General features: G+C 30.8%; 2 protein-coding genes across 2 annotated transcripts; both read right to left on the reverse strand.

Annotated features, from left to right (window-relative positions):
* Positions 1 to 1,454: 1,454 nt before the first annotated feature.
* LOC142325750 (cytoplasmic dynein 2 intermediate chain 1-like) lies at positions 1,455 to 19,128 on the reverse strand. Its single transcript, XM_075367780.1, has 5 exons — positions 19,011 to 19,128; positions 15,373 to 15,404; positions 10,923 to 11,083; positions 9,395 to 9,509; positions 1,455 to 1,547 (listed from the first exon to the last, which is right to left on the reverse strand). The coding sequence occupies exons 1-5, from the start codon at positions 19,126 to 19,128 to the stop codon at positions 1,455 to 1,457; spliced, it is 519 nt and encodes a 172-aa protein (XP_075223895.1).
* Positions 19,129 to 22,789: 3,661 nt separating this feature from the next.
* On the reverse strand, positions 22,790 to 60,541 carry LOC142324539 (nose resistant to fluoxetine protein 6-like). The gene is made up of 14 exons (XM_075365377.1): positions 60,452 to 60,541; positions 59,509 to 59,658; positions 56,404 to 56,627; positions 55,209 to 55,426; positions 50,153 to 50,250; positions 45,832 to 46,028; positions 45,062 to 45,222; positions 43,771 to 43,936; positions 38,967 to 39,160; positions 38,039 to 38,171; positions 33,843 to 34,032; positions 29,619 to 29,761; positions 24,354 to 24,459; positions 22,790 to 23,039 (listed from the first exon to the last, which is right to left on the reverse strand). Exons 1-14 carry the CDS (start codon positions 60,513 to 60,515, stop codon positions 22,957 to 22,959), a joined length of 2,127 nt encoding a protein of 708 aa, XP_075221492.1. The 5' UTR covers positions 60,516 to 60,541; the 3' UTR covers positions 22,790 to 22,956.
* Between the last annotated feature and the right edge of the window lie 407 nt (positions 60,542 to 60,948).

Below are 60,948 nucleotides of genomic sequence, written 5' to 3' on the forward strand. Positions count from 1 at the left end.
AGACAATGGATGAGATGCTCAAATCTTTTAGAGGTCAATGTGCTTTTTGTCAATACATCAAGAACAGCTAAATACAGTATTAAAATTTTCATCCTCTCCTGTTCAAAAACATTTTATACCATGAATATCATAGTTTATGTGGGGCCCAAACTGATGGCCCACACAAAATAGACAATTCAGGACTGGCATTATGTCTAGACTTGTACCATAAGTGATACTAGAAGAAATGACAATTGGTACATGACAATTCCTTTGGCTGAACCAAGCTCCACCCTGTCAACTCAAGTTTATTTGTTTTAGGCGTATGAATTTAGTGTCTTACAGTCTAGTAAAAACAATGCATCATTCAGATGATATCGACCCAGAATCAAGTGATGCTCAAAAGCAACTTTTACAACTCTACTAAATGAGGAGTCAATTATGAGTTCAAATCATCATACACTGTATCAAGAACTAGTTCTTTGTCAGAACTATTTAGTTCAGCGTACTGTCCTGGCACCTAGAGTACAGAAACAAAATATCACACAAATACTAAGAATGGAAAAAGAAAGACCAGTTCCAAAGAAAGATGATGAAGGACCATGTTGCTGCATTCACAAGACTCCAAGAGAAACAGAAAATCAAAAATATTGTGTTCGGTTTGCCACTATAACACAACACCATTCTTATGTGTGCCGGGTGCCACTAATCCAGCTGAACCTGACAACAGCTCTTCAGATACAGATTAGAGATATCTCTACTCTATGGGCGTTTTATGCATATCTTGTTATGATGCGAGTTTCTATCATGAGTTTCCATTATTTATATTCATTTTATTCTTAGTAAGTTTACTTTTATCATAATTTGGTAACAATAAAAAGCATTACACCTGGCACGCAAAGTTAGTGATATCAAATTTTGTTGCTTTTTTCAACTTTTTTTTGCTTCATTTTATTTAGGTACATACAACTCAAAAGAACAATTGAACTGAACAATTATTAACATACAGTATCTGTCTTATGAACATAAATTAATAAACATGAATTTTGATTTTTATAACAATACAAAATCTACAGTGTTGAACAGTAAAATATACAAGTTACATAATAATACTATTTATTACATTCATTAAAAATATATTCACATTTTATACATAAACCTTCAATATAAATTATGCTGAAATACTTTTATTACAAAATCATGGATTTTTTTTAAATTTTATTGACAGGTACTTTATGTAATAACTTTTTTATAAATCTACAACCATCATCTATAGATTTAAATATACATATACATATATAATTAATATTGCTTATGATATGTCTTGAATTGTTTCAACTACATACAAGGTTACAGATATTTGAATCCATAGATATATTAGTGTAGTACAATTATTTAAATACCTATATTCATAAAAAATTATATAAATTTATATTTAAAAAGTATTAAAGAATACTAATATAATGAGAAAATATTTATTTTTCTTTCTTTTGTATTTCAATAGATTGTTGTCCTAATTCTGAAGTTAATTTGTGAATTTCAACAGCTCCTTTATCAGTACCTATTGCCTGAAATAAAATAATAAACATATTAATTAATTTTACTATAAATTCAATAAGAAAATTAATAGAGAAAATATACTATTCTCCCTGGTGCAAGTGTTTGTAAGGTGTCTGTCTCAGAATCCTACCCTGTAGATTCTCACAGTTAACTGAATACCAGTTTCAAGACCACTTTATATAAGTATATCAGTTGACATTTTATTGTACTTTACATCTTTAAATTTAGGAAATATTTTTTCCTGAAATGAAGCTGCAGAATCATCAGTTTATAATAAGGAGTGGGATTTAGAATCTATTTTGTGTTTTAATGAAATCAAAAAAAATTATTTAAATTAATTTTAAAGCATCTTTGCACCAAATAAATAACATATTAGCAATAGGTACAATTAAAAATAGACTCTAGAATGTATTTAAAGTACGTCTTTTTTGAATAAAATTGTCATAAAAGTTGATAAAATATTTCTGGTTAAGATTACTCATGAAAAGTTCAAAAGTTTAATCCACCAAGATAAATAATAAATATTTTATTATCACTATATAATTATATATCACAAATCACATCAAAAATGCTTAGGCGAATTACCGATTGAAATTTTTTTTTCCATACAACTTGAAAATTATTGTAAAATTCTTTTTTATAAATTAAGTTATAAAAATTGATCCAAATGAAGTATGTATACCCACAATTCAGTGATTTCCCTTCACAAAAAATTAATAAATAAAAAATAAAATTGGTTATTATTAGAAGTATACTTAAACATAATAATTGTAAGAAATAAAGTAATGATGCAAATATATTAAAGATATTAAATTGGATAAAGTAATTATTTTGGACATGTCATTTAATGAAGCATGCAAAATGACAAAATACGGTACAAATAAAAAAAAAAAAACAAAAAGAAAAATAATATAATTTATGGAGTTAAGTGTTTCTAAGATGTCTGTATCAGAATCCTATCCCGTAGTAAAAAATTAAAGGCTCCATTAAGATTCCTTTAAGTGGGGCAAATTCCTTTTTTATCTTTCCTTCTTTTTTTTCTTATTATTATCTTTTAAATAATAATATTTTGAAGTATAAAGTAGATATGGACTGTTCAGTGACAACTGAAATGCCACTATTAATACAATTTCCATTCAATTTGAAAATGGGTTATTAAATTTTTTATTTTATTTACATAAACTTGACACAAAATTGATGAAGTATTAACTATCTACACATAAGTTGGCACAAAAAACTACTAGCATTAAGTAAACATTTAGCAGGGTACTAGGTCGATTGAAAACATTGTCAGTTTAATGTAGATAATATTAATAACCAAACATAAATACGATGCTATTTAATTAATACTAGATTAGTATCCCAATTAGTATAATTATTTTAAAATAATTTAAATAATTTTTTCTACTCTATCTAGTACAATGATCAACCGAGATGGCAAGTTGGGAATACACTTGTCCTGTATCCTTTCCAGAATCCATCGATTTGTGATAATCTCTTTCTTTTTTTTTTCTCCCAGTAACAATTATATTTACAATTGGCTCTCCTGCGGAGCCATAAGTAAGTTTTCTGACAAAATCATGTGATAAGGGAGTGTTTGACTAAATATGGATGTTTCACAATTCGAATAGGGTGAAATAAACAAAGAAACAAAGCTCATAATTCAGTCAAGAATGATATTTAATAAAACAATGAGTGGACTGTAAATAGAATAGAATACGAATTTATACATGTCATAAAAAGACTTAAATAAATGAAATAAGTTACATAAAATAAAACAAATAAGATATAAGATTGTTAATGATGCCGCTAAACGGGCGAGTTGCATACACCGCTGATATTGGGCGAGAACTGACACGATCCGGCAGTCTGCGTGTATACCCCCACTACTTGCGTGACGTATATGCGCAAACATACCGGCCACCAAAATATATATTTTTGTATATATTTTTAAATAAAACATAGTATTTATCCAAAATGTTCAATGATAAACAATAAAATCATTGGTCAGATAATAAAATAAAATAATCACTAAAGATACAGGGACAAAAAAATAACACAACTGATAACCTTTAAATAGTTAAACAGAGTAAAATAAAATACACAAAGTTATTCAGGATTATCTGACACTGGTAATTTGCAAAGCTTATTGATCGATCTCTTAAAGACACCTTGATTATTATGTAATGTCACAACACGAACAAATTTGTCAGAACCAGGATGAGTCTCTTTGACTACAGCTAACTTCCATCGCAAAGGTGGTAAATTATCTACTTTGACGACTACGACGTCACCGACTTTGAGGTTGGATTGTTCAGTTGCCCACTTCTGGCGTTGTTGAAGGGAGTTCAGGTAATCAGCTGACCATTTCTGCCATATTTGTTGAGTCATTTGCTGGTCTCGTTGCCATCGGTTCAACCTGTTAACAGCTAAGTCAGGATCAGAAATTGCTGTTAAGGGTTCTCCTATAAGGAAATGTCCTGGAGTTAGATAGAATATTTCTAGAGGATTGTCTGATAATTTGGTTAAAGGTCTTGAATTGAGACAGGCTTCAATCTGTGCTAATAAGGTAGTAATTTCTTCAAAGGTTAAGGAATTATTTCCAGCTACTCGGCGTAAATGATATTTCAACGATTTAACGATAGCTTCCCACAGCCCGCCAAAATGTGGTGAGTGGGGAGGTATGAAATGCCATTGACAAGATTCAATCGTTGACCAAGTTGATGAACATTTTTTGATCCAGAAAAAACTACACTAGAATCTGTCCATAGATAAATTTTGTTAAATTCAATGAAAATTGTTTCCATAATTTGTTTTATCAAACGAGAAAGTAGAAGAGCTACACAGAGCTCTAAACGCGGCAGTGATATTTGCTTTAAAGGTGCCACCTTAGATTTTGCAGTTAACAATTTAACAGTAACCTTTCTTGATTCGTCAATACACCGAATGTAAACGCATTCACCATAGGCTCTTTCGGAGGCATCTGAAAAGCCATGAAGTTGGATATTGATATATTTTTCATGTGATAAAACCAATCTATCGATCTTTATTTTATTTACTAAAGGAAGCTGACAGTTAATATTCTTCCACGATTCTTCCAATTGTTCTGGTAGTAGATCATCCCAGCCAAGGTTTGCTTGCCAAATGCGTTGCATAAATATTTTACAAACTATAATGGTGGGTGCTAACAATCCTAAAGTATTACATTTGATGAAATGATTACTATAACGTTTCTTTTAGTAAATTTCTTGTTGTTGAATAAATTTTCTATTCTGAATTTACTATCTATTTGAAATTGCTCGTTAGACGGTTGCCAAAATAAACCTAAACTCTTTACGGTGTCGCTACAATCAAAATTTAAAGAATGAGGCGTCTCCCGAAATTCTGGTGGAATAGTTTCTAAAAGTTTACTTGAGTTAGTTGACAATTTTCTTAACGGAAAACCTCCCGACTCCAATAGTGCTTCAAGGTCTCTTTGAAGAGAAATGGCTTGATGTAAGTCTTCTGCTCCAGATATACAATCATCAATGTAAAAATCACGCTGAAGAATCTTTGCGGCTTGAGAATAATTGTCGGCGTCTTCAAAGGCAAGTTGCCTTAAACATCTGGTCGCTAAAAACGGCGCTGATGCAGTCCCATACGAGACAGTAGTTAATTTATACTCACGCACAGGTTCATTGCTAGATTTTTTCCACAGTATACGCTGAAGGTTGTAGTCACCAGGGTCTATCCTTATTTGGCGATACATTTTGCTAATATCGGCTATAAATGCGATTTTGTGTGTACGAAACCGTAACAAGATAGCGCATAAATCTTGTTGAATCGTAAGACCTACTCTCTGTAGATCATTTGATGAAATACTGTTGCCAGTTTTCGAAGATGCGTCAAAAACCACCCGAGTTATGGTTGAGGTTCTTAAGGTTTTAAAAACGGCTTGATGCAGCAAATAGTAACATGATTAATTATTGTTAGGTGGTTCGGCTAATTTCATATGACCTAAGGATTCATATTCATTAAGAGACTTATGATAATCTTTCTTTAAGTGATTATCACGGTTCAGTTTTTTCTCTAAGAAATTTAGTCTTGATTGAGCTGTAGTTTTTGACTCACCGAGAGCCGAATGTTCTTTAATTAACGGTAACTTTAGAATAAAGCGGCCAGTTTCATCTGGTAAGGTATTTTCAACAAAATGTTTTTCACAGAGTTTCTCATCTTCTGACCATCTGCTGACTTCCTCTATTTGGCAAAATCTCTGCATTTGTTGATCTGGTGATTCTCTTTGTAATGCAAAAAAAATTGTAATTAGTTGAACTGGACTTATTTGAACTGGGTGAATATTCACCGCTAACGATCCATCCTAATTCGGTATTTTGAAGTCCAATATGAAATTTCAAGCTGTCATAAATCACAAAATATTAATTTCAGCATCAAATAGTCCACAAAAACAAATATTAATAACAAAGAATAAAAAGAAAAAGAAAAAAAGAATTGGAGGTAACAAAGAAATTAGATACGACACCACTAAACTTGACAGTATTAGATTCCAAACTGTTACGCAGACCATAGGTCGAGTAAATGGGCACATCTCAACCGTCGGACGTCCCTGCTGTTATAGAGTAGTTTAATTGCAAAGTGGTTTACATGATTTTCAAGCCTCTGCAGGTATTTGACACTGCGCTGCTGTGCAGTCTCATGAACCGACAGGAGCTCCTGATAATTGTAAATCTCATCATTCCGCGTGAACCATGGCCTTCGGCAATTCCTCGCTATTTTTTCTGGAATCGTTGTATAATTTCCACATTACTAGTACTAGCCGTTCCCCATAATTCTACACCGTACGTCCAGATTGGACGCAGGATAGCCTTATAAATTAAGATTTTCTTGGATAATGTGATGCCTGAATTCCTCCGTAGCAGCCAGTGAAGTTTCTTGTACCCTGTGTTCAGCTGTTTCCTCTTCATCCTCATGTGACACTTCCAGGTCAAACACCGATCCAGGTGAAGTCCCAGGTACCGCACAGTCTCCGTTTGCGGGATCAAGACACCATCGAAGTACACACCGGGACATTCACCCATCCGCATGACAAATGTGACGTGCCTCGACTTACCTTGTTTAACCTTAATCCTCCACTTTTTCTCCCATGTGCAGACACGGTCTAGCGCCATTAGTAAGTCCTGCGATGCTAGGCCAGTGTCTTTGTTAACGGCTAGGATACCAGTGTCATCGGCGAACGTGGCGACGATGCAATCATCCAGGGCAGGGATGACCGCAGTGAATATGGAATACAACACAGGGCCCAGCACAGAGCCCTGAGGGACACCCGACCCAATCTCAAAGAATCTTGAAAACTCATCATTACATTTCATCTGAGCAAAACCCCCCCTCAACGCCCTGTTGAATGTCTAAAAACGCTGCAGAGCAGAATTTCCTCTCCTCTAGTCACCTCCTTTCTTATTTGACTCACACATAAGTAAAGCATTGTTAATGAATCCTTTATTACAGCCAGCATGAACAATTATTAATAGTGAGCCCTTGAAAACTGGTGTTTTCAGTCCCTCATGAAGGTTTCTTGTGTCTACCCACAATTTTGGTGTTCCATAACTACTGTGATTGGATATATGTGTATACAATCGGTCTTACTTCTCTGCGAAACAGGTAAATTTGTCAAAGAAATTTCATTCTTTGCATTTTAATGTCGTGCAGTTCTATCAGTATTTTCCAGTTTAATTCTGTTATTTTTTTCTTCTAAATCCCACTTTACATAATATTTTTCTTAAAGAGTTCACTTCCTTTAAAATTAATTTCACTTTCGCGAGCTTTTTGAATAATTCTCTTCACAGTAGGAACGCATTTTTCTGTTACATACATAAAATTTATTTATTAAATGCCTCAAAGAACCCATGTCAAATGAATCTAAATTTCCCACATGGCTGGGGGGAGGCGATTTACACGTTTTCTCGGCAAAACGAACACGGATGGCTTCTCAGTTTCATTTGATTTCCCATCTCCTATAATTCTTTGGACTGCTCATTTTGATAATTTTGTACCTTGAACAACCGTATTCAGCACTTCAGTTTTTCTTACTACTCAGGTTCTGGCATTGTTTTGCAAAAAGAAATTGTAAACATTGAATACAATTTCCCTCCCCTGACTATGAACTACTGTACTTTTTCCTCCTAACTTTGGAATTTTAAAAGAAAATAACTGTATTAAAATATTAAAAATTAACATGACTGAATTTATGACAAAGCCTTAAACAAAAACACCCACAATAAATAGTAAAAATAAATCATTAACAGCTGAGTAAAATATATACCGCAATATATGTTTAACAACTTCCGGAACATAATTACAAGCAATGTGTAACATATGATTCTTCACAGGATAATGAGTAGAGTAGATCAAAAATAAGAAAATGAAATTCTTAGAATTGCTTGTTGTGTTTACAACAATTCTTATGTAGCACTTTAGTCATGTATGATTTTATCATTATTAGTTGCTATACAACAGGAAGTAGGCCTAGATCAAAACATCAATATATAATTTAGAATAAAACTGAACATAAGCTACATCAAGTTTAAGAAACCTGTTTTTTATACATTATCATACTACAAAAGACATTTTGAAATTGACAGTTGGGCAGATGGAAGCATGGCAGATGGAATGGGACACCACAACTAAGGGAAGATGCCTGTACAAGTTCATATGGGATCTGAGGGGATGGTATGCCTCGAGTTCGTTTTTAAGTGTAATAGGTGCTCACCAACCATGTTAATTTGAACCAATATCTGTTTAGGTTCCGCTGGCAGCTGGTAGCTGTGCGTCTCCAGGGAGGTCCAGTCAAATGAACATCTGATTATTGACTGCCCTGATCTTGGGCAAGGGGCGCCAGAGACCGGGCACACTGGAACTTAGAGGTCAAGGGGAAAACTGGCCACTCACAAGCGGCGAGTCAATGTGGCGAGAGCCGCATTGTCAGACCGTGTAAGAGTTCCTTGATGCGGTTCTTATGTTCAACTGACATCAGTAGTTTACTTAAGAGAAATACTCCTAACATACTGCTGTGGGAAGCTAATCTTGAGATATATGGCTGACCACCAGTCAATTAGGGCTCCAAGCAGAAATATGATGGACAGGTACTTGCGGGCATTCAGCGACCTAGGAGTGGCAGCAAATTTCTGTCTTGACAAAGCAAATTTTAATTTATGGTTGTCATATATATTTTTAGTAATTGACAGTGTGCGCCTACCCATTTTAGTAAATATATGACAAGTGAGCGGTTGCGACAGGTAAGTTGGAGGTGTATGACACCACGCTTAGTCCACTCATGTTGTTAGGTAAGCTCTTGGAGCTATTTAGGGCACTGATCACTAAATTGTTTCGAGGCTCAGTAGCCGTTTGTTGCACAGACATTTGGTTTTATGCTTTAGGGTGACCGAATGGGGTGGTGGCAGGAGAAATGCCAGGCAAACCATATACATATACATTCACAAAATATGGAAGCCTTTGTTTGTTCATATGGACATAATACTCTTATATTACTAAATTCAGTTCAAGCACAGATTTATTTACTTATCAAAATAAGGTGAAAATACTAAGTAAAAATTAAGTAGTTTAATTACTTTCTTCCAGTAAAATTATTATGTGATGTAGGAGAAGTAAATTTAATAGAAAATTCTGTACATCGTAATACAGGCATCTATAACAATCTACTTTCTATCCTCTTTTCTCAAAAGTAAGATCTCAAACTTCCATCATTTATGTAAGCATATTTAGAATAAATTGGTTGAAACATTGTAAAATAAAGTAAGGGACAATGAATAAAGTAAGGAACTGTAGAATTAAAATGTATTACCAAAAATTGCGTCTCTTTATGAGGAGAAATTTGTATTGTAGAGACCAAAGCATTATTCATTGGTACAGAAAATAATGGAAATATATCACTTTTACATAAATCCCAGATATGGAGGCTGAAACAGAAAATATAATATCTCAGGAAGATTATAACAAATTATATCACCAAAGTTGAAGTTAATATTTGTGAAACAACTGTGCTGAACATCAGCTCAGCTATTTATATGATCTCTTTTACTGGATTATTTTAACAACAGAAAACAAACTAAGAAATACTTCATAGACAACTGTAAATTGTCCTGTGACATTTCCTATGATATTTCTGCTTACCTCTTAAGTATTCAGGAATTCAGGACTTATTAAAAGCAATGATTTTTTTTGTCTTTGATATTATTTATCCATTTCCTACATAAACTGGTTATTTTCATTTGATTTTTAACTTTTCATCTTTATAGATTAAAGAAATTTATAGGTTACCGCCAGTATAGGTTTTATAGATGAATGATTTTCATCAATAAGGAAGTTAAAAATTCAGTTTAGCAACTTTAAATGCATACCTACAAATAATATAACTTAAAAGCAAGTTGTCTCGAATTATATTTGTTTATTTTTGCAGTTTTCAGACTAGAATTATTACTTTTCCTAAATATCTCATATTTTCAGGATTTCTTAATGCATTCAATCTACCCTGATCTTTTTTCATATATTTATTTGATAAATCAATAAATCAAATTTTAGCTTAATGTAACTTCAGCTAAATTAGCTAAAGTTTTTTTTTTTAAATATCCTTATCTGTTAATATTAGCTTTGACAATATATTTTCTATTACTCTATAAATAGGATAACTTCTTACAACGCAGCTAAATTCCAAACAGCATTGATGCTAACATTTTTTTTCTAAGAATAAAACTTGACAATAGATTTTAATATGAAACTCAAAATGAAAATAACTGCAACACAATTTTTGCTGAAAATTAACATGACCATAATGTATGGTTAATGTAACTAGTGATTTTTTACATTTAAAACAGTGAAACTAATTATTTAATGACCAACACTAAATACTTTAGACAAAGTTTATTTGATAATTCAATTTTATTTTGTTATATTTCAGTTTTCATTAACATTGTAGAATATTCCATTTTTACCTTGTTAAAATGTAAATGCTTGCAGAAACAATTTATTTAATAAAAGCTTATATTCACACTCAAGTTAATTATTCTTTTTTCCATTGATAATAACTTCAGATTCAGATTTTTATTGTTTGGTTGATGTAGAAGTTTTAATTAATTCTGCTAGGTAGTAAAATATACTCCAACACTGAGAATTCTTTATAAGGTTACCAATAAATATGGAATATAGTATATTTTATTATATTATATATTATATTATATTATTTTTTATCATTAATTTTAGTTATATTTAATTATTAAAATTTTATATAACTTTTTTTTTCTTAAATCATGAAAGTTGCTGATTACTTTAGGATATTCTAATTTATTTGGGTAAGCTTTAATAAAAGATTATACCATGAATTTTCATCCAATATAAAAAAAACTCCAGCCCTGTGAAGAGACCACTGCAAACTGATGATCGCTGGACCAGGATTAGCAACTGTTCCAGCTACATCAACTAATGGGAATTCAAATCTGTTTAGATAAAGTCGCACACGTCCTCCATTAGTTCCAACCTAAGTTTGAAAGAAATGAACTGAATATAGTATACACTTAACTATTATTACATAACTTGAAAAAGGATATATTTACATATCAGTACCTCAGAGAGAAAGGATAAAAAGTCTCAAAAAGTGAATTTCATAGGAGAGCCAAATAAAGATTTTTCCCCATTCATTTTTATCTGATTTTTCTTTTATACTATTGTCTTTAATTTTGTATCATAATTTTTTTATATAATTTAATTTTTTTTCCTTTTTGAAAATATTGAACACTGTGTCTTTTTCCAGATTACAACTCGGTTTGGTTATGAAATGTAAATAAAGCACTATGTTCCTTCATCTTCATAATCACTGTTACAAAATGAGAATTTGCAAATTTATTTAATGCTAAAGGAGTTTCATTTTCTTCTCTAAAAGTAATAAAAATATATTATTAAAAATACAATAATGGAAAATATTTTTAAAAAAGGAATTATATATTATAGTCATAAAAAAATGTTATTAATGACAAAAAAGAATAGCATTAAGTACAATAAATATTTTAATAATCATAAAGAATCATAGAAAGATAAAATTTGATAAATTACAAGTATTGTTGAAAATACCTTCAAGATAACAAAAAATACTGATTTCATAATAATCGCAAAAAAATTTATATAATAATATGTTAAAAAAAAAAATTGTTCTATACAACCATAGAAATATGAAATTCACAGAAATATTACACAATGAAACATTCAACACTTGTGTAATGAAAAACCAATTTCATAAATACTTTTAGATTATTCAAAATCATCATCTGCAGGAAATTGTCATGCATTATGTTTATGTTACAGACTCCTATACTAACGTATGACATTCACTTGGCAGGAATTGTAACAGTGACATAAAATATCATTGTATGTTTTAAAAGAAATTATTTGGATTGTTCTATGTCAAAGGAGTGAGAAAGTATTGTCTAACAAAAAACATACCAAAAGGTTCTTTTTTTTTATTTGCAACCGGCAGGCATTAAAATAACTATAGAAGTTTCTTATCAGTATATAATTTTCTGTAAATAAAAAATTTTAGTTTGTTACACAAGAAATTTAAATCTAATTCTGTATTATACACTTTATATTTACTGAACTTTTTAGAAATAACTGTTGCCAATCCAATGAATTAAAGTAATTAATTCCTGAGCCTTTCTTCTTTTCAATAACTTGTACTTAATCGCTACGATAAATATCTTAATTCATGTGGCGATTATATAGAGAAGTAGTATAAGGAATGTAGTTTAAAATACAAAATATTTATAAAGTTTTCAGAATAAATTTTTTTTACAATGAAACATTATTTACTTTAAATAGATGATTATTCAACAAATGCATTTTTATTTACCCATTTAAAATAAGATATGTAACTCTACTTAATACTGTAATTTATTTTTATTACATTTCTTTCTCGCATAATATTCTTTGTTAATTACTTTTTTAATGCAAGTGCTAATTAATTGTTTGCAGGTTTCAGACAGTGACAGAGTGTTTTCAGACAGACTGAAAGTGTTAATGACATTTTACTTTCAAGTTTAACATTTATCCTACCGTATAAGAAAGATTGATTGTAATGTGTGATCAAAACAAGATGTAAGCATGTGTGTCTTATTCTCAAAAATAATGATTATAAGTTAAATACCATATAAACTGAAATAGAATATTGTAGAATTAATTATTGCATGTTGAGACAAGTTTTAAATATCTAAAAGCAAAACCTATTCATAATATAATAAAATTAAAAACTAAATATAATTTTGAATGATAACAACACTACATTATAGTCTCCAACTAATAGTCATGGTAATAATTATTAGTTGGTGTTATTATGGACAGAGAGTTACTCATAGATAATTTTAACATTTCAAAACCATACTGTCACATTGAAGACTGTAATCTTGCCCTAAAGATGTCGTCAACCTCTCTTGTCACAAGAGAATTAGTCCTGAGTTAATGCTGTTGTAGACCCAAATTACTAAAGCACACCTATGATGCACAATAAAATTCCATTGATGCATATCAGTCACTCATCCTATTAATACACTGGATCTTAAGTTTGGGTAATTACTACTTAATGAAAACCAAATAATCATCCCTTTCTGTATCTAAACAAATAAATAATTATCTAATTTAATTATAAAATCATAGAGTCTAAATGTACCTTAAGATATTTTTACAGAAGGCACACAAGCATAATTTTTTTAACATGGCAATTCAAAAAAATATTGAATAAAACCTTTCCTTACAAAGTATCATTTTCAAAGTCAGACACAATCTGTTTAGTCCGGTGTTTGATGGTAAAAATAAACTGCAATTTAAGAAGCACCTTCCATATGTCGCGAAGAGGGCCTGTAATGTCTTCTTCGGTATTCGACATGTGGTCGGTCAATCCTGATGTTTTGTTTTATAAATGATGTTTTTGTTGTTCTTCTTCTTTGTTTTGTTTTGTTTCAATGTATTGTTATTGTACCGTGTAATATTTTTATGTTTCGTGTTGTGTGTTGAACTCACTTTTACGTAATTTCAATCCTTAGAAACCACCCCTTATGATGAAATTTTAAAAAAAATCAAGTTTTCAACAGTTTGAAATGTTTTAATGGTGCATTTATAATGAATTCAAATCCCTTTACTGTTTATAATATAATTTATGATTTATTACAACATTTCAAACCTTAATAACCACCCCTTATGAAAAAAATTGTTAAAATTATGGATGTAAGCGTTTTGTAGCTTATAATCAATTAAATGTGTAGAATAAACATTGTTCCATATTCTGAAACATAATTTATGATTTGTTACAACGTATGGAACCCTTAGAATGACAAAAAAATTCTTAGTTTTCAACAGGTTAAAATGTTTTAATGGTTTATTTATAATTAATTATAAACTTTTAAAGTTTTTAATATAATTTATAATCTACTGCAACGCTCCAAACCTTACAAACCGGCTTCCTAATTAAAATTTACATGCTTCGAAAATTTCACCCAAAAATTTCAATTGGATTTTCAACGATAACTTCCTTAATTTTTAAGCTATCCAATCTATCAAAAAAACATTTTGCATGGAATTTTAATGGTTATTAGGCATGTAAAATTCAAATTCCTTGGGCCCTTCGTTTTTGGAATTTATGGTTTAAAGGGCTTAGGCGTGGTCTTCGCACTCAAATGCAAATTTCTAACGGTGATATCTCAATCAATTTTTATTCTATAGAAATAAAAAAACACAGTTTTCATTAAAAAAAAGAAAACAGAAAATTTGTACTTAGTATTTTTTTACGTATTTTAGTTTTTTAATTATGAAAAAATGAAGTTTATTAAGAAATTAAAAATTTTTTTAAAATTTGAATCGACCTTTTCTTTCAAATCTAGTTATGTCAAACCCCTCAAACTTCTAGAACATATTGTTTGTACTTAAATAAAGTAAATTGTAAAAGGATTACGTCCAATTTCAATTCTTGCGGAAAAGTCATTTCTTTCATTGCTGAATTTTTCTCCGAAAAAGGAAGACAACCCCCTTTTATTTTCATCATAACTACGTTAGTTTTCATGCTATTGACTTTTACCAAAGCTAATTTTAAAGGTCTTTTTAAGTACTTTGAAAATTACAGTATAAAAGTTTCCGTTTTTCCGTTATTTAATGTTGAAGGGTTCGAATTCAGTTTTCGTTGAACAAAAAGTTACCTTCAACGAGGCATAATTCGGTTCGTGTTGCATCTACAGAAATAAATAAAAAATTTAGTATCTTCGTTACTCCAAAAGTTTCATTTTTGCCAATATTTTTTTCGATAAAACGTAAGGTTTTTGAGTTATTCGTGAAAAATCAACATTTTCATTCAACCACGAATAATTCAAAAAGTATTGACTACAAAAAATTTTTATAAAACTTTTTTGCTCAGAATTTATTCCTAAATCGATTTCTGTGGTTATTTTGAATGTAATAATTTCTACTCATGAGAAGGGGTGGCTTCCACTCCCAGGGTAAAAGCACACATCAGCACTATATAACTTTTGTTCTTTGAGCTAATTACTGTCTAAATTTCATGCAAATCGGTTTTGTCCAAAAGAACTCTGAGCGAAAAACCGTCAAACACTAGACTAGATTCTGATTAATGAAGCAATTCTGTTAATTTTTCTACATTCTGTCTTATCCATCAGTATTTTCTTATTAAAATCTTAATTTAGTTATTTTCCAACTGGAAATTTCATTGATGTCATATATTTCTCAAAGATTGGATAAAAACGATAAAAATGTAATTCTTCCTTACTTACTTACCAGAAACATAGGATTCCCATCTGGTGATGGTTCTACACAGAAGATGTATCTTCTGTAATTAAAATAAATACACTTGTACAGCAAATTATCTTAGGCTAGTTTTATTATTATATCTCGTATAAAAAGCAAGTGTAGGAAATGTCTCAAACTTGGTTCTTACTCTTCTTCAAAACAGTAGAAGATATTACTTCTCAAATTTGATTCACCATAAACTACTCCAAAATATTGTATTAATTATTAGAATATTCAGTGAGAAACTGCTGTTATGTTATAGTAAATTCTCAGACATTCAGAGATTGTCCTGTTAACTGAAATTTATGCATTTTTAATCAATGATCCATGATGACTTTTAAATCACTTTTAATAATAATCATTCCATCAAAGACTAAATGTATACAGATTTACTAGATGCCGTTCGGCATCTAGTTGATGTTGTCCCTCCAACATCTTTCAGCAGCCAAAAAAGAAACATTTTATTTTTTTGGTCTGTCCTTTTTCTGACATGTCCAACTACCAAGAAATGTAAATGTTGAAAGTTTTATCACCTTCAAGTGTGAGAAAAATAAACTACCGTTTGTTCAGAGCATATATGTACTGAAGGTATAATAAATTACAATCATTACAGTCAAAGATTCACTATTACAGTCATCTACCCATTAGCATAATAATTCACACCTTTGGTTACAGTTACATGTTGAAATGCAACATATGACTATGATATAAATAAAGAAGAAATTGTTATTTGTTTTATACATTGTATTGAGTGTAATATTGTTTGTAGAGTAAATATTTATTGTCAGTGTAACTGCAGTCTGAAGGATAGTAACTGTATATTATGTTTCAACAGTTATGTTTTTAATTTTAATTGTTATCAACTTCTTTTACTGGTTTACTATGATTATAATCAATAATATTAAATTGAAAATGACTTGATAGCATTTATGAAATAGAGTATTTACTCTTAAAGTTATGTATGAGTAAAATAAAATACATTTAACTACCTAATTTAGTTCTATATATCAGAGGCTAACCTAATTTAGTTTTTCCACTAGGCTGAATGCAGTGAGCTACTAAATCAACATTTGTTCCAATGTAATTATCCTAAATTGAAGCTTTGTGTCAAATGACCTGTAATATAGATAAAAACAAAAAATACTTTTTTTAAGATTATTTTTAATATATCAATTATATTATACACCTATTCTTTTGCTTATATATTCTTGTTGATATAGATATTATTTAAAGTAAAGGAATCATGCAATCTTTTTCATTACTTTAAATTACATAAATGTTGTCGCTTGTTTTTTTGTTGTTATTTACTGTAGTCACTTCCTTCAATAATAAATTTGACATTTTTTTTGTATTTGTTTCTTAATCTCTTTCGGAATATCACTGAATGACCAGCCACACTTTCCTTACTCTTTTTGCTCAAAAGATTTACTGAAACTGAGGTTTTTTTTTGTGAAAACACTTAAAAAGCTATTTTTATATTAATAAGTCAAATTGTAGCACATCAAATTTAAAAGCCTGTCCTAAATATGTTTTACTGGTTTTTTAAATGGTTATTACTATTGCAGACTGTCCAGTCTAGAGTTTAAGATATTTCCAATTATACAAAGTACAAGGTATTCAAATTAAAAGAGGCCCCATAATTAATTTAGTCTCTAAATAATAATTTATTGGCAACACATACACAATAATTTACAGAAGGTGTTGAAAATTATGTACATCTACTTCTATACACTTATCAACACATTTGACCATATTACTCCTTGATAGCTGCACCCTGTTCATTTCCTAGATAACATTGGTAATGTTTCCTAAATTCATGCAGGGTGCATGGATTGTTCCTATAGACAATTTCTTTTAAGTAACCCCTACAGAAAAAAGTCTGAACTAGTCAGATCAGGGGGTCTTGGTGGCCACAATCCTTTAGAAATGATTCTTCCATTGAAAAAATCCTGTAGCATAGTAGAGCAAGCTGTTGTTGATGTTCTCTTGTTGCAACCAGCAGTCATACTCATCCTCTTGCACCAAGACTATGAAATGTTGGACAATTTCTTGGTGGACTCCATTAACCACAGTTTTTTTTTCTTCAAAAACTACAGTCCTATTATTCATCATCTTGAAACTGTACACCATACACCTACTTTTTGGAGATAGGAGAGATTAAAAAAAAATGTACAGGTTTTCAGTTCCCCAGGTTTGGTAGTTTTGACTATTCACTCACCCACCAAGCTGAAATCATGCTATATCTCTGATAACAATTTTTCTGAAATTCCAATGTTGCCTCTAATGAAGTTCGTGATCCATGACACTAGTGAACCCTTTTAGTATAATATCAATTATTATCGATATGGATAACATTTCAGCACCCATTCCTTCCATAAACAAAAAAATAAAAATAAATATAACTGCCATTAAACAATTACCTACCCCATAAGAGAGACTCAGCAGCAAAGAAATTTTTCTATGTTCTGCAGTTAGTAGGGAGATAAATAAATCACCTGCTATCTTTGCGTTCCAGCAATCTCCAGACTGCAGTGTGGGCTGAACCTAGTGAAGAAATGTTCTTTTCTGGCTTAGTCTCCGCAAAAATTTATAGAGAGATCTTCTGAATTTCACTTTAATGTCCTATACAGTCTTTGCCATTAAAACTGACCTGTATCAACATGTTTCTGGTCCAACCTTGAACTTGTTTCACCAATTTTTTTAACAAACGAAATAACACTTTATATTGGTGATTCCTTTTCAAATCTCTCCCTGTACATTCACAGACAAATAACATGAGATTTCGTCTGTAAATAAGTTTTCATCACAAATACATGTTCTTCAACAGTTAACCACATTTTAATAAACAACACACAATTAATTAACAATACCAACACAACGACCCACAAACACACAATAATAACACACGACGTTGTTCAATGTTCAATGCAGAGTGACAATACTCAAATGTGTAAGTAATAAACAGTCCTCACTATTCCAGTTCCAGTTTTACCAACATCCTCCACATTATATTATCCTTCTAACATCAATATATGAATTTTAACAAAAATATGCATTTAGTGAAAACCACTGAGTGATGGGGCTTCTTTTAAGTTGAACATTCTGTATATTCCCATTTATTTCTTGGAAAACCCATATGTCACAAACTGTTTTATAATTCATTAAGACCTTTAGAATTTTTTTCTTTCCATATTTTAATCATACAATTTTTCAAAACTCTGCAATAAATTTGTATTGGTTTATTAATGAATTTTAGTTATACATATTCTACAAAACTTGAAGATGTTACCTTCCCAATTACAGCCCTTAAACTCTTTAAATAACTTACAATAATTTACTCTTTCTCCAGATACTTACAAGTTTCTCCATAAATTAGAAATCCACAAAATCAAATTGTTTTCAAGTGATAAAAGACTATTCCTATATTACTTTTAGTGCAACCATAGACAAAAAACACTTTTCACAGAGTTAAGAAAGGGATTAATATTTTCAATGCTTCTGTGACTAAATTTCCATATTCATTTCAACGAGCAAGCCGAAACGTATCTAAATCTTCAGATGTGATTTGTAGATGTAACGTTTTATCATTTATATCAGCTGATCGTGAATATCAACTGGTAACTTACCAGCTGTAACAACATTTTCACTAAATGGTTTCAGTACACATTTGTTCAAGAAATTATTTTTTTCTTCCAGGAAATACTCTGCAGATTGAATTTTTAGCATACATAAATGAATCTTCATGCTATCCAAACTGTGGCGAATTAATAGTGTCTTCTTCATCCAAATTTTTCTCAGTATAATCGGAAGTAAGTGGGAACATATCAAACTTTTTGCTTTGAAGGTGAATATTCCAGATATTAAACTTCTTAATAAAGCATGAAATTTGTCATTAATAAAATGTTTTTGTACGTCCTTATAAATTCACATTCAAATCATTAAATGACAAAATATATCAGCTAAGTAAGCCAATAGAAACATATACTAGAATGGACTTTTTTTATACTGGAAAAATATTATTAATTCATCTCCAATAACACTTTTCCCTGTGATAATTGATAACCATCTGACTTCTGTATGGAAAAGAAGAGATTTTTTTGGCCATTTTATCACATAGCTTACAAACAGCCTATTCTGTAATGGTCGACTTTTAATAAAATTGATCATTTTTACAGCTTTACAAAGAATTTTTTTGAGATTTTCCAGCATATTTTTATGGCGAGAACATGTCTGTGAAGGAAGGCGTGCTTCCATTTCGCTCTTGTTATAAGACAATCTTTTAATTTTTTCAGATATCCATTGTTCTTTCCTGTTATCACATTTGTACTATCACTACGTACTGCAATACATTTTGTCCAATTTGTAATGTAGTTTTTTGTAGCTTCATTTAAAAAAAACATCAAAAAGGCATTATCCTGTTACATGACCAGGTATTGATTTGCAAAACAACATATTTTCTTTCATTGATCTGTTCCTATCCTAATAAAACAAACTACCTTTATTAGGATTTGAACATTACAACTCACAACTTTGATATCGGCTGATTTAAGATGACGACTTTTACCACTAGACCAACCCGATGGATTAAGTATATTTTATTAAACACTAAATTTGAAGTAAATAAGTTTTTTAATAGTTGAGTAATTTTTTCATAATTCTCATCATCAGTGTAGTCATGGTACACAATTTATTTACTTATTTTTTTTAATATAAACGAATGCATTAATTCATTTATATCCGTCTAACTGCTTTATTATGGCTGTAATACATAAAGATCATAGAGGTACTTTCTAAATCATAATTTTTGAAAACTCGTAAGTTTCGCGACAATTTTTACTTCCTTGTACGAAGAAAGGAAGTATCGTGATCGCGAAAAATTTTGGTTTTCAGATTTCAACGGAAATATCCATTTTCGTACTGATTTCAACGGGATTGTCCATTTTCGTAATGAATTCAGGGATAGACCATCCCTGAATTCATTTTGACTATTTTCGGTGTGACGTCTGTACAAACGTACGTACGTATGTATCTAGCATAACTCAAAAACGATTAGCCGTAGGAGGTTAAAATTTTGGATTTGAACTGTTGTAACCTAGTTGTGCACCTCCCCTTTTCATTGCAATCGACTGGACCAAAAGTGTCCAAAAAAGCTCAAGTCTAAAAAATTTGGATTTTGGACTTTTTCTTAAGTGCAATATTAAACCCTCATTGAGAGCTTTTCAACGATATATCATAAGTGGTACTTATTTTCAATGGTTCCAGAGTTATAGCCAAATAAAATTTTAATTAATGAAATATTTGCATCTTACAAGGGGAAGGCACATCGGTTCATTGCCTACTTCATCTTCTTTTTTTTAACTTTTTTCTTTTATTTAAATATATTTATTTATTAATAATTATTAACCTCTAATTAAAAAAAAAACAAATCCAATAAATAATAGTTCAATAATAACAATAAAAAAAACATATCAAAAGTTATTAACGAAATAAAATTTTATGTACTTTTCATTTTACAAAAAAAAGTGTATTTTAGATTTAATAGGCGTACAAGGAAGTCATGTGGTATCCACATCAGATATTTATTTAATGTAAATAGTATTATTACTCTTAGATGTCAATATCGTTGTTACTATTAAGGTAAACACGGATCCTATCAGAAAAACCCGTCCAAAAAATAGATATAGCTAAACGTGTTTGAGATGAGTTTTAATGCCTTTAAAAGCTTTTAATATTTATTAGTGTTTAATTTTTCTTATTTTGGGTGGGCGGTCGAACTTCGTATCAGAGTGTTTCGGCGGAGGTCCCGGTTTCGAGTTCCAGTCAGGCATGGCATCTTTCATATACTACCAATTTCCATCGATGACCATAGCTATTGATGCCCGCTCTTTCATAACAAAAAAAAATTTACATACGAGTAGTATTAAGCTCGTATTTAACTTGTACTCGTATTTACATACGAGTATGTCTTTAGGTGAGCAGTATAGTTGTAATATGCTAGCTTAGCTTGGAATGGAGGTGAATCCAAATCGAACTTCAGAATGATTTGTCAATGAATTTACTATCAAGATAATTGCTCCTAAGAGCAAATATTTGTGAGTTCATTGATCTATATTATTTGTCAATACTTTTATTAATATGTAATGTGTTAAATTAGATTAATTTTTCCAAAACATTTTGTTGGTTTCTTAATTTTCCGGTTCCTCAAAATCCTTCTCTCTTTACTTCCGCCAATATCAACCATAGGATTGGATTATATTGCGTTATAAGAGAAGAGAAATATTCCTTTTATAATTTCAACAAAATCTCCCTCAGACACTTGACTTTTCTGCAACTTTCCGCTAGGAAAATCTCCTGATAACTCCTAGTCTGAAAATTCGTTTCAACAAACTTGCAAACGGGAACAGTTCTATTAGTATGACTAATAGTATAAAAAATATATACAAAAAATTAATCGTGGATACAGAAAGAGAATAAATTAAAAGAAAGATCAATCAACACAAGGAATGTGATAATTTCGGAAAAAGTTACAAAGGTACCTTCTTTTTATTTCCAGACCTCACTATTACTTGAAATAACTAAAATACTTGAAATCTAAAAAACAGATCTTTAGTAGAAAGTTAGATTTTAGTACAATCTTTAGTAGATTTAAAAATTAAAATTAGAATCATTTTTTTAAAGTTAGCAGGAAAATAATAAATACTACCACAGTTAGTTATAGTTATATAGTTATACAGAGTAATTCACAACGAACGTAACAAATTTTAGAAGGGTTTCACTGGTGAAAATAAATAAAAAGATTCAAATAAATATAGGTTTGGAAACACCTCATTAGAGATTAGTGCCTGGAAAAATTTCGCCCTGATTTTTGCGTCTTCAATAAAATTAAGCCAGACTGTAATTCTTGGGACTTAAATAAACGGGTAAATTTTGTGATTTTATATGAAATCAGACCTGATAAATTGAAAATAAAAAGTAAATACCAAAACTGTATTTTTAGTAGTTCTTGAGAAATCTGGGGTAAAAGACAAAATATAGAGGTCGAAAAACATACTTTTAAGTGTTGTATAACTCCCAGAGAAAAGTTGGGAGTTGCCTCATCTTGCTGGAAAATCATCTGCCATTTTGTTATATCTTTAAAAAGATCAGGCAGTTTATTCTGCAAAAGGTTAAAAGTTACTCGAGAATATATATATATATATTCTCAAATTGAGGGCTTGTCAGATAAATCTGACTGTACAACACTACAGTGTTGTACATATAATATAACCCAACAATTAAAACAATGAAAAATTATTTCTTTAAATAGTTAAACCTTAATTACAATACAAAACAACTGCTTAAAAATTTGTTTACTTAAAGTTTAATTACACGTGTTATTTCATCAATTTAAATAAACAAATTATGGAAGGAGTTTGAAATTAATTAATTTATTTGATTTTTGATAAAATTACACTTTTTCACATTTTTAATAAAAATAAATAATATTATAATTCACTTAATTTTATAAACATTGTCTGGTGCCAGAGGTTCAAGTGGTGTTAAAGAATAACTAGACTTTTGCCTCTTAATTCTTTAGTTGGTGGTATTTTGTTTTTCTGTTTCCTCCAATTCAATGTTTTCTGTGATTTTAATTTTCTCTTCACAACTCTTAATAGCTGAAAAGAAATGCAAATAACACTGTTCTATAAAAAAAAAATATTTTTTAACATCAATGAAATTCTATTTCAAATTGATTTTGTATTAGAGAATTAAAAAAAAAATTATTATAAAAAGCTGTAACACTTGCCATTTTTGTTATTATAATTATGTCTAATATTATGCAAGGAATAAAAAAAAAGTAAGTAAATTACTTATTTTGTTTCAACTTGTTCAATACAGCTTAACTATTTTAAAAATAATCCTTGGCTGAATTATTCTTTGAATCCTGAATTATTTCTTGATTGGACTGAAGTATCTCCATTCCATATTTTGCAACCTTAAGTTCCTCCCAACGCATAATGATGGACCCAAGTACCATCAGAAGTTACTATTCTTTCCCAAAATTCATCCCTTCAGTCAAATAACATTTTTGAGTTTCCTACACTTTCAAAGTTTGGTTTTTTATGTTTATCATTAAGCAAACTTGGATAATTTCTTTCACATGTTTAACAGTAGATCAGTTAGCAGTCAATAATTCAGTAAATTAATAAAACAATAGTTCATTAATAAACAAATAAAAATTTTCAGCAATTCTTTCAATTGTAACTTGCCTCTCTCCTTGAATAAATTCATCAGTGAAAGATTTCAAAATTTGTAATGATAATCTCATTTGGTCATCTGACACATTGGTTGGGTAACACTAATTGGGCACTTTTGAACCATTTAATCACCCATAAAAATTTGGAGTGTTCATAAACTTACACATTGCTCACTTAATTTTGTTCTTCAAAAGTGTCCTTTTTAAAAGTACTTCCCTCTGTTTCAAATATTAATTTTTGATATTTGTTACATATATAAAAATGATTTTCAATTAGCTGTTCTGATTATTAGTAAAACATGTAAACTTGTAATTAAGAAGTATCATACTTTTTATTCAGATGTTTAACATATCTTTATTCACATAAATGTCTTGATTTTAAATCAATCTCAAATTTGTGTTTGGAACAAAAAAAAATAAAAACCGATGCTCCAAGATTACTTTTATTTTGATACTTACTATTAGTTGTAATGGAATGAGTTATATTAAAACTCTTTCCACTTTATAGTTTCATTAAAATTTTTTATTGACTTTCTTCACCAACAGTTACTTAAAATTTAATTTTCCAGTGAAAAAATCAAAATGAGCTAAGGAAGTCTCAGGAGGGCAAAGCCCTGAGAAGGATTTATCAAAGTAACATGAAACAGAGTCTCATATAGAATAAGATATATAACAGTAATTTCCAAATTATTGCTTACTCTTACATTCCCATATAATAAATAAATGTACTTACATTTTTTGCCTTCCATAGCTAATATGATTCCTTTCAACGGTAAAATAAACATTAAAGAAAAAATAACTGATGCACCCAAACACAGCATAATCTCATTTAAATCAAACTGAAAAATGAGATTTATTATTAACAGTTTTTCATTATATTAAATTTGTAACTAGAATATTAAGCACATATATGATATTGAGTATGCGTCTAATTATTGATAAAAATATTGATAATCAAAAAATAATTACTACTGTAGATATATATAGAGAAAAGTTAATTAAAAAAGTTGATTATGATAATTAAGTTTTAAAAATTGAAATTAACAGAAGATTTTACTGAACGCACATTAAAACATTTTCATCAACATTAAATCTTCTTTGCTTCTGTTTTTCATTGTGGTCCTAGCAGAAGTTACTATTGAAGGAACTCTTGATTTAATACAGTTTTTTTTGGTGAATACATTTCAGTGTAAGAGTATTCGTGTACATTTTACAATGTTCAAGAATGATTAGATATATACATTTACCAAAGCACCAGCTGCTTTGATCATTAGCTACTGGAAATTGCAAACAGCATCTAGTGAACTACATCCAGAGTTCATTAATGTAGTGATGTTAACTGGTTTGTTGAACATGACTGGCTGTTTGTATTAACATACTTTATGACTTTTGATTTCCACGATGCAACTCCTTGAAACATTGTAGTTGTTATGAAACAGTCAGGAGTCTTTTATCAATTATTCTCATACTAAAAACAGAATAACGCCAAATCAAATTATCTTAATGGTAGATGAATTAAGGGGATGTAATCTCCTTACATTTCCCATTCTGCCTATGATCCAATGGTGTGTTCTTATTGGTTAAAGTTGATTTATGATTTGTTTCAATGAAATGGTTGATAGATGTTTATTCTGTTTATCTATATTTTCTATGGAGTACTTAATGATTTATGATAATTTTTTGCACCCTACTTCCAAAGAAATCAAAAACAGAACTTCTTTTTGGATTACATTTAGAGCAATTTAATTTATATATTCCTGTACATTTCATATTTTACAAGGTTGTTTTTTGTGTAATAGTTAATTTTTTGTGCTAAAAATTGCACTGTATTGTTTAATTTTATAATAAATTTTTTTTTAAACATATAACACCAGATTGTACAAAAGAATAAAAATCAGTGCTTTTATAACTATAGATCAAAATTTTGCTTCAGTTTGCCAATAAATACAATACGTAGATTTGAATATTCTTCAACATCCTTAAAGTATCATAGGATATTTTAAAATGTAATAAAACACATTTATTTAAAATGTAATAAAATTTTACAAATACGATGATACAATCCTACGAAAAAAATTAAGTAATATTTAAAAAAAATTCTAATTGCAATTATACTATTTCGTTTTTTGTAAATTTGACACAATTTAAAAAAAATCAAAGTACAAGTTATAAATCATATATAATTTCATATAATTATAATTTCATATATAATTGAAATTATTTACGTTACATATTGTAAGGTTAGATTATACTCTGTAACCCACCGGGTTGGTCTAGTAGTGAACGCGTATTCCCAAGTCAGCTGATTTGGAAGTCGAGAGTTCCAGCGTTCAAGTCCTAGTAAAGCCAGCTATTTTTACACGGACTTGAATACTAGATCGTGGATACTGGTGTTCTTTGGTGGTTGGGTTTCAATTAACCACACATCTCAGGAATGGTCGAACTGAGAATGTACAAGACTACACTTCATTCACACTCATACATTTCATCCTCCGAATTATTATCTAAACGGTAGTTACCGGAGGCTAAACAAGAAAAAGAAAGATTATACTCTGTAACGCATTGGGTTGGTCTAGTGGTGAATGCGTCTTCGTAAAACAGCTGATTTCGAAGTCAAGCGTTCTAACGTTCAAATCCTAGTAAAGGCAGTTACTTTTATACAGGTTTAAATACTCGACCATGGATACAGCGTTCTTTGATGGTTGGATTTCAATTAACCACACATATCAGGAATGGTCGAACTGAGACTGTACAAGACTACACTTCATTTACACTCATACATATCATCCTCATTCATCCTCTGAAGTAATACCTGAGCGGTAATTCCCGGAGACTAAACAGGAACAAAAAGAAAAGATTACACTCTGTATATAAGGGGATAAGACATTCGGATGCATATATATTTTTTTTAAAGTTGTAAGTGATAATAGTGATTTAAACATTTTTTTGGTAAATCATTTCAATTGTCAGATACTACTCTCCATTCTCTTCTGTTCTGTGCTAATCTTTTTCATAAATTTCCTATATTCTAAGTACCTGTTTTATGTACTCCAATCATTCTCTTCCTTTATACACTTTATTTTCTGCACATCTGTCTGTTACCAAATTAAGCCTAGATTTAACAGTTATCCCTCTTCAACATTCTAACATGTATTTTTTTCTCTCACAATCTTAAGGCCTCTTTGTTTCTCCCTTTATCAACATCCTCCCACAATCACATCAACTCCATCAATCACATCACTCCCACAATCAGCCTAATTTTCAACATCCTCCCACAATATCACATACTAAACGCCTGTATTCTTTCCCTTTCTATTCTTACTATTCTCTATGTTTCATGACCAAAAGGTATTAAACTTCAAACAAATATTTTAAATAGTTTTTTCATAATTCTTAGTTGTGTATTTGATACTAACAGACTTTCCTCTTTGTAAGAAAGTTCTCTCTGCTTGTATCAGTTTGTTTTTTATATAAGCATTATACCATTAAATTTAACAAATTTTTCTCCTATGGAGAAATTACCCTTTGCCAAGAGGTGAATAAAATTATGTCAGAAAAAATGTCACCCCAATTTCTTGTCAAATACATGCTAAGAATGCCAGGTATCAAATAAGTGCGCAGCGGAGTCAGGAATAAACATTCATAACTTTTTTAATTTTTAAGATAATTTTATGAAAAAGGTATCAAAATGTTTACAATTGAACAACTAGGGGATATCATTTACAATTCTTGATACAAACATTTTTATTTACTTAACCTACTGAAAAACTTTTAACCTTCTAAAAAAACAAATTTTAGTTTTAGTTTATGATTTTTTACAAGTAGGAACAATTTATCTGTGGGAAATAAGATGATTTTTTTTCATTGAAATGTTTATTAGAATTAGATGAAAAATTAAATCATATTATAGTCACATATTATTACATCATATCTAATACTGAAAGTGAAGGCTGACTTTCATGAACAATATTAATAATATATGTGCAGCTAGCTGAAAACACACCTTTTTGTTTGGATTTAGGAATGTATTAATTTTGTTCTGTCTTATTGCTGTCTTAAGTTTGTTAACAGTGCAATATCATAATGCCTCTTGTATAAATGATGTGGATCCCTTTTGTTATGAATGTGATGAGTTTACCGTAAAATCAAACAGAAAAAACATTACAACTTTAATTAAAAAAGCATATCATTTGTACTTTCAGTGTAAAATTGGTGATCAGGCTTAGACATGGACTCCTCTTATAGTAAGCACTAATTGTTTTGTATATTTAAGAGGATGGCTGAAAGGTACACAGAAGACTTTGCCATTTGGTGTACCTATGGCTTGGCATGAACCATAAGATCATGTAATTGATTGTTTCAAGATTTGTGATTTTTCAAGACATTCTTGAAAAAATAAATTATAAAAAACATAGCTGGAACACATGTGGTGATTTGAAAGTTATAGCTACTTTGTTAGGCATGTACTTAGTGCATGTGTTTTCTTTGCAAATGGGAGAGCTGAGTTAGTGATAAAACATTATGTTATCAAAGAGTGAAAGAAACAAGACAATTTAACTCCAAATGGGAAAAATATTATTCATCAACACTTAGTTGAATCCAAAAAAAATATTTTTATCCCCTCTCCATATCAAGCTAGGACTAATGAAAAATTTTGTAAAAGCAATGAAGAAGGATAGTCCTAGATTTTTGTGCATCAGGCAGAATTTCCAAATGTAAGTGAAGGAAAAATTAAAGAAGGAATATTTGTTGGTCCTCAAATAAGAGAGTTGATCAAAAATGAAGCCTTTAACTCAATGTTAAATAATGTAGAAAGTGCATTTTGGACTTCATTTAAAGATGTTTGCAAAAAATTTCTCAGAAAACAAATATCTGACAATTATCATGATATTGTTAATCAAATTCTTACTTGATACAGAGCTATGGGATATAATATGTCTCTGAAAATACATTTCCTGCACTCACATCTGGATTTTTTCCTGGACAACCTCAGAGACGTAAGTGATGAACATGGTCAATGTTTCCATCAAGATATTTTAGTGATGGAAAGCTGCTATAAAAGGAAATGGAATACTAATATTCTGGCCAAACATTAATGTCCAACAGTAATCACTGTTGGACATTAATTCGGGATGTGCCAGAGGCTATTTATAAAAGAAAAGCATCAATGAAATCATTCTAACTCTGGTATTTTCCCTTAATTTTTTTTTAAGCATAATTTATTTAAAACTAAGGGAAATATAAAAATTGTATTTACAGATCGGTAATGTACACAAAAAATTAATTCAAGTAATAGTAGCAAACTTAGAGAAACATTAAAAAAGTTTTTTTTTGTCTATCAGTGCTAGTGGAGAGTTCTTCAAAAACACTCTGCAAAAGCAGACTGTTTTCTCTTTTTTTATTGCTACCAATTAGAAGTCAATTTTAGAATAATCCTTGTTGTTCAGTTAGATATTTCCAAATATTAATAATTCTGGGATTGGGGAAGGACTTTAAACTGTACAACATAAGCTTGTTTTTGCATGGCTGAATAAATCTAGAGAAAAAACAGTTTATATAAATATATATTTGAGCCACTCAACATAAAATCATTAATTAGTGATATGTTACCTCTGCTTCTGTACAGACATCCAGATCTATTAAATATTGTGAACAGGATGGGCATCCATTAATAGAAGTATTTTTGAAGCATTATTTTTTTTGAATTTTTTTATTTCATTTCACATTGTCTTCAGTAGATCATTTAATATCCTTATCCATTGCAACAAAATCAGGTAGATATCGTGGCTACAATATTTTTTATAGTTTTGTGAAGGAGCTGTTCTTAAGCATTGTTTTTACTAATTGTAGTAGTAAGTGTGCTTACTATCTCATGATTACACAAAACCCAACTTATAATGTGGAGCTTATAATGTAGTCAGGTTATCTATATATTATTCCTTATAATATACACATATATATTTTATGAGGGTAATTTTAATTAAATTTGTTCACTTACAGTTGAAAATAGTGTCCCATAGACAGGAACTTTAGATGACATTATCAGTACCAACATAATGAAAATTTGTAGCATATAAAAAGGGTATGCTATTCTAGAAAACACTGTGAACCATTTCCAGCTTAATAAATTATTAAGAAATTCTGAAAATAAAAACAAATTATTTATTTCAACATCAAAAAGAAAAAATGCATTATAAAATAAAATATTTTACTTCTCCTTTTAATTTAAGAATTTTCTTAATCCCTTTTCTCCAAGAAGGAAGATTTAAAATAAACAAAAATATAAATCTTCTGCTTTTTAAATCAAAATTTTAATTAATTTATCATTGATTTATTCATGTGAGGAGATAGTGTGGTACTGCAAAAGTGCTTGTGACAAATTGAAAGGACTAAATTAAATTAGTTATTATGACGTATCAATATTTCTGTGCTATGGTATATTTCAGTAAAGTATTTACTAACTTCAATAAATCTTGTTTAAAGTAGCTGTCTGTTTCTTCATAGCCATGTTTCTTCATGTAGCCATTCAGAAAGAGTAACATATAAAATGGACAGAATATAGTAAACAGTTACAGAGGTTAACAATAATTATGAACTAAAGGAACATTTGTACTACTTGAAGGCAGGATATGGAATACTCAAAAAATTAAAGATTGTTATAGCTCAATACCAGGCACTAACCATGTATGGTGAATAGATAACCACCTGGTTATAAAAGTGAATACTTACTCACTTAAAATGATCTGAATGAATATTCAAGATACAAAAATGGGTTGTCGGACCCTTTGTTTGATACTTACATATATAATCCAAAAAGACTAATATTTAGTAAGTTAATTAACCCATATGTTATGGATGTAAAACTTTGCATAAAAAAATAGTCACTTATTTTTTAACTTAACGCAGTACTTCATTTTATTAGAAAGAGACTTATTATGGCTGCTGCCATTTTTAAAAAATTAATGAACCATTCAAAGTACATTAAAAGATTTTCTTTGTATAAACAATATATAAACTCTATTGTTGTTGATAATAATAGAATTGCTTTTATTCAATACAAATTCTATTTTAACCGCATGCAATTTATACAATTTACGCTGTTGATGAATTTTTAAATAACACAATTTAAAAAATTTTAAAGACCCTTGATTGTTGTAATTCAATGCGTACCTAAATGAGTGTCAAATAAAAATAATTTTGAATAATGCCTTCTGAATTGTGATTTATTTTATTGGTTTTTATATTTAGTATCTTTACATATGTCCTTTAATATTATTGTGTATGCTTATATAGATGGCGCAAAAGTCACTTGACACTTGTTTATAAAAGTACTGAATTTATTTTATTTTATTTATTACAGACAATTCTTAACAATTATATTTTAGTTCAAAATGTTTTCCATCTTCAGTAATACATTTTTGCAGTCTATTAACACTATTGCACACTCTATGGCAAAGTTCTCTATCACTGTCCAGATCACTGAATGCGTCGCAAATGTAATCTTTCAGTTCGTCAATAGTTGAGGCTTTCTAGAATAAACGGACTCCTTGATGCCCCATTCGCAAAAATCTGGCAGAATATCTGGTGAATGTGGAGGCATGTATTGACATGCCTTCACATTGATAGACATCTGCCCATCAACTAATCACTCTTCTACCAAATCTTTCATTTAAATAATTGCAGCTTGCAATGATGTAATGTGGTGGAGTGCCATCATGTTGGAAGTAAATTTCTTGAATGTTTTCAGCATACTATGAGTCCTGATACCATGTAATTTTTAAGAGTATTGAAATATTTATCTCCTATCACTGTTCCTCCAAAAAAGTTTGGTCTGAGTTGCCAAAAGAAGATATTGCCCCCAAACACAAACATCTGGTAAATTGAGTTGTTCCTCTAACAAAAGATGTTGGTTTTCAGTGTACCAGTAAGTGCAGTTATGTCTATTAACTTGTACAATTAACTTAAAATTGACCTCATCAGACCACACAATTTTAATAAATAACTCCGGATCTTGTTTCTGTTCATTAAGCATCAATTCGTAAAACTGAAGATGATGACCTGCATCATCTTCAAGTAGCCCATGAAGTAAACGTGGAATCTAAACTTTAAATTTACATTTGTGTAACATTCTTTGTACAAAACTTTGTGATAAATCCAGCTCAGAAGCTAATCATCTTGCTAATTTTTGTGGACTTTGCATTACTGCTAAACATACACGCAATTCATTTTCCTCTGTTGTGACTGTTATTGGGTGGCCAGATCTTGGTGCATCCATAACAGATTCATGTTGTTCAAATTTATCTCATACGTCATACATTGTATGTCTAGAGGGAAGGTTTGATGTAAAATGTCTACCCCACACATTAATAACTGCAGTAGCACCACTTTTATAAAAAGGTTTTAAAGCAAAAATGCTTTCTTCTTGCACCCCTTTAAACTCTAAAACTTTAACCTCTGAAACAGCAACACTCTGTTGGGGAGGGAGAAGAACGCTGACTGGGTCCCCTGCTCCCCCGAAGACGTACAAGAGCAACCGTTCAATGCAGCATCCAACTGTACCTCCCGGCAGTAAAAATACGGGAGCCGACACAATTCTTTCTGAATATTCCGTAAGGACCATGCGTTATCCTTAGCGAGTCCTGCTCCTCAGCAGCCGAATCGAAGTATATGCAAACTGCTCACCTCGCTGGTGACTCATCCTCTCGCCATTGAATCTTTGAGGTATCTTCGTTAACATACCGGGCTGCATCCCTGTCTGTAACAGCGACAGATCCTTGGAGGACCGTATATCCCGACAAGTCAGTAAAAGGGCATACGTCAGCCGAAACAGTTGACAGCTCCGTTATGCGGCGTACTTTGTTCATAAAATCGTTCGGCCAGTTCATTGTCACCGTCACAACCAGTTCATCCTCTGTAAAGGTCTGCATCTCCATAGCTTTTAAGTTGCGACCTCTTTTCAAAGTCTACGTGAACACCTATGCCTGCTTCGACGACTTGGTTGTACAAGTAGTACATGGCAGCACGACTCCCTCCATCCGTCTTGCTAACTTAGCCAAGACATCAGTACTCTGCTTAATTTCTCGTTTGATTTTTCGATTACTCGCCACCAGCGATTGTAGCGTCGAAATCTGAGAAACCATAAACTGGACATTCGATCCAAAGTCCAAATCAGTCGCTCGTCCGGTTCAGTCCTGGATCTGGTGAGTTCCCGATCAAACTCTTAATTTGGGGTCTAGGTGTCGAAACGGTACCGCCCTCCAACATATCATCTTCGCAGCCCAAATGCTCTTATCCTCGGAAGAACTGCATGACCTCGTGGAAGCAACTGCAGACGGCACCTGCCGGTTACTTTCAAATATCTTGCTCCTCGCAGACTTGCATCCACTTACTAGCGGCGACGGATCAACGACTTGACCGGATTCCACTTCAAAGTGCGCATCGAGATACTAATTACAGATCTTCGACTTGGGTAAACCAATGTCTCGCACCGGCTGTTCAGATTCATCGGCGCTGAGTGAAAATCATTGGATGATTCACCTCCCACCAACCCCTTCCACTCACAAGAGCCAAAATACAACCCCTAAAGATTCAGAGTCCTCGAGATCGGAAATCATAACAGTCCATGTACAAAAATTTCAAAGTTGAAAAGTAAACAAAAAAATATTTTCAGCCCCGAAAATGTCAAAAGTTCCACTATATAATGCTATATAACGAAAAACTGTCCACGAGCCCATCGTTGTTATGGTCAATAGGCCCTAACAACGGAGAACTCAGATAAAAATGTAATTTAAACTAGAAAACTTAATGAAACGAGAACACCACAAAACTGTAAACAAAATAGCACAAGAACAAACCAAATAAATAAACAGTAAAACTGATAAAAGTTGCGTGAAGAGAATAAGTACGTCCGTACGCGTCAGACGTACAACTCTAACTTCTTGGCTGTTGTACTTGCCACATTGTATATGCACCTTTTGATATAAAATAGATTTAGAGACAAAATATTATATTAAAACTCGCAACTTTTGTTTGCTGGGTAATAGTTAGTGAATACATAAATTTCTCCCTGATTGTATACACATCAGATTTGGTTGATACAATAGCATGAGAAAAGTGGATAAACATTCAGCATATTAATTATATTTCAGTGCACAGTCAAACAATTTTCTTAACTTGATTTGTAAAATAAATAAAAATATAGGCTATAAATAATTAAAAATACCTGCTTGTCTAGTATGGCAAGTAAAAATAACCCAGCACATAGCAAAACTCCATAATAAAGGTTGCGACATTCCATAAATAGCCGAATGGATCGCACTATATTGAAAACTTTTTTTAGATGCTTCAGCTAATCCAAAATATGCATAATATATGCAAATAACTGCTACACCCCATCCTATGTTCAATTTTTCCTAATAAAAGAAGAAGAAATATCATAAAATAGATAAATTAGTTAATAAATAATACATTTAAAACATAATTTCAAAAGGTATATCTTATCTACTGCCTAAACTACGTAATTCTTAATTATAAATTAAATATCCACCAAGACAAATAAGCATTAAAAACATATTTAAAAAACTGTAAACATACATCAAATAAAATCTATAATTTTATTATAGTACTTTACCGTATAAAACTGGATAATTTACTTTAAAGTTCTTCTATCCTAACTAAGTGTAAAGGCGTTACCTTTAATAATATAGTAAAATCTTCTTATTCGCGGTAGTTAGAGACCGTAAAATGTCGTGAATACAAAAATCCGCGAATATAGAATGGAACTAATCTCATTTAAGGAAGAAAAAAAAATCATGCGTACTTACTTAGAGCGATGTTATTGATGAAATACAGAAGGCAACATTAATTATAAGCATTTATTTAGTGCAGTTCGTAGGTACACTGCACAATAAATATTTAAAAAAATACAGTACATTTTCTAATTTACACGTAAGCACTTACCGAATTGTTTGATTTAAAAACTCACTACGGTTAATATTAATTTAAATTTTACCAGTACTCGTCGGACGATTCTTTCTTAATGGAAAACTATCTAATCCAAACCCGTCCTCCTCCTCCTCGTACACCCTCCCCGGAGTTTTCTGATGGAGAAGAGGATAACTGTGTGGGAGCAAGAAAACGTCTAAAACGTAGGTCGGTAACCATGGGTGATCAATCCTCCGAGGAGCCGAACACTACGAGGGGCAGCTCTGAAACGGCAGGTGGCACCATGGAGGTTAGCAATGGAAATTCCTCGCAACCTCCGGTCACTAGGCGGGAGAAATCCCACCTATCATGTTGGACTGCCCCAAGGAGTGGCCAACGCTGGCGAGAGCAATCTCCGCCATTATAAGAGGGCGCCTGGTAGCCAAAAGTACCGGGCTTTCTGTAAGGCTGCAGATAAGCAGCGAAGACGACTTCAGGGAAGTACAGAGTTTTCTGCATTCCAAGGGTGTCGCCTTTCACTACTTTCAGCTCCCAAAAGATAGGAAGCTCAAAGTGGTTATCCGGACGTAGCTGGGCACGAGTTGCCGGAGGGGGAAAACCGGGCCACCAGCCTCAGGTAGGTTTACCGGCGGCAACGGTGACGGTGGAAAAAGGGGAATCACCTACTCCACACCAAGAAAGCCTAAACCGGCAATAGTTACAAGAAAGGTGAAGGCAAAAAAGCCGTACAAGACTGCGACGAAGCCTGATCCGCAGGAATAAAAGGCAGCCGAACAATCGGCAAAATCAAAGAGTGCGGGTGTCAAACCCACGACGTCTGGCAAACACACCAAGGTCCCAGAAACCCCATCAAAAAACGTTAACGACTCCCGGCCCCTCCAGCGGCAAAATAAATATAACCGCACTCCAGAAGGAGAGTTCCGGCAAGAATTTCTTGTCACAAGTGATAATTAACGATGTCCTACCGAAAATTCTAGCAATATTGCCCCGCCTGCTCTAAGCAAAATCTCTGAAGGACTGTATTCAGTCCATCATAGAGTGCCTCATGAACTTGCTATCTAGGTATGTTAGGCAAACTCTCAGATTGCTACAGTGGAACGCCAATTCAGTAGTAGGCAAGACGGGCAGAACTATGCCATCTGGCCGAGGATCTACTAATAGACGTGATACTGTTATCTGAGACGTGTCTGAACGTGAAAAAACAACTGACCATTCGGAATTACTTTACGTATAGGACGGATAGACCAGTACAATCCGGACGCCCTGCCAGCGGCGGAACCGCAATTTTAGTCCACAGACGCCATATACACACGCGCGTCGACCTCCACACTAACATAATGGAGCAGACTTGTGTACATGTGGAGTATCTAGGCACGGTGTATCGGCTGATTTCGGCTTATAATAAACCAAACTCAGCAGTACCCGGCGCAGATCTAGATACCGTGCTAAAAAATTGGGGATAGGCCCATGATACTCATAGGCAACCTCAACGCTAAGCACGAGTCTTGGCAATACCAATCTGAAAGTGCAAATGGCAGGTTTCTATACGAAAGGGCACGAACACGCCGGTTAGTCGTCATAGGCCCCGAGGTGCCCACTTTCGTTCATCGACCGGGAAGATCGAGACCTGATGTACTCGACATCGCAATCATGAAGGCGGTAACAACTCCGGTGATGATTGGAACGATAGGAGACCTCAGCTCGGACCACTCTCCTGTCTTATTGGAATTGGGCCAGGCAGTGGGCGGACGAGACCCCCGACTATACCCCGAAGGTCAGTGAATTGGAAAAGGTTCTATGAAACTCTCCAACGAGATTACAGATCAGCGCATCCTGAACTCCTGACCACACCGGAGGAAATCGACGACACGGTCGAATGCGTCACATCGTCAATGACCGATGTTCTGTCAAACAACTCTACAGAAAAGACTACGAGGCCTATCCGTAATAATCTCCCACCTCACTTTTCTGATGCTATAGCAGAAAAGCGCCGACTCAGGAGGAGATACCGAATCACCCTGTCCCCCGATGATATATATTCAAACGAACTTTTATATTCAAACGAACAGAGTGAAACAGCTGCTGGCACAACATCGTGAGGATTTGTGGAATGAATACCTCGCCTCGGTCTCAGACGACCACTCCTTGGTGTTCAGGCTTAACAAAAAAACTACGAGAAGGAAAGAAGCCCCGTTATCCGGTTATGGGGCAACGAGGCCTTCTGGCATATTCGGAGTCGGACAGGGCAGAGGTTTCCGCTGCAATCAAAGCCACACGCCCCGACGATGGCTCCGGGTGTTGACGGGATCGGTGCCCGCGCATTCCGCAACGTTCCATTCACTCTTATAGCGACCATAACCACAATATTCACGTCAATTTTGTATGTTGGATATTTTCCGAATTGCTGGAAAACTGCAAAGGTGGTATGCCTACCCAAACCTGGGAAAAGTCTGCTCTTTCCCCAGAATTACAGGCCGATTTCCTTATTACCAGTGTTGTCAAAGCTATTCGAAAGGATTTTCCTAGAGAGACTTGGGCGACATTTGGAAAGAGGAGTACGGCCTGAGCAATTTGGGTTCAGGGAGGGCCATTCGACGACCCTCCAACTGTTTAAAATAATCGACAATTTTGTCGGAGGCCTAAATAGAAAAGCGGTAACCGCAACCGTTTTTCTAGATGTAGCTAAAGCCTTTGACAAAGTTTGGCATAGTGGCATGCTGTATAAGCTCACACATACGACGATTCCCTGTCGCTATGTCAGATTGATACGGTCTTATTTACTAGACCGACAATTTGTTGTACGCGTAGGGGAAACAATCTCCTCCACCACAGACGTAGCCGCTGGAGTTCCCCTAGGAGCAGTGCTTTCGCCGTTCTTGTACACGACCTACGTCAAAGATATGCCGCTGTCGGAATGTGTCAAAACAGCTCTATACGCTGACGACACGGCATTCTATTATGAATCCGGAAGTGTAGATTACGCGATCGAGAGACTCCGACGGCAATTGGATCTAGTAGAGCCGCGGCTCGTTATGAGGAGAATCAAGGTCAGTAGTACGGGAATAGGGATACGTCGTCAAACTTCAAGATGGCGAACAGTCCGCATTCAATCCAAAATGGCCGCCCTCTTGGATTGTGACGTCATTGGCGCTAGTAGCCTGTCAGTGCCATATTGGAATTTCCCTTTTCCCTTAGCGGGATATTTGAAATTCCGCAGGGATACCAACTGAGTAATATAATCGCTTTGAATATTATTTATAATAATTAATTCAAAGGTTAGTACCGCTGGTGAACAACTGTGGTGTAGCGGTCGGTTTGAATTAAATAAATAATATTTGAAGTGAAAAAAAACTTGGTTAGCCATGATTTTATATGTAATGAAGAAAATAAAGGTAGTAAAAAATAAATTAAGTGATACTCTAGATTAAAAAAACATTCAAATGAACATAAAAATTAAAAAAAACTTAAACTTACTGATGACAATGTGTAATATTTAATATTTTGAATATTCAAAATGTATCCAAGTAGCAGCCCCGAAAGGTAAGGTGTTAATCTATGTAATGGGTTTAAATAAAGCTGATTTCCACTTTCTGCTATCTTTTTTATTCTGAAAAATGTTAAAAGTAATATTAGTTAACCATACCACATTTTAAAATCTACGTTTGATTGTTTGTAGATTATGTACTTAATTAATTGTACATTATGTATAAAATGTTAAACATTAATGAACAATCTCTCTTAGATAGCTTAATTGGGCTGGAGCAATCTAAATTATTACATAAAACTATTTGGTCAGTAATAATTGTCTTTAAAAGTCAAAAAATTTAGAGAAATGTTAAAACCAACACAACACTTCCCTTAGTCAATATCTTTAGCGTTGCCAACTGGTCACAAAATTATTTCAACCTTTTCTTTTTCATTCTCAATAAAACAACCAAAATTTTTACTACAAATCTATCTCTTACAATGCTAAAATACCTTTGCAGGAACAAGTAATATTAAACCATTTCAATAATAGCATATACAAATAAGACTGTACCTGGCACCTCAACAACAGTTTTGATCAAACCTAAATGGCCATAACACAGTCCCTTAGGACACTAAGCTCTTGAAGATTTCCTTGTACCCATCCCAAGGCTGCCTAAAGGCAAATCCCATTCTAGACAACCTTCTCAGTTCATGAACATTTCTTTTTCAATTTATACATTATCAACTTTAAAGCCTGCAGTATATGATGAAGTTAGCTGTATATTGCTTATAAAATAATGTATTCAGATTTCTATTTAAGTTTTTACTTAATGAGATACATAATTTTTGAAGTAAGTGTAATAATTTTACAGTTTAAGTTTTTATTTGGTAAAAATAACACATTATTTGATACCATTAAAAACGAATTACTTACGTTATTCCATAATAGATTACAATTGGATAATTTCCAAAATAAATAATAGCTCCTTTGTAAATAGTAAGAATAGCAATTGATAATATTATCCCAAATAAACCATATTTTTTCCATTTCCATAAAGCAGTTATAATAAATGGTGATAATAAATAGATCTGCATATCTGTGATTACTTGGTGAGATGGTGGATAACACTAAAATAAACAATGTTGAATTAGTAAATATTGATTAAATAAACAATTAGATTAATGTTAGAATAGTAAGTTAATATTAGGATAATATAATGTAATAATATTATTATATAAATATAAATTAAATTGAATATTAGACAGAGAAAATGTAAAGCAAAGGGAAAAATTAGAATATATATAGCAAACAGTTACTTGAGGACAGGTTATAGCAATCCATAAAAGATTAGGATTTTTGGGAAAGAATAAAAAATTACACAAAAATATTTAATTACCAGAACAAAACATTGATTATAAGTAACCGAAAGAAATCGGTCATATATATGTTGTGTCTTGAATGGGAATGCTGAAGTGAAACCATCGCTTCAAAATTAATCAATCAGAAATTTATTCCTTAAAAGATTATGGATTAGTTCGTCACAACCTAGATAATTGCTAAAAATCTATTTAATAACTAAAGTTTTTGAGTATGAATTATGTCAGATTCAAACTTAGAATCTACTAGATGAGACAAACTATTTTATTATCTGTACTACTTCGCTATCATAAGCACTAAATTACATCTTTAATTTTATACCAGGGATAACTGTAAAGTAAAGATTGCTGGGAAATTTCTTTCCGTAAGGTTGGCGAACCTGTGTCCTTCATGGCCGCGCTAGTAATGTACACATTGCAATGTTGTCTATATAGGTTGTCGCGATGTAGTATCTGTGAATCCAATAGTAGTGGGGAAATAGGAGTACTGTGCCAAAATCCAAGATGGCGGACAGTCATCTTTGAATGACGTCACGAATTGAAAATGACGGTAGTCGGCCATCTTTAATTATGACATCAGTGGCGTAGTAGCCCGTCAGTGGTACCAACTTGATTTATTTTGTGTGAATGTTGTCAACCTGGTTATACATTTAAATTATTGAAGTAATATTTCAAAGGTTGGTAGCACTGTTGAACAGCTGTTGTGTAGCGGTCGGTTTGAATTAAATAAATAAATAATATTTGAAGTTAAAAAAACTGGTCGACTAGGACTCGAACCGTGTCACGTAGGGACGCGACGAGCTGACACATTGAACCAATCGGCTACAGAGGCTCCCTGGCGTAATGAGTGAAAAATGTTCTACATAAGCTGTGAAATGATAACCCACCGGGTTGGTCTAGTGGTTAACGCGTCTTCCCAAATCAGCTGATTTGGAAATCGAGAGTTACAGCGTTCAAGTTCTAGTAAAGCCATTTATTTTTACAAGGATTTGAATACTAGATCGTGGATACCGGTGTTCTTTGGTGGTTGGGTTTCAATTAACCACACATCTCAGGAATTGTCGAACTGAGAATGTACAAGACTACACTTCATTTACACCCATACATATCATCCTCATTCATCCTCTGAAGAATTATCTAAACGGTAGTAACCGGAGGCTAAAAAGGAAAAAAAAGGCTGTGAAATGATGAACTATGAGTTTTAACGTCACATCAGTCTGTACACACACACACAACTATTTTTGTATTACACGCCAGAAATAGAAGGGCAGTTAAGCGAATGGCGTCATGGTGAATCACCAATAAAGGTCAAACCACAGCCATTTGGACACAAACTGGCCACAGTCTGTTGGGATCGTTTGGCATACTCCAGATTGATTTCATGAAAGTGGAAGAACTATAAATGCAGAAGCCTATTGCAAACTACCTGAGGACTACTTGAGGACAGGTTATAACAATCCATAAAAGATTAGGATTGTTTGGAAAGAATGGAAAATTACACAAAAATATTTAATTACCAGAAAGAAAGATTGATTATAAGTAATCAGAAAAAAATCGGTCATGTATATGTTGTGTCTTGAATGGGAATGCTAAAGTGAAACCAACGCTTCAAAATTAATCAATCAGAAATTTACTCCTTAAAAGATTATGGATTAGTTCGTCACAACCTTGATAATTGCTAAAAATCTATTTAATAACTAAAATTTTATAGTATGAATTATGTCAGATTCAAACTTAGAATCTCCTACCTAAGTTACGACGCGCCATTCAAAATCGGTGATGTGGACGGCTGACGAATGGCGTCATCCTGCCGCACGATAATGCACGTCAACATGTTGCGGGTCCAACACATGATTTACTCAGAACATTTTGGTGAGAAATTTACTATCACCCACCATGTGGTCCGGACAGCTTCTTCTGACAACCGTTTGTTCGGGAAATTGAAAGAAATTTAAGTATCGGATGACGATGAACTTAAAAAGACTGTTAATCAGTGGCTAAATGGACTGGTGACAGAAGAATACGACGAGAGTATGTTGAAGTGGGTTATTGCTACGATAAATGTCTTAATTCATGTGGCGATTATATAGGGAAGTAGTGTAAGGTATGTAGTTTAAGAGAAATAAAAATTATTTAAAACGTTTTCAGAAAAATTTTTTTTACAATGAAACGGTTTTTACTTTAAAGTAACCTCTCATAAATTAACCAAATATTTACTTCTTTATTTCTATGCACGCACGCGCTAGGGAGTGACACACACACACACAAAACACAAATGATTATCTATGTTAATTATATTTATCTTTTCAGCGCAGTTTGTAAGATGTAAAAAACTAACTAGCCGAATTTTTTTTAACAACCTTTATACTCAGTGTTTGTCAAATGTATTTTTTACTTTACTAGAAATAATTCCTCTCACTGCTTGTGTCTACAACTTCACCTCACCCGGCAAGTAAAAATTCTGCAAAAATCCTAATTCTTGATTCTAAAAATGGTGGTGCAGCAGATATAAATATGAATGAACATGGGACCAAACAAATTCAGCAGACTCCTTACTCACCAGACATGGTTACTGCAGTTTTTGGATCTTTCCGAAGCTTAAAATTCTGCTTAAAGGAAAGAAATTTGAAGACAGATAAGAGATCAAAAGGCATGCTACAAGAGGACTTATGGTCCTCACTAAAAAATGCTTCCAACAATGAAATCATCACTGGGATAAGTGTGTTACATCAGAAGGAGCATACTATGAAGGGGACAAGTTATTGTACTAATGAGTATTTTTCTCTTTTTACATATTTTTGATCTAACCTTGTATTTAGAAACTTTGTAATTACTGGAAAAAAATTTTAATGATGAACAGTATGTTACACTTTTATTATAATGATGAACAAAGTTTAATTTTTTTTAATTTTCTAATGTGCTTAACTTTTGAACTAATCAATTTATATGAGAATTCTGAAAATATCCATTGCTAAAACAAAATTGTGACTTTTTATTTAAAATATCTATTACACTAATAAAAATACATTGAACAATGAAACGCTAAAACGGATTGTAGCTGCCACAGTTAAATTGCCTGAGATATTATTGCAATTGAATAGTACATAATGAATACTCCAATAAAGTTATTAACTTCTAGCTTAGAACTAGTATTATTTCTATGCAATTTATGACAGCGTGATGGATGTAATTTTGCAAGACAGTGGCAATATTAGTCTTGATACATGCAAGAGTCAGTAAACTGCATCTCCTTATATCTGATTCTTGCATTACCAGAATGTATCACCACCCACATAATGGAATGATGTGAAGTTAGAATTAGATGTCAATAGCTGCGAAAGTCATATCTTAATATTAATTCTCTCATATCACTAGTTTATACAATTTCACATATAACTGCACTACATCATGTTGTCATTTTTTGATAACTAATGATGACTGAAATTAAAGAAATAGAATCATTGCAATCATTTTTTAACGTTTATTGTGGAGTTAAAAGCAAACCACTATAACAGTAATTCATATTATATTTCATAAATTCTTAAATTTATATTATGTGCATAAACTCTGGTCTCAGTTAATTTAAATTTAAGTTATCATTAAATTTAATTTTTGGTTCGGTCACATAAATTTAAGTTTAAAGATAATGATTGTACATCTTATGTCAGATCACTTATAATCTTTAAATATGATACTTAACATGCATTATAATTATTAATCCTACTATAGATAGTAAGTGAATTTTATTGGTTTTAAAAGTAAAATGTTACAGAAAATACTAATCATTGCAAACCAACCAATCATTTATCATTACCCATAATTTATCATTTCCCCATTCTAACATGTTATTCAGAGTCTTTGATGACTATAAGAAGAGAAAAAGAAAAATATGTATGACTGAGATGCATAGAGGAAAGAATTTAAAATTGACTTGTAGCAAGCCCTTTTGAAGCATTGATTGAACAACGAGAAAAATCAAGTAAGAAATAGAAGATACCTATGCTGTAGACTCACTAGAAACAAGAACTGAACAAGGTAAACCAAGACGGTTTAGGTATTTATATAGATTGGAAAGTTGAAGAATAATAAAAAAACTTTCAATCTAAGTGTAATGGAATGAAGGCCTACAGGAAAACCCAGAAAAAGTTATTTAATTTTGAAAATTAAGACTTGAATAAGAAAACAGAGGTGGAGAATGTTATCATGGAAGAATGATGTAGTGGTAGCATTAAGCAGAGGCCATGATGTGCAGCTCAAAACCCCTCCAAAAAAAAATAAATGGATGAAGTGAAAGGATGTAATTATTTCATTTTAAAGAAATATTCAACAAATTTAATATCAATAATATAACAAAGACTCACCATATCATTTATACCATCAATATTACTAATATAAAAAACAGATTTCCAGATGTTGTTACATTTGTCAACAAGATCATCAGTAAAACGAATTGCTAATGGTCCTGAACTAATATTGTGACCAAAATTTTTTATTGTCAATGTAGTCATTATAAATACAGGTGTGAACCTACAAAAATAAAATAAATATTATATTTGGAGATAAAAATATATAAAAATAAAGAGATAAATATAATTTTAAAATATATAAATTGTAATATAAACGTTTTAATAAAATCTAAACAAAACTATATATAATAAAAATATCTAAATAAAACAATATTATTTGAATAATAACCGAAAAAAAATTAAAACTTAGTATATTGGAGGTTTTTATATTAACATAAAAACATTTTCACTGGTGTACAAGTAAAATGTAAAAAGTTTTTTTTTGTTCTTAAAGAATTCATTGTTGCTGGCAGTTTTGCGTAGTATGCTTGAAAAATTACAACATCATAATTAAAACCAAACTCCCATCTTAATTGTAAACAATATCAACAACAGAATCTTTATCAATTCCTTCAATAATTCTCAATTATCTAGTGATGCACCTGGTATATCATGATTAATTATAATGAAACATCTCATTTATAGGTGTATGATAAATGATGATTTTGATTAAATATATTTTTAAAATTGGTTACATTTTTTTAAAAATTATTTAATGACTAATATTAAAGATATTGGAGCTAAGAGTGGTGAAGAAGAAGGCTAGAAATAGAAATGGATATAGACAGCAATGCCATAAGGGATCTGCCATCAGGCAGAATACCAGATGATAAAATAAACATCATTTTAAAACAAATGTGAAATATCACTGACAGCTGACAACGTGGAACAGTTTAAATAAAATTTAACTTTTTTTTTTTAAAACCATCATTTTATTTTAATTTTAATCATAATACTTGGGTGTTGTCATTCTTCTTCCTACTAATTCTAACTTCCAAAGCTTGTTTCTTATATATTATTCAATTGTTCATTCCACACATCCAAACCATCTTACATTATATTCCTGCAGCTTGACGCATCCCCTAATCTATTTGTCTTACTTATCCCTTCTAATTAGTCTATACCTAATTCAGTTAGCTTATAGAGCTCAAGTATACAGACTGCACGTACGAGTGTTCATGCGGCCGATTCAAAAGCCATCTCTTGTAAATTCTGATGCATGTAAAAGAAACTATGCAATGTTAATATTCAGTAACAACGTGCAATTATATATTTTATATATATACATATATATCGAAATACTTACTTTATGTATCTTTTGATATACATAGAATAAAAATTTAATTTTTTTCCATCAACTAGTTTTTTAAAATTATAGTATGATGTTAGAAGTCCACTTAAAATAACAAAGGTGTCAGAAACATTCCAAAAAGCTCGAAACATCATTGTCCAACTTCCTTGCAACATCTAGAAACAAACAATAGAATTAAAGTAGGATTATCTGCTAACCAGTTTATCTATTCCTGGATAGAATAATATTCAGTTGATTCAAAACATATAATTTTCTTTTATTATTTACATTAAAATAAAAACAAATTAAAATTATTTAACTAATTAAAAAATTGAATTCAAATATACATGATTTGTTTAAAACATCTACTGTACATTTCATTTAAGACTGCAAAAAATTAAATCTAGTATCTTTCACTCTAACTGAAGCTTCTTCAGAATCTGAGTGCTGGGAATGGTAAATATTTTAATGTTGAGGAATGTATACTAGAGTTTGGATCTAAGTTTTGAAGGATCTTTTTTATTTAAAATTCATTGAAAGTTAAATTGTGTTTGTTCACTTAGAATAATGTTGTTTATGTATGTTTTGAATAGGTTGTTAATTTAAAGTTGATCAACTTTATCTAATTTTTAAATATTAGATAAGGCTAGGTTAACAATGATTTTGAAAGCTTTTGAATAAATATTAGATTTAAAAAAATAATAGCAGATTATAATTATAATTCAAAGATAAAAGTTATTTTAAGTCAATAAAAGCTAAACAGTAAATATAATAATATAAATTACCTCAGCAATGACTGTCCTATTGGTAAGTGGCACATAAAGTCCAAAAACAGCTTTGTGGTTGAAATATATTAGTAGTGTAAATAGGAAACGTATTCCATGAACACAAGTTATTTCACCATCATCCAATTTGGTACTTAAGAGATCAGGAATTGTTGAATAAAGTGAAAAAGACATCACAATTTTCTTCCAGAATGTCTCTGAAATAATTTTCAATTATCTGTTAATTTAATAAAATATATATAATTATTACAAATTAATGAACATATGAGAAATCTAGAAGGTTGTACAATCTTATTAAGCAAATACGAAAGTCACAACAATTAAAATTTATGATGTATATGATCATGGTATTTAATTGACTCAATGATAAATTTTCCATGAAAATTAAGCTAAGAGCTTTATCTAAGTATGTTATAAATTATGATATATCCAAGAAAAAAGAATCGTACATCTTTGTGTTCCCTCTACAACTGCACTGTAGTCAAACTTTCCTTTTTGAAATTTAAAGGCAAGAACAATCTTTGCTGATCATATTTTATTTAGAACAATGTTTATTTTCAGTTTTTTTTTTAATTTACTGATGAACTGTATTTTAGAAGTTCAAAATCCACTGTTTATTCTAATTAAGCTGTCATATTAAAAATTCACTGATACAGAAAAGCTCAAGAGCTACTTTTTTCTTTTAATCTAAATATCCTGAATAAACTTGTAAAGAATTCAAATTTTCATTCTTTAAAATCATAAGTCGAATACATTGAGGAATGAAGAATTCTTTTTAGAAATTTCATTTTTCTTAATGCTACTTTGATGTCTGTGTATGAACCAGTGAAAACAACAAATTTATACATGTCACTCATTAAAATACAGTTTATCCTCATATGTTGCTAAAAATATTCAAAATTTTCAGCCTTGAAAAAAGAGAAATTACAAATTACTGAAAAAAAAGAAATTGCAAATTACGTGAATATTTTTATTTTATTTTATTTGTTTGATCTTGTTAGACATCTAAAACATATATTTTAACAAGAAAGATGGACAAGTGAAACATAATGAATGAGCACAGAGAATGAAATAATGAGTAATTGCAATAATACATTAAATTAACATTATAAACTCATCAACCACTGCTAATGTAATAAACACAACATTTAAAATAGTTTTCATTAGTTAAACTGTACTGATGGAGACATTACTATTAATGCAAACTAAACTAAACCTGGTTCAAAATTAAATTGCAGTTTTAAATTAAACTTACTCCAACAATACACAACTCAGATGTAAGATGTAAACAAATTATATTTCTGACTGAAGACTCGTTTCCCCTGTTCTATTTGGCATTTTATGTCGCTCCTGCTTTGTCCATCTTTAGTAATTCTACTTCCCAAATAACAGAATTCTTCTACTTCCATAATCTTTTCTCCTCCTATTTTCACATTCAGCGGTCCATCTTTCTTATTTCTACTACATTTCATTACTTCGTTTTGTTCTTGTTTATTTTGATGCGGTAGTTCTTGCGTAGCACTTCATCCATGCCATTCATTGTTTCTTCTAAATCCTTTTTACTCTCAACTAGAATTACTATATCATCAGCAAATCGTAGCAACTTTATCTTTTCACCTTGTACTGCTACTCTGGATCTAAATGGTTCTTTAACACCATTAACTGCTAATTCTATGTGAAGATTTAAGAGTTATAAAAAGATTAAAAAGGGATAGGAAACATCCTTGTCGGACTCCCTTTCTTATTACAGCTTCTTTCTCATGTTCATCAATTATTACTGTTGCTGTTTGGTTCCTGTAAATGTTAGCAATTGTTCTTCTATCTCTGTATTTAAACCCTAATTTTTTTTAAAATGCTGAACATTTTATTCCAGTCTACGTTATCAAATGTCTTTTCTAGGTCTATAAATGCGAAGTATGTTTGTTTGTTTTTCTTTAATCTACTATTAATCTGAGGCCTAAAATTGCTTCCCTTGTGCCTATACTTTTCCTAAAACCAAATTGGTCTTCTCCTAACACTTCTTCCACTCTCTTCAGTTGTTCTGTACAGAATTCTATTTAACCTTATCTTTTTTATTCAGACCTCTATACTTCGTGCAAAACTCTATAAGTCGGTCCTCTCTTTCATTCCCTATGCCCAGCCTTTTTTCACCCAATATATTTCCTTCCTTGCCTTTTCCAATGCTTGAATTCCAATCTCCAACTATTATTAAATTTTCATTTGTGTTTAATTGCTTCGTCAATTTCTTCATATTCACACTCTACCTCATGGGCACTTGTAGGCATATAGACGTTAACAATCGTTGTCAGTTTAGGTTTTGATTTTATCCTTATTACAATGATTCTATCACTATGCATTTTGAAATACTCTATTCTCTTCTCTATCTTCTTGTTCATTACTAACCCACTCCTGCCTGCCCATTATTTGAAGCTGAGTTATTTATTCTAAAATCATCTGACCAAAAGTCGTTTTCCTCTTCCCACCAAACCTCACTAATTCCTACTACATCTACATTTATCCTATCCATTTCTCTCATTAAATTTTCTAACCTTCCAACCTTTTTTAAACTTCTAACATTCCACGCTCCGAATCGTAGAATGTTATTTATTAATTTTCTGGTGACCCCTTTCTTAGTAGTCCCCACCCGGAGATCTGAACAGGGTACTAGTTATGTAACTAGTAACATCAGCTACTTGTACGTAATGGTGAGGAGTTGAAATCATCCAGAATTAAACCATTGATCTGATTTTATTTTGTAAAAAAAGTATCTGTCCAGAAACTATAATACCAACAGCGTATTAAACAAAAAAAAACAATATTCATAGTTCAAAGTTGCAAAGCAGCCTAAACATATAATGTTGTAAAAGTGCAAGTAAACTGAACAATCTAATGAGGTACTGATAGTTATGTTCAATACTCCTCAAATGAGTCAACCATTACAATGGAAAATCTTATTTGATGTTTTAAAAAAATTAGTTTCTTGAAAATTTGTTATCCTTATGAACAGAGCAGAGCTACATTTTCCTCTCTGTACTAACTTTTTATTTCTATTAAATATATCTACCTATATAACATTCATTTTGGACTAAATAATAATTATTTTTCTTAAAGCAGATTTCTGAAAATTTTGAATTCATTTGGTAAAGTATATTAATGAGCCCACTAAAAAATGTTGAATTATCCTCAATTTTTACTATCAATGTAATGAAATCTCATGAAAACATTTGTCAGTTACACATTTAAGAAGATTTACCATCTAAATATTGATTATTATCATTATTATATTTCTAGTAGTTTTTTTTTCAGAGCTATTATGTAACCCTTCAGCAGTAATGTAATTGGTATTTCTGTTATTAGTTAAGATTTTCTTGAAATAGTCAAATGGAATATTTAAATTGTTTTCATTTTATTTATTGTTTTTTTCTGAATTTAGTATGTTATTTTAAATTACTCACCTATACTAAGATTGTGGCTTCTAAGAATAACTTGAAAATTTGCATAATATGATTAATAATAGTATGTATGCCCTGTTATTATGAGGTGATTTGCAAAGAGTGACGTTTCCAATGTATGATGTACAGAATGTATTCTTGTACCAACAGTTGATTCTAAGCCTATAAGTCAGACAGGCAGTGCAGTCATAACAGTATAAAATTATTCGCCGTTAAGTTATGATTATCAGTACATGTAATCATATGAACTTTTGCATTTTGAGTAGTTTTGAAAGTGACAACCAACACATTAGTCTTCTTTCCTAAAAATCTCGGTAATTTTGTATGAACATTGACTGATGTATATTTCCATAATGCATTTTCTGCCACAAAGTATGTTTTTGTTTTTGTTTTGCATTTACTGTGGATAAAAAATGTATCAGTTTTGGTAGTACGTTGGGTATTGTTTAAATTATCTACTTTGTTGCCTACTTTGGTGATTTAGAAAGTTGAGTTGTCATGACTATATTTTGCAGCAAACTGCTGACTTAAACTGCTGCTTATTTTTTTATTTCTAGTGAAAAACTAATAACATTGCTTTAGAGTGCCTTTGTAGAGGAATATACCTTGTAGAGGAATATTAATATAGGATTGTCAGTGTTGTATTTAGTCTGTATTTCTATTCTATGGCAAAAGTCTATTTTTTAACAGAAGTAATGTTATTTCAGCCAGCAATTAGAAATGGATAACCTTCATAAAAAACTTAATTAAAAGAAGTATTTATTGAATGAAAAATAGTTTTGATTGTTATTTTAATATTTCATACAGAACAATGCTTATAAATAAACAAAATATGTTAATCTGAATATTAATTAAATTAAAAATTTTACCTGGGTTCTGTTCAGTTCGAGACATGTCTTTCTTAAAATAAGTATAATCACTGAACGTAGCAAAAGCTATAGCTGAAATTACTGTTGCATACATCAAACTAAAACAGAAGAGAATTGTATTTAGCTTTACTAAAACATAAATACATTTCTTGAGAAAATGTTTTTATGAAAAAATTACATATTCAATATAATTGTTTTTTCGTTAGAATTGTTATTTATTTGAAACAGTTAAAATTGTATTAACACAGAAAATTTATAAAAATGAGGAGCTCAATAACAAAACATTCCTTGTCGTTCGAGTGAAATTTGTGGCAAACCACAAAAAACATTTGTGAAGCTAAAATTCTGTATCTATGCAGAAAAATGTTATCAAGTTATCTGTCATGTTTATAAATTTAATAGAAACATATATTATCAAAAAAATAGGTAATGAAAGCAACACATTAAAAGTAAATAAAGAAATAATTCTGAACAAAAGTCATTTTGTAACTATAATAAAGACAAGGGATGTTTTGGAATGAAACGCTTCAGACAAGAAACATTCTGGTTCAAAAGACAGTGTACAAAATTTTTCAAAAGATTATACAATTTGTTACTAAAAAAAGGTAACAATTCTTTATGCTTATTCTATAGTACAAAAAAAAATTTAGTATTTAGGCCTATATGAGTCTTTTAATATGATAGAAATTGTGGTTTATCAGTGAAAGTAAGTTAAGTTGTTATTACAATTTCATACAATAAAAAAGAAAATAATAACCTTACCTGACTATTTAAAGTATATTTTCAACATCTTCCATCATGGAAGGTAGTACTTCCACCTTCCACGAAAGGTGGAAGTATCGCAGAATGTGATATCTTCCAATTCATTTTCCAAACCCTTGCAGTCAATATGTTCACCCAAAATGGCATTTTATAAAATAATAAGTCCAGGTTCACATCCCAGTCCTCTTAAAATGAAAAATGTACAAGTACTTCACATTCTCAACCTTTTTTGTTTTTATAAGAATGCCTTTCTCTATTTGTAGTTCTCTATTGTATTTATTTCTCTATTGTAATCTTAACAGCTTCTGTTTTGGTTTAAGAATTTTTTTTTAAGGTACCTATATCTGTTTGGTACCATGGTTTTCCTTTAACTAGTACTTCAGACACAGGTGTTCTGCCTCAATTTAGTATAAATCATTTGGTGGGAATGAACTTAAAATGAAACTGGACAGATTTTTTTATTAGTTTTCCACAAGCTTCCTTCCAGTCATACACGGCACAGTCGTCAGTTTGAGAACAGTTTTTAGTATTCTTCGGGTATATTATAGTGTCTAGATATTGAGGTTTTAACTCAATCCAAATGAACACCCTGTCTGAAGGAAGGTTTGAATGGCCAGGGACTGAGAAATTAAGATGGGTGTACTGTATGTGCAACAGAACACAGTTTACAAGCCAGTACATTAGCATGAATAGCAAGGCAGAATTCTTATTCTGAAAACATTCTATTCTGAAAACAGACCTATTTTAGTGCATCCTTCAAAATTAGTCATCTGTAATTTGTGAAACACAGTGGAAGTGGAAGTGGAAACACAGTGGAAGTTATTTGAACAGACCCCTTTGCAGCTTCTTCTTCAGTTCATGTATAAATATTAACGTTTACCTTTTGGTGATTTATGTTTTGAAATGCATTCGCATACTGGTAAATTATATACATAAAACTGACAGCAGTAATAAACCACTTGGTCTGGGATCTTTGGAAGTACATCATTTTTCTGGTAATCAAAAGATGATGTTATTTCCCCTCTATTTGTTTACTGAATAAACACCCACTTCTTTTTTTATGAAATTTTCATTCTGTTTTCCATGAACTAACTCCAGCCTTCTCTTTTAGTTCATACTGACAACATTTAAAATTGGTAAAGTTTGTTAATTTCAATTTCTCATATAGAGGAGAAAAGCTGAATAAAGTCATACAAGAATATCAATTTCAAACATTTTTCGACAAGAGGACTCTTGAAAATGAGCTCCTCAACGTATCCACTGCTGGAGAGCCAAAACTTAGATTATAGTCAGTGATAAAAACATCTTAAACATAAGCATAGGGAACTCAAAGCCCTTCAGCATTATTGTTATATATTTTATGTAGCTTTGAAATATTCAGGAAACTGGGCAAGTTCTGGCATGTTTTACATAAGCCTCTGCGGTAATGTTTTTTTAATGGAACTAGTTTTTCAATGAAAGACTTCACTGCAGTAATTTTATTTTCATAAAGATGGGGAATCTGTGATCACCATCACCAGCTTCAGAAGCAAGGCTTCCATTTAAAAAATGACTTCTGCAGAAATGCTGAATTCTTTTCTCTGCAACACCTGGTATTTCAGAAAAAGCTTCCTTACATACTTGAATTTGCCTTGTTTGTCCATCTTTTGTGTGTGAAATGAAGAATCTATTCCATGTTTGCATTATCTGCTTTTACATATTTCTCTTCTTCTCTTAGAAGATTAAGTCTTACAGTTAAGCATGAAATTGTCTTAATTTCCTTATTTCTTTTTTTATAAATGTTCTGATTAAATTTACAAATATACTTCATAGTTAACTCACTACATTTAAACTTGCTTGAACCATGTGAGTACTGAGAACATTTTGGTAAATTTTTTAGAGCATTACCCTGCTTTTTTGCCACTTTCCAGCATTCAACATCTCAGTACATTTCCCTTTTCCCTTTTATTACAAGGTTAAACTACGTTTTTGCACTTCTTGTTCACTGGTTTGAGTACCTTACATACAAAACAATATATAATATTGCAACAGTCTATAGTCCGATAAAATACAGTAAGTTTTAATAAGGTTATAATCAAACTGATAATTCTATTGCATAAAACAAACTAATAAGTCATATTGTTCATAACTAATACATATATGTAAACAACACGCTAAAGAAAAAAAGATAACCCAAATTTTACCAAATGTATCTAAATAACCAGAGAAGGATCAAACACTCAGAACTCATAATCACTTTCCAGAAAATATTTATGTCAACTGTTCGGAATATTAGCCGTGTGACCACATTAAATATTTCCCTTCTGTAACATTACATTATATTCTATTTCACAGAATTTTTTATTATAATTTATTATTCTATGATGTGCAGTACATTGGACAGAGACACCATTGAAAGTAAAGCCATGTCTATATTTAATGTATGCATTGGACAAGAGACTTTTTGTTACAAAAAAAAGGAAGCAAATTGAAAATATTAGAGCCTTATGAATGGACATTTTGGAAACAAGATTCATACATTATTTAAATTGATTTTTTAATCATTTTAAGGATGTTTTTTTAACAAAAATCATATTTTCTCCTGTAGGAGGAGAAAATGCTGAATAAAGTCAGAAAAAATGCTGAATAAAGTCCAAAAATGTTTGAAATTGAAAACAATTTCAAACATTTTTGGATGAGAGTCGTTTTGGAAATGCGATTCTGAAATATTTAATTTCCAAACATAAAAAATCCTTCTCAAAAATACTTTTAATACTCATATAACATAAACTAATTAAGAGTTTTTAGAGCTCCAAATTTAGAAAAATCATTCAAGCAGAGGTATCAATAACAACTTAGCTTATTACATTTTCATTACAAAAACAAAACTTTCCAAAAATTCAAAAAGAAATTTCTTAATTAATTTTTAAGATGTCATCAACTGAATTATTCATTAGCCCTTAATAAAAAGTAACATTATGGAGTGAAATACCCCAACAATATTCGACTTTAATGATCTACAGGTGTTACAATTAAATATGTCTTTGGCATTTTATCCTTATTAAACAAACTTGAATTAAGCTACTCCATGAGATCTGTTAGTGGTTAGATAAGTTATCATTTATGCATTTTGGTAATAACAAAATCTACACAATTTACCATTTTACCTAGAACAAAATATATGTTAAAGAAATGCTACCTGCTTTTTATCAGAATTGGTAATCAAGTATTACAGATAAGAAGAAAAGCAACAATTAGTAAAAAAAAATTAGAGTGCTTGATTATTTTCCTTTAAAAAAATTCTTTAGAACAAATATCATAAAATGCTATTTTAAAACCTTCAGCTACCATTCAAATATTTTTTGCAGTTATGACAAATTAATTATAAATGAATGAATTTGTAAATGAATTATAAATTATAAATGACCTCATAATTGGTTGTGAAAGAGAGACTTTAGAAGAAAAAATTCCATTAATTTTAAATCAAATCATACAACATTTAATATATTTTTTCTGTCATGTACTTTTCTTGAACTACTGTACTTCTGATGTACTGTGACTGCAGGATTTCAATATTGAAGCATCATTATCTTTAAATTACACCATATGAAATGTGATTTAAATAATGCTGAACTAAAACTTGACATGCTTGTTATATTTTTCATTGGAGGTATCATTACCTCCAATGAAAAAGCAAACAAATAAAATAAAAGGATACCATTTATTTATATTAAACGGAAACAAAGGGGCAGACTGTGATATTTTTTAATGCATTGTCTCAGAACAGAGGGCTACATTAATTTGTTCCATCACAACAATTGTACCAATGTTTTTTATGGCTATGATGCATTTAATGCATCTAAGGTACTAAAGACACCAGTTAGAATTACTCTTGTTGAGATTAATGATTTTTATTTCATAGTCAGTCTCAGTTGTGCACAGAGTGAAGGCGTCACTTGCAGGATAGAATATGAAGTGAATTTCATTTCATAGGCCACATGATGACATCCAACCATACATCTGGTTCAGTGCAGAAGTTAATCAGTAAATCAGTAGTCACTTCATTCCTCACTTTCCTAGTAAGCCTGGTTTGAATAATTTTTATTAATGAGAATGGTTTGTCATTTTTAGGAGTGACTTGTAACTTTTGTCCAGTCATCCACAAACATTGCAATTATTGCACTCAACATATATTACTCATTTAAACACACTGGATGTTTATACAGCACTGCCAAATAGAATAATGATAACAAAAAAATGTTTTAATATCATCTTAATAGTAATTATAAAATATATACAATCAAACTAAACTTACAGAGTGACTGCTCCAGAAGTAGTTAATCTGAAAGGTTTTTTCTGAACTTGACAAGAATTAGACTTCATGCTCATTCTAATATTAAGACCAGTGTCAGTTGAATTATACTTCATAAGGTAATGTGAAAATATATTTTCAATTTCATTTACTGAGCATGATGATGGTACACACAATCCCCAAAGTAATTCAGAAAATGATGGAGCAATTTTTATATCTATCTGGAAAATAAATTCAAAGAATGTCAACAAATTGCTGCATTATAATTTATTCAACAATAGAAAATTAAATTCTTATTGCTTTTCTGTTGTTATAGGAAAATATCTGTTATTCTGTGTTAACATGCAGTTTTACTTCTGTTCAGTAAGCATGAATTGATATATTTATAAATATAACTTTTCTTTTAAGAGGTCCAAGGAGTACACAAACCAAACTATGCTGACTTCAAAATGTTCTTAATTGGACAAACATTGTGCATTTTCATTCAAAGATAAAATAATTATAACAAAAACATCCATATTGAAAGTTTGTTATTAATACTTTATACTTTTCAGGAAATGATAAAACTTGATTTTTTTTTTAATTTTCTCAAATACTTTAGAAAATACAAACAATTACAAAACTGACCTATAATTTTGTAAATTGAATGCCAAATCTTGAGGGAAATAACGAATGTATTAGGAAAGGTGTAAAGTACTCCATTGTTCAATGATGTATTAATTAAAATTGTAAACTTGGATTTAGATGCAACTGTGTGATAATATTTTAATTTGTAATGAATTGGCTAACTGTAATTTAAATTAAATTATAAAGAGAAACAGCTTAGTAATGATTTACCGAACAAAAAAATATAAAACAAGGGATGTTTTGACATTAAACAGTAATTACCAGATGCAGTGAAATTTTTATTCTCATCTGTCTATTTATTTACTAATTATATCTTATTTATATTATAAATGTTATATTGTAGAAGTATTTTCAAGAACTCAGCTAAATCCTCTAAAGATACTGTCTTATAATTTTAATTTATAAAGGAATTTTTTAAATAGTAATAGCTTATATTGCAATAAGTAAAGTTGATTTTGATGTATCACAGTTTCATAAATACTTCTACAGTTGTGCATATTAATAACTGTAAACCTGTACAGACATTACCATAAATAAAATTATGCTGAAAATATGAATATGAAATACAAACATCATCAGGTGTGCTGTGCATTGCTCTGTGTGACTGAATTAAATCCAGAACATTTTGATCTAATTTCGACGAGTTTCTTTTATCAAGAAACAGTGAAGCTAGGCAATACTGTCCTTGAATATCATTCTGTGATTCAGATATTTCAACACAACCGTCATAATCTCCTAATTGTGCTGAGTTCCCTCTTAACACACCAGATCCAAGTTTTCCTGTTGCATCATACACTGTAAAATAAAAATGTATTATGTAAAATCTACATATTATAAAAAAACTAATTATTAAATATGAGTGTACTGTTTTTTTTTTTATTCCTAATGATAATTCTTACTTTCCTATAACTAATGGAATTAGAAAAATAAAATTGAAATGAGGATAATAAGAGCCATATATTATAAATTTCAAATAGTTCATTTTATGCTTTCCTTTACATTCAGTTACTTTTACAAAAGTATGTATTAGAAAACCTATTTAAACTAACTTAAATCCATTTCTCCTTAGAATTTTACTTTGATTAAATTCTTTGCAATAGATCTATTTTCTGTTCTGAAATTTTCATTATTTTAAGTAAAACCTTTTACAATCATATTACATAGAAGATGCAATTTCTATAATTTGTTTTCAATGTTTGCTTTTCTGTCTCATTGTTACATTGTAACAAAAGAATTATTGATCTGATTCAAATGAAAAATTTACTTTTGTAAAGATTGGTTATCAGAAGGAATGATGAAGACTACAAAACATCTGAAAAACAACAATAGGAGTAATGATAGGATTTTCTCTAAGTCAAAATTGGTTTTCTGTCAATATCTTGCTTATTTTTCCACTATGATACTTTTTCAGAAGCAAAAATTAAAGCTGTACATAACTTTTGTTGGACTTTTGGCCAGTCACACTCTCACTGGATAAAAATAGTTCTTTGCAACTTTCTCAATAATCTTTGATTCCCTCTTTGAGAGAGAATGTATATATATATATATATATATGTATATGTATGTATGTATGTATGTATGTATGCATACATGCATGTTTGTGTATGTGTATATATATATATGTGTGTGTGTGTGTGTGTGTGTTTTAATTGATTTACTTACTTATTTTTTTTATTTAATATTTAAGATGTTCATAATTTGTATTTTTTTCTAATAAAAAAATAACAATAATTTCGTTATTTTTGTAACAAAAAAGAAAGAAGTAGTATAATATCCAAATTTATATATATATATTTATTAATCTGTTATATATATATTAATATGTATACATATTAAAATTAATCTATTCAGTGAATTCATCAATTTTTCTATTTGATACATGCACACAAAATCAAAGTAATACTTAGAATTAAGAGGAATAAAATGAATTTGCTTAATTAAATAGTCATTTTAGATAAATTTAGCTCTTTAATAGTATTATGATGGATGTTGTAATCCAAAAAATATTGTAGCAGTCTGACTAGAGATTCAGGTCACTCCCGAAATGAAATACATTCTCAATAGACATGGTTGTTGCAACAACAATCATTCTCTTTTATATGGTTACACTACAGGACACTAAGTGTTCCAAACTGTAAGTAATATTCAGCTCTACAAGCAACAGCTTCAAGAGTTGTATAATTACACCATTTTTCCAGAAAAAGTATTTCTGGCAAACAGACACTTTTATTGCATGATAGTTATAAGAAAAATTGAGATGGCACATGTGTAAAGCAACAAATAGATTCGGAAACTACTGTGAGATTATTTTTGCTCAGGTACAAATCATGTTTCTTAACTAAGAAACATGATTTCAGAATCATCTTTTAAGAACTATCTTCCATAAAACATGAATTGATTTATCAATCAGGTCAGCAATTTTCATGTTGTATAGAGTGGTGCAATATACTGATAAGCAGGTTGTAATGTAATCCTTTACTTTTTTAAAAACTGTCAAAAATCTTAACATTTTTCAAATAAAGTGTGAAAGAGTGAATCTCAGAAATGAAATTTATTTCTCCTATTGTTTCTTAAAAGCTATTATGATTTTTTTTAAATAACGAGAAGTTTACATTTTGGTTAGTAATGTTTGGATTAATAAATTACTAATCTACTTTTGTATTGGTTATCTTAATGGTTTTTTATAGGCGAAAGCTTATATGAACATTATTATTCCTAATGTTATTCTTAGTTTTCTGGAAAAGAAATCTCTAGAATAGCAATTAATTAGATTAAAATTAATACTTGTAATGCAATTGTAATAAATACCAGTCACTCTTTAAGATAATTTTTAGCGATCATCCTTATCCCTAGTAATGTGGCAAATTCTATAATGTGATGACCCCATTAGGACATTAATTCAGCTAAATATAAAAATGTACATTAAATAAAAATAAAACATGCCAAGATTCAGTTCCTTAGATCACTTCACATATCACACTAGATAAATCACAGGAAATAGTAACTATCACACCAGAATGTAAAAATAAAATACATGATAAGGTGGTGATATAACAACAATAACTGAACCACTATCATCTTAAATGTACTTGTCCAGCTTTAATACTAAATTATCACTGAACACATTTTTTCTATTAACATTTCTGGGGAACATAAAGAATATATAAGCGTAACCTACAGCTAACTAGATTAGGTTCTTTCCTTTTTTTCATAATGATTAAAATTTTACATTTGACATAACAACTGACTTCAAAATAAAAAATTATTCTCAAACAATTGTACCTTATAGTAATGTGATTGTTTCTATTAACCTATAAACGAGTATTATCTATTTTCAGCCAAGAAAAAATATCCAATTTTGGGTAGTTTTAAAACAGATTTAGCTTTTTTATTATAAAAATTATGGATAATCTTAGTTGTTCAGAAAATTAATCTTGAGTTTTAAAAATTTGATCCTACTTCATTAAAATATTAAAAGTCAGGAAATTAATTATTAAATATTTAAAGTATTTTTTTTATTTAAAGTGTTTTTAAATAGCTGCAGAAAATTCTTTGAAGTAAAAAAATAAGATAGGGCCACTTTAAGGCAATATTGATGTAGCACCTAACTCCCTTAATTTTTGTTTCATATTTTAATGGGCTATAAAATTCAATTAAAATAAAATCAGAAACTTACTTTTTAATGCCCACAATTCCATATTTTGTAATTCATTTAGAAAAAATTGAAAGTGATTCCAGCATGCTGGACTGATCAATTCTTGATCAATAGTAATAGGTAATGATGATGGAAGATTCCAGTTTCTTCCAGGCCAAATTGATTCATCATCTGTAATAAAAATAAGTTTTGACTCATAAGTTAAAACAGGAATACAGTAAGGTAGAACAGATGTAGATATATAATAATAATAATAATAATAATAATAATTAATCTTTATTATTTGAAGGAAGTGCTGAAAGAAACAAATTATCTTCCCACATTTCTAATGTTAACCATCTCTCATTAGACATAGCACTTAGAAAGTGCTATGCCTAATAAGCGTGATCTGTTTAGTTCTGAAAGGACACTGTTTCCAATCTGGCTGGTCACAATAAAAAAAATAATATACTGTTACTGTTTTTCTCTCATCTTTGAAAAAACCAATACTCTGTTTTGTTTTCTACTCTATATTATGTATTAAATTTGATTGGAAACCCAATCACTAAACAACTACTGCACAGACTGGTGGATCTAACCTTTACATTTTGGGTAATGTTCAGACCTGATTTCTGCCTCGTTGAAACGGAGCAGAAATCAAGTCTCAATTGTTTACTACTTCTACTATTAGTAATAGTAGTAAACAATTGTTTACAATTCATTTTTACAACAGTGAAGTATCAACCAATATCAAAGATGTTCATTGACTGCTAAGTTAATTGTTTTCAATAATCACCATAAGAGGCACTAGAATTGTTCAAATCTAGAGTCAATAATTTGTTTTCAAACAATGCTGTAACTGCTTTGAAGTTTGTAAATGGTTGTTAATTTTGTTTTATAATAATCATAAATCAGTCCATACAGTTATTACTACAGTACTTGGTACAGATACTCTAAAGTATAGAAATTCCATTCAAATACTTACTGTTTGTCTGAAAACTATTCTTTGGAAGAAGACATATTAATAAAATCACCACTTTTGTTATCATTGTCACAGATCCTGAAGAATTTTCAATTTCCTGTAAAAAAGCAGGTCAGAATTATTATATGGATCAGTATTCGAGATTCGAGAAATGTGTTAAGAGTTGACAGATATTTTTTTTTACAACCTCAATAACAGTGACTACAAGTTATTACATATTTCCTATTAGTTAACTGAATTTATCAAGGGCAGCATATCGTAATATGAAAAACAGAGATGTCTGGGCATGATATCTCAGTGTCCTCTACCCAGAAATTAATAGAATCATGATTATAAACCCCACACAAATATGGTGTGTAGTTTTTGTCTGCAAGTGGATATGTTAACGAGAGGTGGAAGGCGAACTACAGTGCATATTAAAGATGTAGATACAGACGACCGAACAAGAGTTCAAGGAGCCATAGCACATGTGTTGAAGCAAGCTTATGGTGAGACATAAA

This window comes from Lycorma delicatula, chromosome 5, assembly GCF_047948215.1.
Source record: "Lycorma delicatula isolate Av1 chromosome 5, ASM4794821v1, whole genome shotgun sequence".
Classification (NCBI taxonomy): Eukaryota; Metazoa; Arthropoda; class Insecta; order Hemiptera; family Fulgoridae; genus Lycorma; species Lycorma delicatula.

Bases quoted from the DNA above. Each gene is read 5' to 3' on its own strand.
- LOC142325750 (XM_075367780.1), bottom strand. From the start codon at position 19,128: ATGAAGATTCATTTATGTATGCTAAAAATTCAATCTGCAGAGTATTTC. The intron at 15,405-19,010 runs GTAAGTTACCAG...TCTTCTGTGTAG, and splicing joins TGAAAATGTTGTTACAGCTG to AACCATCACCAGATGGGAAT. The intron at 1,548-9,394 runs GTAATACATTTT...ATTTTATTTCAG, and splicing joins ATAAAGAGACGCAATTTTTG to GCAATAGGTACTGATAAAGG.
- LOC142324539 (XM_075365377.1), bottom strand. From the start codon at position 60,515: ATGATAACAAAAGTGGTGATTTTATTAATATGTCTTCTTCCAAAGAAT. The intron at 34,033-38,038 runs GTAAGTTTAAGT...TTCTTTTATTAG, and splicing joins AATATTACACATTGTCATCA to GAAAAATTGAACATAGGATG. The intron at 24,460-29,618 runs GTAAGTGAACAA...CTCATTTTTCAG, and splicing joins ATGGGACACTATTTTCAACT to TTTGATTTAAATGAGATTAT.